The sequence below is a fragment of the Camelus ferus genome, chromosome 16 (genome assembly GCF_009834535.1).
Source record: "Camelus ferus isolate YT-003-E chromosome 16, BCGSAC_Cfer_1.0, whole genome shotgun sequence".
Classification (NCBI taxonomy): Eukaryota; Metazoa; Chordata; class Mammalia; order Artiodactyla; family Camelidae; genus Camelus; species Camelus ferus.
Genome location: NC_045711.1, coordinates 42,540,415 through 42,594,669, shown reverse-complemented (window position 1 = coordinate 42,594,669; position 54,255 = coordinate 42,540,415). Strand labels below are relative to the sequence as shown.

Genomic DNA, 54,255 nt, shown 5'->3' with positions numbered 1-54,255 from the left:
TTGGCCGAATCCCACCCAGCGAGCCCTGGAGAGGACTCGGGGCAGCCAAGGGGGTGCGGCTGCTGCTCTAGGACGCGACCGGGCTCCACCAAAGGGAGCGATTTATAGGGCGCAGGAGTGTCCTGTAAAATGAAGGAAACTATTTTCTGTAGGTGCAGAGACTTCAGGATCGTTGCTAGAGAGACTGTGGCTTCTCAGCGTGTTGGAAGCAAAACCTAGGCATTTATGATCCCCAGACACCATAGGGATGGTCAAAGGAATAGACTGGATGGTTTCTTAGAAGTACTTACACCCTTCTTGAGAACCTACTCATTTTGCTCTCGAAAACTGGAGAGGGAATCCGGTGTTTTGCCCGTCTCGCTTAAAAAGATAGCTGCATAGGCCCGAATCCGTTTTCTGGTGCGGACTGGTTTGGAGTTGAGTTGGTACTCTTCAAGATGTGAATTTCAGGTTGGACAAGATGGTCTCCAAGGATGTTCTTCCAATTCAAATCCTGTGATGTTGTATTACATTAAAATGAAACATTATCTTCAAAAATCCCAAGCTATAAACACAACCATTTCCTACTTTCAATGACATTTTTTAAATGCCTGCTTTGGGTCCTTTATAAGTTGACTTCAAAACACTGTTTACAAAGCAAGCATCTTTGGAATGGTTATTTAAATATCCCAAGTGCTGATTGTATCAAAGCATTTGATAGTGAGCTCTACAAATGATGCATGTAGTATAAAATTCGGCTCTTCAGGAACACATCTGAAATTAGGTATACCTGTTGCTGATTTTTAAATACAGTCTATATCTTTAGTCAGACAAAAAGTTCAGAATGCTCTCTGGTTTGTTATGCTGCTCTGTACGCTGTATTTTTTTTTTTTTTTTAGTTTTCCCTACAAAAAGAGAGGCTTTTCAGATTTCTGAAGTAAGCCTTCTCTGATGAATGCCACCTCTAGAGACTTGTGGGGTTTCAGATCTTGGTAAATGGCTCATCTTTAGCTTTACAGGGTTATAAAATGAAGTTTCATCAATTCAGTCAGGGTCTGGAGAATTAGAGCGCACTAAGCAAATCAGAAAATGGCAAGTTGTAAAACAGAATGCTAATTTATTAATTAACAGTAAATATAACTGTCAAGATTACCAGTCTTCAACATTTACACAGGGTTTTTTCCTTTTAGGGGGAGGAGGGGAACAGGTACAAAGAAAAAGATCAAGTCACAGGTTTTTATAAATCTTTGATGAATAGAGTAATGGAACGAAAAGAATTGGGATGCTATTAAAGCATATCTCCTTTAGGAATGCCATGGTAGCGTTCTAGCCTTCAGCATGCACATGGTTTTAATGTGCAGTAGCTAACCAGTACTGGTCATGAGACTCAAAGCCAACCATGCTATGGGGCAGGCATAGTAACAGATTCTCACTTTTTGTATTCTTCTTTGTAGAGAATATATGTAGAATACTAAAAAAAAAAAAATCCTTATTACCTTGCACAAATTAGAAATAATTGAGAGGTTATGTTGGTTATATTACAGTCTAAGAATCAGATTACTTTCTACAGGTAAAATGTTTATAGATCACCTCAGAGTTGGTCACTTCTGTGGCCAGCTTCTTAATTTAGGGTTGTTATTTTTGATGGCTGTGGCAACTGTTTTTAAGACTTGTGATGCCAATTCACTGTCAATGACATGGATATGTTTAGTCCCCTACCTCACACTGAATTTGAATTGCTTTCTAGGGTTTTGTTTATTTTTGCCTTCATGCATATCTGGAATTGGTAAACTCCTAAAAAGCAAAGGCGACTATCCATTTCTTTTATATTTCCTAGCACAGGACAACATGTGTGCAAAGATAGAAGAATAGCCATTGTTTTAACTTTTATAGTTATCAGTATGCTTTTATGTATATTACCTCACTTTGTCCTAGTGATCCTATGAAACTGGCATAATTTTCTTTTCACAGAAGAGAAAATTGGCTCAGAGAGGTTAAGTGACTTGCTCATTTAGTGGCAGAGTTGTGACGTGGACCCAGTTTTTAATGTTTCAATTTATTTTTTAAAACGATTTTCTTTTAAAAAATGGAGATACTGGGGATTGAACCCAGGACCTCGTGCATACTAAGCACGCACTCTACCATTGAGCTATTGCCCTCTCCCTGACCCAGTTTTTTAAACTTTAATTTCTATGTGCTTTTGCAATCAGAATAAAGTTTTCCTTAGTACCTCAAGTTGACTGTTTTTTAAGTTTGTTTTAAAAACTGAGGACGACTTAGCTTCTCTTCCCTTCTTAAAAATCACCTTGTACCCCTCCCTATTGTGCCCTCTTTTGTCAGTGCCCCCACTTGACCTTACACAGACGTCTGTGCTGGGACTTTTAACCTTTCTTGCGCCATGTACACCTTTGGCAGTCTGATGAAGCCTATGGAGGCTTCTTTTAAAAATGTACAAATGTAAAATTTATTAGATTATAGAGGAAACCAATAATCATTACCCAAATAGGGGGGAAAAAAGTTGTGATGTATTACTATAGGTGCTTTTTGAATAAGATCTAGCAGCAGGTCAGTCTGATAACTATCATAATTTTAAAGCAGTGATAAGGGTAAATATTATATATTTTGAGATACCTGCAAGGTGTGGAATGTGATATGGAAATATCTGTAATTTCTCTTGGAAACAAAGCTGCAAGCACTGCAAACACTACTATGATTGGTCACCTATCTTAGTTGAAGGAGATGCTAAATTTCAGTTAGAGGTTAATGTACAAAAAGATGTAAGTTTCCCCCCCTCATCTAAATTCATAGAGTCCCTGAATTTGATTCAGGTTAACAACCTGTGTATCATAACACCAAGTCTTTTTCTTTCTTCTTGGCTGTAAGCTCTTGGGGGCAGGGATCTGGGTGATTTGTCTTAACAACTGAGGTGTCTACCACTGTGCCTGGCATAGAACAGGAGCTCATACAATGAGTTCTAATGAATAAGGGTGGACACCAGTGCATAAATATAAATATTGGTAATGATAATTACACACTTGCTATGTGCCAGGTAGTATTTTAAGTCTGTAACAATTCCAACTCATCCAGTCCTCCCACCAACCCTCTAATGTAGATAACTATTATTATTCCCATTTCATAGAAGAGGAAACAAAGCAAGCCTTGTTAAGTAACTTGCACAAGGTAAGTAAAGGAGCTGGTATTCTAACCCAGTCTGTTTCCAGAGCCCTTACTCTTGACCATCATGTCGTGAAACTAGAGAGTCTTAGAGATATCAAATATTGCACAGGTCACTTCTAGGTCAAAAAGATCAGTAAATACTGCTCTGATGCACTGGAATGAATAATCATCAGTATCGAATGCATTTGCTGAAAAATCACCTAGGTATCAATTTTCCTTTTCACTTGTACACATGCGTCTATCCTCCACTCCCATCACCTTAAGACTGAGCGCTGAGTCTATGAAAAGAAGCCAACAAAAGCTATATCAGAAAAAAATACGTTCAAGTCATGCTTTGAGGGAACTAGAAAGTTCTATTTGCTGATGAGTTCTGAGCTATATAGACCAAATTAGATTTTTAAAAAGGAATGGCCTCCAAAGTAAAAATAGTAATAATCTTCCCAATAAAAGTTAGTGTGAGGAAAACACTTTTAACAGTTCTACTTGAAATTTAAAATCAAAACTTTGCCCATTTCTGTTTCCTTTGTCTAGAAAAGAAAAATGTGAGAACCACGGAACATTAACTGTGTATTATGGGGTTTTCATAATAAACCACTGATTGTGTGTGTGTGTGTGTGTGTGTGTGTGTTTACCTGAATTTAACTAGATGTAATAAGGGTCATAGTAAGGCATAGTTAGACCTCCTGGGACAAGAAACTTGACACTAATAACTTGAGGGAGGAAAAACCACCTGAGACAAATTGGAAATATCTAAAACTGAATTTTGTAAGGCCTACATCCAGAGACAGCTACTATGCCCATTTTTTAAAACTATGGGGCATGTTGTTTTATGTTTAATTTTAAACAAAAGCGGAAGTGAATTGATGTTTATTGAGCATTCGACCCATACAACAATCATAAGCAGTGATGTTAGTTACTGTTGTTAACCTCATACCCATGTAACTGAATTTCAGCAAGATTAAGTAACTCTCTCACCATCCCATAGCTTGTCAGTGGGGGAGCTGAGATTTGAACCCAGTTACAGGAGACACAAAACCCCATGCGTTTTTCCCGTACAATAAAGGTATCCAGCCTGTCATCTTGGAAGCCCCAGAGTTTCAAAAAGCTACCTCAGGGAAATGGTGGGGGCTCTGCTTCGCCATTCATCTTTAATCAGAACTGTTCTGCTTTTATCTGTTATATCATTTGTCTGAATATAATGGTTCTACTTGCTGAAAAAATACTTTTTGAACCCCACCCCCACCGTGACACTCTTCTCCCTTCCCGAGTCTGATAATGAGAAACAATGAGCTGAAATGGCACTAATAATGGATTCTGGGCTATATTCACCTCAAAATTCAACAGCATTAAAAATAAGAGTAGGATAGGCAGAAGGTATAGCTCAGTGGTAGAGTGCTTGCTTACCATGCACGAAGGCCTGGGTTCAATCCTCAATACCTCCTCTAAAAAGAAATAAACCTAATTACCTCCCCTTCTCCCTGCCAAAATAAAATAATTAAATAATACAATAATAAATAAATCAAATATTAAAAAATAAAAATAATGAAGATTACTTTATTTAATGGTAATGAAATATAGATGAAAAAAATCCTTGTGTATCTCACACATGCCCTGCCCAGAAAAAAAAACCGCCTTGCTATTATTACCTTTTATCTTTGTGTGAACTGTTTTCTTTCTTTTTTTTTTTTTTTGGGTGTGTGAACTGTTTTCAAACTAAAAGTTTCCTTCATCTTCTGAGGAAAAAAGACCATTACTTTGTCGCTGTTCTTCATAAGTCTTGTCAACATAACTAGCTATATACCACTTCCACGATACTGCTATAATCTGGATTTCCATTTCAAGTTTATAAGTTCACCTTTATTTTACAATGGCTGACTGCTGCTGTTAATCAGAACAAATTAAGAGATACAGGCCTTTATTTTTAGCTAGTTGTTGTTTTTACAAATATTGTTCTTATTTCCATGATATGATTTTTTTGTTTGAAGGATATATTTAGCAATTACAGCTTATAAATTATTATATGAAAACAAATGTGATAGCTAGAGGAAACTTATCGAGTTTAAGCCTCTTTTTATACCCCTGAGGAAACTAAGTTCCAGAGTTTAATTTGCTAAGACCACATAAGAGGTTTAAGTGTATGTTGAGAGAATCTGTAGGGCTTAACGTTTGTGGAAGTCTCTTAGCTTATAAATTCAGTGTTCTTTAGGATAGTTCATGTACTTCATTCAAAAAAAGGTCCTCACCCACCTTACTCTACCTAGGATTTTGTTTCTGGCTGCATACCCTTCAGTGGAACTAGTTCCTGGGGAAACGCTGCTGTTCCTCCTGGTTGAACTACTTTTTTTCCTTCATACTCATGGCTTCCTACCTCTTAACCTTAATCTGTAGGAAGATTTTCTCTTGGACCCTGTAGTGATTGGAAACTTGCTGTGAATCCATTGAAAGTCTTTGTCAGTCCCCATTCCCTGCGATTCTTAGCACTCGAACTTGATTTTTGGCATGGAGGATTCTGACAATGACTAGTTCAAGAAAGCTGCCACCCTTCACAGCTGAGCTGAATAAGAGAGGTGCCCTGAAGAGCACAGAATGATTTAACAGCTGTTTTTGATAGAACAACACAGAGCTTATATGTTGCCACTGGGGTAGTTCTCGTTCATATGCTACGTGCCTGGAAGAAATTCCTTGAGATTATAAAAGCATTGACAATAGATTTCAGAGTTCTGTAACCATTTCCTGTCACAGAGTCACTGTAAGTAAAGAGACTGATTGGAGGAGTAGGGCTTCTACTTTACATCAAGATAAAAAGGAACACGTTAACATACAGAACCCAAGGGATTTTAATTTGGTTGGGCTTTCTTCAGAGAGCACTCTTCCAAGAGTTTTCTTCAAAGGAGAGAAATGCTTCTGGCTCTATTTCTAAAATCTTTTTTTTTCCCCTCAAGTTCGACTTTGCAACAAACAGGAAAAAGCATTGTACCATCAATCAAGACTTGACTTGGTCATTATTTTACATCATGAGTTTGAGAAAGTTATTTAAGTTCTCTGGTCTTCATTTTCTCTAATATAAAATTAAGGATTGATTTAGACCAATGATTTTTGTTCATAACAGAATCCCTGGAAGTTGAAGGTAGATCACGAGTAATGTGGGAAAATCATGTTCAACATTCTAATTTTCTTTTTGGAAAGCAAAAACAAAGCTATCTGTCGTTTTTACACTATAATCACTGAAAATAAAGTTCTTTATCAGTGGATTTAAGAAGAGATAGACAGTCTTCTATATGTCAGAGTTCTGAAGGCACATCTCCCTAGAGACAGAGAGACATGGGTTTCAGGGGTAAGGGTATAGGAATTTAAAAAATAAATCAACTTAGATATGGAGAAAAAAATCAAGAAACATTCGTTTAGGTTATTGTTCAAGTTATCCCAGTTCTTTAATTCTAAGAAAATCATAGAGGTCAGCTTCCAGTGCACTATACCAAAGTTAAATTCATGCTAATGTTCCTTTTCTATAAAATTATAAAACTTGGGTTCCACTTTTGATTCCTGAATGTTCAATAAACAAAATGCAAGTAGTATTATCTTTTCTCCAGTGGAGCAGAAAGGGGTTACAAATTCAGCTCTAAAATTGTCAAATGCCTCTTTTCCTCCCTGGCTGCTTGAAGATCAGCCGCCATCATGAATGACACCGTAACTATCCGGACCAGGAAGTTCATGACCAACCAACCGACAGCAGAAACAAATGGTCACTTATGTCCTTCACCCTGGGAAGGCAACAGTACCTAAGGCATAAACTTGGGAAAAACTAGCCAAAATGTACAAGACCACTCCAGATGTCATCTTTGTATTCAGATTCAGAACTCATTTTGGTGGTAGCAAGACAACTGGCTTTGGCGTGATTTACGATTCCTTGGATTTTGCAAAGAAAAATGAACTCAAACACAGGCTTGCAAGACGTGGCCTGTATGAGAAGAAAAAGACCTCAAGGAAACAGTGAAAGGAACGGAAGAACAGGATGAAGACCGTCAGGGGGACCGCAAAGGCCAGTGTTGGTGCTGGCCAAAAGGAGTGAGCTGGAGATTGGACAACAGAAGGAGCGAAGATTCTGCAGTGACTGTATGTGTGGTGACTGTGCAAAATTTTCATGAGAGGATTAATAAACTAAAAACTTAAAAAAGTCAAATGATGTAGAAGAATGTCCAATAAGAAGGTGAACTGCACAATAGTTAGAAAGGGAAATAAAATAAAACAGGAAATTTTATATTGCGCTTCCCATGCAAGAATGTAAAAATCCTCTTTCACAAATTAAGACAAAAATATCCAGAAAATGCCAAGAGTACAAAAAGATCTGAGCAGTCAGAATCACCCATAGAAAGGCCTGTTCAAAAATATGATTATTAGGCCTTTAAAAAAATTCAATAATTTATTCAATCGATCTCCTATTAATCTGTTTTGCAATATAGTAAGAAAGCAAAAAAGGCCTGTATAAATTGCTTTTGGGATTTTGTTGAGATTTTTTTTTCAGAGTCCCAAATAGTCAATTATTTTTAATGTTCTGTGGATGTTTAAATAATATGTATATTTTCTGTTGGGTACAAGGTTAACTATCTATGTCTGTCTGTCTGTCTGTCTATCTATCTATTATCCAAGATACCCATTACTTTGGTCCTTAGTCTCCTCTGGTCTGTGTGACCTGTGATGGTTTCTCAGACTTTCCTTTTTTTTTTTTTTTTTTTTGATAACCTTGATAGTTTTTAAAAGTACTGGTATTTTGTAGAAAGTTCCTCGATTTGGATTTGTCTGATGTTTTTCTAATAGTTAGAGGGGGTTACGGGTTTTGGGAAGGAAGATCCCAGAGGTGAAATGCCATTCTCAACACAGCGTATCCAGAGTACATACTGTCATCATGATTGTCATTGATGATGTCAGCCTTAATCACCAGACCAACTTAGTATTTGACAGGCTTCTCCACTGTTAAGTTACTTTTTTCTCTCCTTTCCATGCTATACTCTTTGGAAGCTAGTCCCCACATGTAGCCTACACTCAGACGTGGTGATGGAGATCGTGATGGTGAATTTAGCTCCACCTCCTTAATGGAGGAGTAGCTTTGTAAGCTATCTACAGTTCTTCTGCACAGGGGATTTTTCTCTTTTCCCTCATATCTGTGTTTACTCAATCATTAATTTGTATCACTATAGATCTATGGATATTTATTTGATGCTTTGGGCTATATCCAATACTGCATTATTTATTTTGTTCAAATTGTTTCTGCTTTGGCCATTGGGAGATCATTTAGTTGGCTCCTCTGTCCCTTTGGCCTCATCATTGTGTTTTGTTTTGTTTTTATTTTAGCAACTTATTACTTTCTCGTACTACGAGAAGTGCCAGACTCATCTTGTATATTCCCTACCCCAGTCCTAGATCAGCCATTTCTCCAAAGAGCTCTGGTTCCTCTTCCTATGATGAAATGATAGAGAAACCAAGATGTGGGTGCTGGGTGTGCTCATAGCTTCTGAGGTGTCATTTCTTCTAGGCCCTCAGTGGTCAGAGCTAGGAAATATGTCTGTATGCTAATATGTGCATACACACAGATCTGTAATTATTTCTGTGTCTGTTATCTCTATTAAGCTAAACATGAGTTCATACTGGTATCTCTGACTCTAATTCTTTTTAAAATTTGTTTGCTTTTTACTGAGAGGTGTCATATTCTTTTCAATCTCTCTCTCTTTCCCGAGCACTTACTCCAAGGGGCCCCAGTTGGTGTTGTTAATACAATTACTTATGTGTTTAACAACTGTCACGACATTTTGGCAAAAAGAACTAATTTGATTTTCCCAGGAATCCTGAAATGTTAGGGAGGAGAGAGGTGACAACCAAATCTTGGAGTAAACGGAAGGGTGGGACAAGACACTATAAACCTCCCAGAAGAAAACATAGGCAAAACATTTTCTGACATAAATCTTAGCAATGTTCTCCTAGGGCAGTCTACCCAGGTAATAGAAATAAAAGCAAAAATTAACAAATGGGACCTAATTAAACTTATAAGCTTTTGCACAGCAGAGGAAACCATAAGCAAAACAAAACGACAACCTATGGAATGGGAGAAAATATTTGCAAATGATGTGACTGACAAAGGCTTAATTTCTGGAATATAAAAAAACAGCTGATAGAATTTAATAACAAAAACAAACAAATAAAGAAACAATCCAATCCAAAAATGGGCAGAAGACCTAAACAAACAATTCTCCAGTGAAGACACACAAATGGCCAATAGGGACATGAAAAAATGCTCAATATCACTAATTATCAGAGAAATACAAATCAAAACTACAATGAGGTATCACCTCACACCAGTCAGAATGGCCATCATTCTAAAGTCCACAAACAATAAATGCTGGAGAGGGTGTGGAGAAAAGGGAACCCTCCTACATTGTTGGTGGGAATGTAGTTTGGTGCAGCCATTACAGAAAACAGTATGGAAATTCCTCAAAAAATTAAAAATAGACTTACCATATGATCCAGCAATCCCACTCCTGGGCATATATATGGAGGGAACTCCAATTCAAAAAGATACATGCATCCTAATGTTCATAGCAACATTTTATACAATAGCCAAGACATGGAAACAACCTAAATGTCCATCAACAGGTGACTGGATAAAGAAGCTGTGGTATATTTATACAACGGAATACTACTCAGCCATAAAAATAATAAAATAATGCCATTTACAACAACATAGATGGACCAGGAGGTCGTCATTCTAAGTGAAGTAAGGCAGAAAGAGAAAGAGAAAGAAAAAATACTATATGATATCACTCATATGTGGAATCTAAAAAAAGAATAAAGAAGACACTAATGAACTTATCTACAAAACAGAAACAGACTCACAGACATAGCAAACAAACTCATAGTTACCGGTGGGGAAAGGAGATGGGAAGGGATAAATTGAGAGTTCGAGATTTGCAAATATTAACTACTATATATAAAACAGATCAACAACAAGTTTCTTCTGTATAGCACAGGGAACTATATTCACTATCTTGCCTCTTTCCTGGCAGAGCTCACTCTTTACTTTAACGTGAGTCCCCATCATAAGGGGCCTGTTTCAGGTTTCTTGCTTTAGGGGCTCCTGGAAAACTGTAACAGCAATTATATTTTTCTGATTCTAATTATGTTGCTATATACTCAATTAAATCAGAGTTCCTTTTATTTTCTCATTAGAAGCTACTTTTCATTTCTTAGAAATCTTAAAATTTTACTCAAGTGTCTGAGCACAAGAAAGGACAACAGAATATATCTTGAACTGAGAGAATGAATTCACCATAAAACCCCCAAATAAAGTTGGGAAATTTGTTTTATTCTGAGTGTTTCCTGACACTGTGAATTCAGAAGTATTTCAGAGAGAAATATGGCAGAGGATGGCATATAGCAAGTAGTTTGGAAAGTCGTGAGTCTTGAAGACTTTTTCAAGTAACTAAGCTACTGACTCTTGTTTCAAACAATACTATGATAGAACCTTTTGCAAAGTTAATAAATATCCCTAATTTCTCAGGAAAAGGTCTTGCAGAAACAAGAGTTCCCCCCTACCTTCATTCCTGGCCATACTGCCTGCTCTCCAGTCATGCTAGTTTCAGCATTATTCCATGAACATTTCCACACTGTCACAATATGTTTGGAATGCCTTCCCCCATTCCCTCATCAAAGTTCTGCACACTTATCATTTTAACTCAGATGTCATCTCTGACATGAAAATGTCCCCTAGACTTCCCATGTAGACTGAATTACCCATAGTATATGTGCTTGTCTATCTTGTTAGCTAAAGTCTAATTCATCCGTGCATCTCTAAAGTCTATCATAGAGTAGGCATTCAATAAGTATTTGTTGTACTGATTAACAAAAAATGAACATATCCACATGAAGTTGCTTCAGTGCTGCTTGGCGGACATCAGAGCTTGCCCCTAGGTAAATATCTATAGTTTTTAGTGGAAAAGAAGTGGGAGCCAAGACACCTAGCTTCTCTAATCCTAGTTCAACCAACATCTATATAGCCTTAGAAAAATCACTTCAACTTTCTGGGCCTATTTCTCTATACAATTAGAAGAGTCTACTGGATTAGTTTTTGTTAGTCTGGAACAAGATCATAGCCTCAAACATTTTGGGTCAGAAAGGGGAGTTGATCCTGTGAAATTCTATGTATGTGATTTCTGGGAAGCTTCTTATGGCTCAGTTACAACTTTCAGGGATGTTTCATCCACGGCCATATTACTTCCATTCATGTGCTACATATTTCTATGACATTTCTTCTATTCATACTTGTAAATATCCTCCAGAAACTTAGCATCACAGACTTTAATATTCCTACTTTTCCTATACATTGATAGCTTAAAGAAATCCTCTATTAGTTCAGTCTAAAAGTTTTACATTTAACTTAACATTAATTAACATTTGAATTAACCAGCAGTTTATTTTGGACATCTAAGAATGGACTAAGAGGACATCTCTTGTAGTTTAAAAAAAAAAAAAGACTTCATAATGAAAACTCCACTTTACCTTTAGGGCTTGTGATGAGAAAAGTATATAATGCTTAATAAAAAAAACCCCAACCTACTAGTAGACCTAGAAAACAAGGAAAAACAAGTTTTTTCTTGGCAGATCCCCCAGGCTGAATTAGTCATTCGCTAGGCATTCCTATAGTAGTTTGTACATACCTTTTAAAAGGTACTTATCACATTCAATAGGATCTATTTAAGTTTCTGCTTCTCTTACTCACTGGGAGAACATCAAAGAAGGGAAATGTATATTATTCATCTTTGTATCCTTAGCTTCTTTTGTTTAAAATCTTGCCCATAGTAGATATCTGTTCAATATTTGTTTGATGAACAAATAAGAAAGGTGTAATGTGAACTGAGCCTTGATTGTTGAGAGTTTCAGAAGGCAGAGAAGCAATAAAGGGTTTCACTCAAGGGAGTGATGTGATCAGAGCTGCTTTGGGAAGATTACTCTGATTTAATTTTATTACGTTAGAGACCACGGTTTTTCATTTTGAAGCAATAATTTGCAGAAGCTGGCTCAGACTAGCTTGCAAGAGCCAACTGGTGAATCTTGAGCAATTTTGCAAGCCATTTGTTAAACACAGTTGTTATTAAAAATTAGGTTATATAAAGTTACAATGAAAGATATATTAAAGATAAAAGTAATACTCAAAACTCATCACTTCCAAATTATTTTATTAACATTTTATTATTACCTATGCTCTTGAGATTGTCTACTGTATCTATATGGTAGAAATACTAACACGATGTACTACTGTGCTTCTCTTTCCAACTCTGCATCAGTGGTATAATGTTGGTACCATGAAATCAGCTATGGTGGAAATATTTACACTATGGAAATGGGCAAGCACTATTAATCAATGCTTTCCCTGTCCCTTTGGAGAGATGGTTGTTAGACATTTACTAGCACACCCTTGTTTAGAAAGCAAAATTGACAAAGGGGTAATGAAAAGTTTGGAAAATGGAGTCAAGGAAATTTGCAGACAGTAGGAAAAAAAAGAGATGGGAAGCGGAAGAGAAAAGATGAGAGAATTAGAATTATTTGGAGTTTTTCTGATGTACAGGTAACAGAAATTTGAGAAAGTAAGAACAGAAAAGATGTATGGAGATGAGTGGGGCGGAGTACATGTGTGTGGAAGGGAGAGAGCTAATGAGAAATGTGAGAAAAAAAAATTAAGCAAGAAATTTTCCAGAACTGAAGGACAAGAGTTTCTAAATTGAAAGGGCCTCTGAGTGTCTAACACATTGAACGAAAAGATGTACATCAAGGCATATTATTGTGCTTTTCAGAACATCAAAGAGAGAAGATAATCAAAGCTTCCAGAAATAATAAAAATAGAGTAATATACAAAGGAATATGGGCCATGTACAAAGGTAAGAATTTCATTAGACTTCTTGGCAATAATATTGGAAGCTAGAAGATAATTCATAGTTATAAGGAAAAATGAATTCCAATCTAGAATTACATACCCAGACAAATAATCACTTCAATTAAACGAGGAGGTCAAATAAAGCTATTTTCACACATGCAAGATCTCAAAAAAAAATTACCTCCTTTACACTGTTTCTCAGGAAGCTACCACAAGATATGCTGCATCAAAATAAGAGACAAAAACAAGACATGGAATCTAGGACACAGGGGACTCATACAAAAAAATAAGGAAAATTCCCAGGATGATGATGAAGGGAAATCCCAGAACGACAACTGTGGAATTGGCCTCATGAGCAAGAGTTAAGATTGGAATGGAAGGAATATTCCCGAGAAAAAACAAAATAGATGACCTGATGAGTCTGAATGAATAGGGACTTACAGTTTGGGCAGAACATTTGGGAAAAATGAATGAAAGGAAGCTTAACAAAGAACTGAGACAATGATTAACCCTAGGGACTAGACAGGCGATATAATCACAGTGTATTACACAGATCCGTTGGGAAAAGTATTTTCAAATTTATAATAATGTAAATTAAAAGTTGATTTAACCTATAGTTGTGAAGACAGTTTGGGGAGGATGAGTGTGTGTGGAGGAAAGGGGACAGAGTTGGTGGGAGGCCAGTAAGAAGATACATCACACTGAATGGGAAACAGACCGCCCCCCTCCATAAACAGGAAATTTCTCTCCGAAACGGCTCAAGTCTTGGACCCCCTCAGTGTGATAAAGAACATACCAAGGGGACCAGAAGAGAACATTGGAGGGCGTGGAGGAGCGGTTATTTGGAGCAAAGCTGCGGGACTGTGGACCTTCCCATCCCGAGGACGGGGCAGGGTTGCTACCCTCGAACCCGAGCTCAGGAGAGGTCTTCGGGCCGAGTGGCGGCGGCCGGGAAAGCTGAGGCTCCGGTGCCCGCCCCGCGCCGGCGGCGACGCGGCCGCCTCCCGACGGCCGGCAGGAGCCCCTCGAGGGCCACGGCGGCCGGGCGGGGAGGCGCACGCTGCGGGCCCCGCTCCGCCTCGCTTGCTCCCTGTGCCCGCCTCCAGTGCCGCGCCCGGCCGCCCCTCCACCCCGACTCTGAACCTGGTCCCCTGGCCCCGGCCCTCGGCCCCGATCCTGACCTTCGCTCCCTCCAACCCCGACCCTCGCCTGCGACCCCGGCCCTCGACCCTGCCCGATCCTCGCTCTTAGACACAGACCACCGCCTGGACCCCGATCCGCAGCCGGCGACGGGTCTGTGGTGAGGCCGAGGCGAGCCGGGGAGGCCGATCGCTCAGCCCCCAGGGTGGTGGTCCCTTGGCCCTGGCCGGGCTAGTTACTGCAACGGGGTGCTGGAGTGAGCGCAGAGAGGAGACTCAACAGAGTTTCCAACCTGGGCGGGGTGGGTGACCCCGGGAACCAAGTATAAAGGAGCCGAGGGAATGGACAGTAGAGTGGCATTTTAGTTACATCGTGGTTAAATCTGTGCAACACACCACCCATGCATTTGCACAGAATCTGGGGGTAAACCAGTAGACATAGCTGAAAAACTTGCACGTGGGCTACACAGGGGCGCGGTAATAGGAGAGAAGGAACGGGTAGGGTAGGGGAAGGCTGTTTCTCTTTACGTGTTTTAAAGTAGTATTTGGCTTTTAAAACTAGTTGGTTTAAAAGGGGGGAGGGGGGGAGAGACAGAGAGACAGAGAGACAGAGAGAGACAGAGAAAGAAAACGATAAGGAATCGTTAGTGGCCTTTAGTAACCCCGAAGCCTAGATTTTCAAGCTAGCCTCCCCACTTACTAGCTGTGTGAACTTGGGCAAGTCACTTCACCCTTTGGAACCTTGGTTCACTCCTACGTGAAAGGAAGCTTCACCCACCCACAGAGTTTCGGTAAGGATTAGTGACAAGGTAGGCAAAGATGCTTTGTAAAAGTCTGTGATGGACACAAACTAGTTGTTCAATGGACCTGATGAATGAAGTTATTTTAGAATGAATAAAGGGGTTTGTAGCCAAAAGCGGCCTCTCCACCACAATACCTGTGTGCTGAAGGGCTGGAGTGGATGTGATCAGATTTGAATGTGGGTTTTTGAGCAGACCAAAGCTGTAAAGGAGACAGCAACAATAGAGCTGCTTGTGTGAACAACCAGAGAGCTTTTTAAATGTTAATTTGTACCTGGACAGCTCCCAGGTTGTGGAGGCTTAGGGTGAGAAGGGGAGAAAAGAGAGCAGGATTTTTGAAAGAGACAGAATATGCCCTATTTATTATGGGTATCTTATTAGCAAACAGATAACATTAGGGTGGGAAATCATTCACCTTACAAAAAGTGGTCCTCATATGAAAAACGTATCATCAGTTTCTCAAGGCAGAATCTTCTCTGATGTTTAAAAACACACTGTGTAAACTAAAAATTGAGGTATTTCAAGCAATTGCTCTCAAGTGTCAATCAGAAGTGAAGATAAAGTAAGTTTTCATTTTCATGTCCCAGCTAACCCGAAAAAGATGGTGGAGCTGGGATTTGAACCAGAGTTTGATTCTAAAGCCTCTTATTTCATTTTTCTTTTCTCGCTATTGAAATGTTTAACTTAAATGAAAATTACAAAAATAATACACCTTTGTTATATCATTCGACAATATAGTAAGACATAAAGTCCCCATTCCACTTCTCAGAGATAACTAATGGGTTGGTGGGCAAGTCTCCTAGCTTTTTATTTTGCTCATATCACAATACACACATTTAAAATGGAGTATACAATATCTACTATTCTGCAACTTGCCTTTTTATTTAATGAATGAGTGAATTAATTAATTAATTTAATGGATGTACTGGGGATTGAACCCAGGACCTTGTGCATGCCAAGCATGCGCTCTACCAGTGAGCTATTCCCCACCCCCCTCATTATCCCTAATAGTTGCACATCATACCATTGTATGGATGTACTATAATTTATTTAGCCACTTCCCGGATAGACAATTTAGGATCTTTTCAATGTTTCTATTACAAGCATTGCTTCAGTGACCACTCTTGTATATGCTAGTGCACTTTTGTAAGTGTTTCTGTAGGATAGATTTGTACATGTTGGAATAGCTGGGCCTTACACATGCATGTTTAAAATGTTGGTAGATACTGCCAAAATGTACTCAAAATAAAGCTGGTGGCCTTAACAGTTATGCCCCCACTGCCCCTTAAGCAAAGGAGTGAGTGCATTTTCAAATAGCTGGCTTCCTCTGGGTAGTGGCAGCTGTTTGGACCCCTAGGGGAGGGCTACTAATGGAGAAGGAAAAAGAGAAAGATTATGACCAAGTTTTTGAAGCCAAAAGCCCTTTTCCCTGGGTGCTTTGTGTTTTCCCAAGCCAACGAGATTCACTAAAACGTAGCAAGGGAACCTGAGGTTTGTGGCTCTTGTGGTTCATAAATCCCACTTTTTAAAAGAATACAGTGTTTGAATTTCTAACAATATATTACTCTTGTGATAAAAATAAATAAATAAAAGATTGTTAAAAGTGACCACATAATCATCTACTGCTGTGAATCCAGAGTTTCAAGTCTGTTTAAAGCAAGGTATATTCACATTGTACAAGTGGATTCTAGCTTCCGTGGCAGTGTGACTTTAACAGAAACCAAATGGCTCCAAAGAGAATATTTGTCCCTGTGCTTCACCATAAATGTTCAAAGCTCAAAGGGCCAATTGCCTAAGGCTTTGAAGAACATCTCAAATGTATCATTTGGTAGAAAAGATGACAATGCGATACCCTCCCTCTTCTACAGGTGACAGCAACTGTAGGAACCAAGAATGGTATTTTAGTTGGGGGTGAGGGTTGTCAACAGAGACTATGTCTTAAGGCACCTCAAGCAATTGGGCACTAGTGAGTTGACACAATGCAAGAAAGGGGCACAGATCTTCCAGAGGACTGGACTCAAAACAGTTCCAAACGGGACTTCAGTTGTAGGAGTTTGTGGGACCTCACCCCAGGGAACTCTCAATAATGTGATTCTGTGACTCTCCATTTTCTCTTTGGTACTGTGTTCTTGCTGCCGTTCCATTTTACCCTGTACACCTTTTCTACATCTCATAGTTTCTACGTACTCAGTTTCTGCTTCCTTATAACTTTGCTTTGCCAGGCTCCTCAAACTCCTACCTCTAATTCATGGATTCTCTTTGGTTTTAACTCATATGTTACCATCAAGGAATTCGCTCTTTACATTTTAATTCAGAGTCCAAAGAAGGATAGTTAAGTTAGTTCAATTCATCTTTTCATGCCCAGGGTATATTACAGGTGGTCCTTGAGCTTCCGTGTGGCCTGATCAGTAGTGTCAGATTGCCCAGAGTCAGGAGGTAAGAAAAATGTAGCTGTGGGTAGATGAGTTTCCTTCAGGAAGGGTTTTGGGCATATTAAGCTCCGTGAGTGACTCTTGTAACAGGCATTATGTGTAATGTAGAGTTGTTTCTTTTCAGTGGATGTTTATTGAGTATCGAATGTTTTCCAATGCTAGGTTTTAGGGACTTCAAAGACAAATAAAATATTAATTCTCTCTGTCATGGAAGTCCTAGTATTATAAAGGGTAGATGTACAACCACACAAATATTCATTCATTTATTCCACAAATATGTAATGAGCATTTACTATGTGCATGATTAACTCTGGAGATTGAGCAGCAAACCATTTCAGCTCCATGGAGCTTATGTTTCAGTGTAAGCTGGAAGAGAGACAAATAATAAACACTACTGCACTATGTCAGATGGTGATCAGTGATATGGAAGGAAAAAGAGCAAGAATGTAGAGTAAGGATTGTTGGAGGGTAGGAGCTGCAATTTTAGATATGAAAGTCCTCCCGGAGAGAGTGATATTTGAGAAAGATCAGAAGGAGGTGAGGGACTGAGCCAAGAGTTCACCTGGGGAAGAGAATTCCAGGCAGAGAGAGGAGCCAGTGCAAAGACCCTGCATGGCCATGTGGAGGGATACCAAGGAAGCTAATGTGTCTGGAGTGGAGGAAACTAGGGAGGAGTTGGAAATAAGGAGGTCAGAGAGGAAAGGGAGGGGCAGGGCACCTGACGGTGTGAAGTTTGTAGGCATGTGAAAGGGTTTTAGGTTTTACTCTGAGTCAAGAAGCCACTGCAGGGCTTTGAGAAGAGGAGTGATGTGGTCTGACTTTAAGATTCTAACAAAAGAACACTGGCTGCTTTTAAGAATAGATTCCTGTTAGGAATAGGCTCAAGAGAGCCAGGTGAAAAGCAGGGAGACCAGTTGGAGGCTTTTGCAATAATCCAGATAGGGGATGATGGCAGTGTGCGCCAGGAACTCTGCAGTAGCAAGAATGGGGACAGGTCATATTCTGGCCGTATTTTGTAGAACAGAGAGGATTGCTGACAAATTAGATGTGGAGTTGTTTTGGCTTGAGAAACCGGAAGAATGGAATTGTCAAGATTGAGAAGATTATAGCCAGAGCAGATTTTGGGGGAGAACACCAGCATGTTGGTTTTGGACATACTAACTTTGACATTTGGGGGTTTTTTTGGGGGGTGGTGGTAGGTATTTAGGTTATTTATTTATTTATTTTAATGGAGGTAATGGGGATCGAACCCAGGACCTCGTGCGTGCTAGGCACACACTCTACCACTGAATTATACCCTCCCTCTGGACATACTAATTTTGAAATTAGTAAGATCTCCAAGTGGAGATATTGAGTAGGTAATTGGGTATACTGGCGTTCAGGGGACAGTTAGGGATTCATGCTATAAATACAGAAGTCACATGTGGCAATTTAAATTTAAATTAATCAAATGGCATTACAAATTCAGTTTTTCAGTTGCTCTAGCCAAATTTCAAGTACTCAACAGCCACATAAGGCTTGTGGTTATGGTTTGGACTAAGCCCTTTATATAAGTGTATATTAGTAAGTGTACAAATTAGTAATGATGGTGGGATGGTGGGGCATTAAGGGCTGGCTTCCTTTTTTTTCCTCCATGAACTAAATTTGCCAAGTGGATAAGGCGACAAAAGACATCCTAGGCACAGGGAATAGTGTGTGTTAATAGAAATATAAAATAGCCCAGTATGGTTGAGGAACACTAAGAAGCCTGGCATTTTTGGAGCAAGACCATATTATTTTCATATAGTTAAAACACACACACACAACATAACTCCAAACCTCTTTTTTGCTTAAACAATTTGGGACTGAGCAAGTAGTGGTGAAGTTAATCAGTCCAGATCTAATTGGAAGGCAGAACAAGAAGGGAAAAAGGAATTTTCCTTGTCATTTGGAAATTGTGAATGGGAATGGATGTAAGAGTTAAATTTAGGGAAATGGATACAACAGATACCACCTGTTTGTTTCAGTGATAAAAATTAAATGTGGTACTAATTTCCCACATTTTGAAGACTTGTTCCATAAAGCTCTGAAAGTTACTTAGCAGGGACTGGGTTTCTATCTGGATTGGGGGCAAACTGGAAAAAAGTTGATGTAGCTAGCTAATCAGCTATGGCTTTGATGAAATGTATTCATACACAAACAATCACCAGGCCCCATCCTGGAAGCCAATCATTTCAGAACATGTTTTTTCAAGATGGCAGTTTGTTTTAATAGTAGGTTGTTATCCCCAAACCACCATATTCTACCTTTTTTTTTTTCCTGAGTTTGCAAAAAGCAATAACTTAAGCCACAGGGGGAAAAAACCCCACAAAAATGCTTTTTACCAATTAAACGAAACTCTTCTCATTCACATGTGTTTTGAACTAGTATAACGTAAATTTTTAAAAAAAGATTTCATTAGAGTAAAAAAAACTTTGAAAAGTAGAATCTATTGGAATCTCACGTTGTCATTCTATTCTCCTGCAGTTAAAGACCATGTCATTATTTCCATTATACTTACCTCCTAATTTTCAGGGCTTATTAGTCTGGCTGTAAAAACTTGCTCCAGTTGAAATTTGGCAAGCTGACAAGGCTGCATGCCAGAAGTAATTTACTATCCAGTGTGGTTTGCAAAGTAAAAAGAAGCTAGATATAATAGAACAAGAAATGAAAAGTTCCCGGTTCCAAATATTTTAATGTGTGTAACGTGTCACCTCAAACTTTTCAGCTTTTGTTGTCAGCAACGTGAGATAACATGAAAGGTTTGAAAAGTACAGATGCTAGGCATTCGCATCATACTGAGGGATCCCGTGTTCTTAGGCATCAAAGACCAGACTGTGTCTATCACTTCTGCTCTGACTTTGAAGTCTACCAGGGCTCTCTGTGTGGGAGACGCAGGCAACGGACTTTGAACAAGGAAGGGGGATAGGATTCCAGGTGTCTCATTATCACTGAAATTAGGTACATCTCTTTGCATCATTGGCATCATCACCATCATCATCATCACAGTAGTAAAAAGAAGCGTTTCTTTTCCTGCTGTTTTTAACCACTGAGCTGTTGGTGAACTTGCAGATGTGACAATGAATATTCTAAGGAAAAGTTCAAGTTTACTTTGAAGTTTACATTTCAGTAATTTGAAGGCCATAATGGAAATTTTAACTTGCTTTGCAAACATCTGACTACTGTTTATCTGTCAGATTCCTTAAAAGATTGTCTTGGGACCCCGATGGAGACCCCTCTGTACTACTTTCCAAACTGGCTCGTGAGTACTGCAACAGAGCCATGGGTTTCTCTAACATGGGGTGAGCAGGGTACATCCTCTTTCTGGGATTAATCTTTCTTGATAAGCTGGAAAAAAATCACAATGATTTGTATTCAAATACTAATATATTGTAGGCTAGAATGTAAAATTCGAACAAACTCTTTTGGAGAGGTAGAAGGCTTTGGTCTTTTGTGTGTGTTTCAATAGTTTGACCCTGACATACATAAAAATAGTTAAAGCTCTAAAAGAGGATGAGATCCTCAAAGAGAAGGCCTGGTTATTATTATTTTTTCTTTTAAAGTATAACTTTCATAAAGTGCATGAATATTAAGTGAATACGTCAATGGATGAATATTTACATATGCATACATCCATATAATGACCCCTTAGATCAAATATAGAAATTTCCAGCACCCAGAAGGCTCCCTTGTGCCCCTCCCAGTCAGTATTTGATATTCATGTGAATTTTAAAGGTCAAATGAAAGACTACAAGACATGTCAAGCTTTCTGAGATACACCTTAGAGCTTCAGACTCGAGTACTTTTTCTCAGACCCTCGGGTTCCTTAATTAGAAGGTGTGCTCAGCTAAGGATTCTGAGACCCAGTGGGCATTACTCAAACATAGCTTTTTCTGTTGTATTGGGTTTTCTCCATTAGGTAGTTTTTACCTTTTCAAGAGCTCTTTCTTGGGTTGATATTTTAAAATATTTGCAATAGGAGGTGAGTTAATATATAAAAAATTTAGAACAGTGCACATAATAAGTCCTAGATAAATGATAGGTGTTATTATGAAATGCAAAAGAAGGCTTTGCCATTACCATTATGACAATTCCTAGAGCGAGAGAAACAAAGAAGCTAAATTTGAAAATAAAGGAGGAAAGTATTTACAGTTGGGTTGATTTGATGTAGTAATCCATCATATTTGCCTTGAAATGAAAGATTATAATCTCTCAGAGCATGCTGACTCTTTTGTACCTAAAGAGATTTAGTAAGTATCTTTCCTTATTGTCATGCTTTTTATTACTGTGTGCTTATTACATTTTAGGCACTGTTCTAAGCTCCCAGGTATCTAAGTAGACAAAACAAACAAAAATCCCCTGCCCACATGGACCTTATCATCCCCACTTTTACTGTTTACACAGCCCCCCAGAGATTGTCCTATTACAAAGAAATTCCACCTTTGTTTTACATCTGTTATTTCCTCCACTTCCCTCATGTCTTACAGCTGAGATAAACAAGAAATGCTGAAGCTTAAGCCAGCCTTTGCCTCAATTCTGAGACTAGTGGGATAAAATGTGAAAGAAAAAAAAAAAAAAAAAGAAAGAAAGGAAAGGCACAGGAGTGGAACCTGGTTAATTGCTAAACCTATATTCCCCTTTCATAAATCACACAGAGGATGAAGGTACTAATGCCAATGTTGAAATAAACAGGTCTAGCAAGAACTCCTCCTTTGGGTTTCTTTTTAAAATCATCTTCCAGAACTTAAAAAGAATTGAGTCATATACTTAATATTTTAGGTTTAGTAATTATACCAACAATGTCATTTTCAAGCTAGGTTTTCTGTCGTTCTCTTAGAAATGCTAAGTTGCTTGGGCAATGATTCAAGGAGGGTCTTTATCTTATTGATTTTTATTTGGGTAACTCCCAAACTTCTCAATACTAAGATCCCCTTCTCAAAAAAAACCCCCATAGTTCCTGATACCCAGGGCCATGTTTTGAAAGATCTTGTCTACAAATCCAGTATTATTCTTTAAATAATAAAAATGTTTCCCCACTTAAAAATTAATCAGCTAATTAGAAATTCTCATTGGCGCGTGAAAAACCAGTATTACCACATTGCTTTACTAAATCTAGTCAAAAGCAAAGACAGCTTAGCCTGATCAGATTTAACTCCTCCTACGATTTTCATGACGACTTTCTGAAATGTTTACCATAATTGTACGATATACTCTATCCTTCCTCCTTGTTTTGTTTTTTTGTTTGTTTGATTTTTGGTTGTTGGAGTTGGAAAGCGAGGAAGTGGGATGGGAGCTGAATAAAAGGAGACAATACCTTGCAGAAAATTCACTTCCTGCCTCCTTCAAGTAACCCCTCTAGACCCAGGGGTGCTTTTCGGATACGCAGGTCTATCCTCACGCGCAGGTAGCCCCGCCCCCATCATAGCCCCGCCCCCTCTACTCCTGTCCTCTTGTGTCCTCTGGCGAGGCGGAGTCCTACCTGCAACCCCACAGTCAGCCACCGGGAGGAGACAGCGGCCGCAGGAGCCAGAGGGCCTTGTTCAGCGGCGGAGGCGGCGGAAGCGGAAAAGGCGGGACCTAGGACACACTTTACGTCAGCACGTGGGAGCGTTGAGGCTGGGTCTCCGGAATAGAAGGTGGGCGCTTCCTGCGCGTGTCTGTGGTGAGAGCATCTACCCTGGGTAGTAGAGTTTGGACCTCATGGCGGAGATAATTCAGGAACGCATAGAAGATCGACTCCCCGAATTGGAACAGCTGGAGCGCATTGGACTGTTCAGTCGCGCTGAAATTAAGTGAGAGAGCAGAGGAAGAGGAAGAGCTGGGGCGGGCAGAGGGGAGGTTGAGGGTTGTGTGTGTGGCGGGGGGCAGAGGTGGGGGGCACTCGGGTTGTTTTTATTTTGGGCAGAAGCCCATTTCCCGATTTTGATGATGGCCAAAATTAATTTCTCATTCATTGCAAGGTTATCTGTCCATTTACATCTCCCCACCCCCAAACATACTGACAGCTTTCCATGGAGCCAGGTCTTGAGACTGTAAAGGTGACGAAACCAGGATCCCTGCCCGTCAGGAGCTAACTGCCCTGTCTATGGTGGGCAAGACAGGCGCATGAAATTTTTTGGTTACAGCGCGGTGATTGAAATAGAGTGTACTGCTCTAGAGATGCGAACAGATGCCGAGGGAGCCCAGGAGGAGTTAGATACATCTTTCTAACAAGGCTTGAAGATGGGGCCGTTTCAGTTTCGTGTTCTTCCCCAGGACTTAGCCAACAACGTCCAGTATATAGTTGTCATTCAGTAGTGTGTTAAAATTAACTTAATAGTTTTTAATGATTTTTTGTGGCTGTTTCTTCATTTTAAAATGACTGCAAATGTAGCGCTGTGATCCCCTGATTATCAAAGGAATATCAAATATAGTAATTGTGCAAATTTTAAACTTTTTAGAAATATAGCTAGACAGTACAAGTCCCTTGTGATAACACTCATATATACTCGTATATACGTATATACAGCCTTTAAAGAATATGTGTAAACTTTATACTGTACGATTGATAAACTCATATTGTTGATGCTCAGGCAGGAACCTCAAAGGAAATGTTTGTTAAGGACACACCATATAGCATTGTGGAGTCCTTAATAATTGTTCAGTAAATATTATTATTGTTACCATTAATTGGAGACAGTTACTGGTCTTGAACATCTTGCTTTAAAGTCTCCTGACATACACATATTGTGTGTTCATTCCTTAGCTAAATACAGTGAGTCTTCTCCCATAAGCCCTTCGTAGTAATAATAAAGGTTGATACACTCTAGGTTTTTTAATTTTTTATCTACATGTTGAAAATTTAGAAGTAAGAGGAATTTAGGAAAGAAATTTGATTATTAAAACCTATGTGACCTGAATTCGGAGGAAGAGAAATCTTTACTAATACCACACATAAATGTTTACTACTTAACACTTGCTTTGTTGGTAGGAATGTCAGTGGTTCTGGTAATTAAGGTGGTTTTCATGAAAGTTTTAAAATACGCCTGGATGACCTTAAGAATGTAGAAGTACCTGAAACTAATCTAATATTATAAATCAACTATAATAATAAAACACACACACACAAAAATAATCATGTAAGAGAATATGTACTTGCTTATGAAGGATAATTATTTGGGAATTATATGTTATGGTGAATATCTGTTTTAAATATATTAAAAATAAACTTAAAAAATCCCAAGGTTATTTGACTTCTGTGCATTTCAAGTGTTAACATTTTAAATGACTTTCTCCTCAGGGCTATCATTAAGAAGGCTTCAGATCTAGAATACAGAATACAGCGTAGAACTCTTTTTAAGGAAGACTTCATCAATTATGTTCAGGTAAGTGAATAATTTTATTGCTTTTTAATCTCTTCACAAATTTAAAGTCCGTAATGAAATGGTGAGCTTGATGTCAGTTTTCTATGAAATTCTAGAACTGATGATTAGATAGATAATTTTTGAACAGGGATAGAGGTGATTTGGGAATAGCATTGCTCCACTAAGGCTTTGGTCCTTGACAAAATGAGCTTTTTTTCCCCTATAGGGTTAGGTTAGTAAATCAGAGACTGCCAAATATGGTGTATCAGGATTTCAGCAAGAGATTTGATAGATTTTGTCTAGCAGGGAAAAGTAAAGGAGAGTGAGTTTGATAATAGTAAATGGTTGGGAAGTTAATACTTATGTGCCTGCAAGTCTGTCAGTTTAGAAAGAGGTATGCTGCAAGATTCTTCAGTTCTGTGAATGAATAGAGGATTTAAGTGAAAATAAAATATACATGCTAGATCAAATTTCAGATGAAGGAGAGTAAGTAATATGTTGGACAAAAAAATCAGGATTCCGAAAGAACCCAATAACAAGATGTTACAAGTCTTATACTTTAACACTAATAAGTATTGTAAGACTAAAGTTTCTGAGCTTAGATGAAAAAAACCCAACTGAACAAATGATGTATGAGACCTGGCTAAGAATTGTGTGTTTGAAAGAGGTCCTACTGCTCATAGTAGATTGCTAGCTCAGAATAGGTCAAGAAGGATATTGTGCCAAAATATATAACCTAAATGATTACATTAACAAAATACAGTGTTGGGTAAGTTAACTGAGCAGAGGACATTGCAAACAGTAGGCACCCAGAAGATGCTGGTTTGAAAAATAGTGTTTTGCACTTATCAGACTGTGTCTGGAGCATTGTGTTAGGCTCAGGATGACATTTTAAGAAGGACTTTGAGAGGTTGGCTAGAAGGCAGCCAGGATGTAAACCTTGTTCTGGGAGGAATCATTGAAGGAAATAGAGATGTGTAACTTTAGGAGACTTCAGAAGTGGCAGATAAGTTCACTCTTCATATGTTTGAAGAGCTGTGTGTGGATTAGGTTGATTGTTTAGTTTTAGAGAGCAAATTGAAGTAAATATGTATAAAAACACACATACACACATTCTCTTACATATACCCCCCTGTGCCTGCATACAATCATATAAATTTGCTATGAGACATAAAAGTGGCATTTTAAATTGAGGTTCTAGTTACCACATTGAAAAAATAAAATTAGATCCCTTCCTCATGCAAATATAAATTCTTGTTGAATTGAATAGCTGAATGTAGGGGGAAAACTTAACCTCTTCTGCAAAAAAAAAATATGAAAGAACGACTTCAGGTAGGGAAAGTTTTCTTAAAATGAATAAGACTGTGAAAGCACAAACCACGAAAAAGAAGATTGATTTGACTGTGTTAAAGGTAAAAATTTCTGTGCAAGAAAGGCACTGTAAATAATGTAAAAAGACAAGCCACAAAATATTTGCAGTACATATAGTTAGAATCTAGAATATGTAAAGAACTACTAGTCAAGAAGAAATGACAAGTGGAAAGAAAGTGAAAACAACTGGAGAAGTAGGAACATGCAGTTGACAAAGGGGAAACGTCATTCATTGATAAACGTATGGAAAGATGCTAGCCTCATTAGTAATCAGATAAATATCAGTTAAAACCAGGGTGCAGTACTACTATGATATCCATCATATTAACAGACTCATATTATCAGTATGTAATTTGTACTACCACTTTGAAGAACAATTTGGTAATGTCCCATAAAGTTGAAAATGTGTGTACTCTGACCCAGCAATTTCATTCATTCAATCATACAGTGTATATTGGGTACCTACTGTGTGCATGGCACTGATCCAATCCAATGGGGTACAACAATAAAAAGGCGGACAAAAACCATGGCCTTGAGCTTACATGTGAGTGGTGAAAGTGGGTGTGCACCCTGGTAGAGTCCCTGGATATATCCCCAAGAAGATACATACAAGAATATTAAATGAAGCTTTTTGTAATAGGAAAATTTAAAACAAATATGCACCAGCAGGAGAAAGGGCAGGTAAAATGTACATTCATATAATGAAATACTATACAGCAGTTAAAATGAATAGACTTGAATTCCTTGTGACAACAGGGATATATCAAAAGTCATAATGTTGAGTAAAAATATGGAGTGATGGGTACAGAATAATTTTTACAAGTTTAAAAGCATTCAAGACAGTATTTTAATAAAGTTCAGAGTCATGCTTGGGAATGATAACAGAGTCAAAATAGTCATTTCCTATTGGGGAAAGGGTTGAGAAGGGATTAATTTGGGAGTTTGAGATTTACAAATGTTACCCACTATATATAAAAATAGATTTTAAAAAAGTTTCTTCTGTCTAGTGCAGGGAACTATGTTCAGTATCTTATGATAACCTTTAATTAAAAATATGAAAATGAATATATATATGTATATGCATGACTGGAATATTGTGCTGTTCACCAGAAATTGACACACTGTGACTGACTATATGTCAATAAAAAAAAAAAAAAAAAAAGAGAAAAGAAAAAAGATAGTCATTTCCTCTGGGGAAGGAGAAGACAGGAATCAGACATGGTGCATGTTCAAACATTTATTTGAAATGTTTTATTTCTAAAAAAGTTTTGAAGTAAGTATAGTAAAATGTAGGCTTTGACGTAGCTGTGTGGTAGCTGCGTGGGTGTTCTGTATGCTTGAAATATTTCATTAGACAGTTTTAAAATGAAGTATAGGGTCTGGTAAGGTTCTGTGCTTTCTGTCTCTAATAGTCTTCAGGCTTAGAGAGGAATTCTGTAGTAATGGTTTCTGGAGAGCCTTAGAGGTTCTCTGGTCCTTTACAGGGGAAGGTAGGAAGAGCACATTAGACACCCTGTTTCAGCTAGTACAACCCCGTTTCTCTGCTTTATTTGCTTGTGCATCAGCTAAAAGTTTGGAGTCATTAATTTACTAAAAGTTTGAACACACTGTTGTAGACTGGGAAGTTAGATTGATATGGTAGATCTTACAGGTCTTACAGTTTTAGTAACGTGCTTTCTTTGTATCTAAGATGTTTGTATGCTAGCTAATGTGTATATTGGTAAGTTTTGCAGATGTAAGGTGAATTTTTAGTGAATGCTAGACATTTACTGTAAATTAGGCTTCTTGATAGCAAATTATCTTTCATTTTTATATTCTTGATTTTTATTTACTTTATGATTTTAACTAAATGCATTTCCTCTGTATAAATGGTTATAATTTTTCTTGTTTTCTCTTTCTTTGTATCTTTTTCTTTCTTAGTATGAAATTAATCTTTTGGAGCTGATCCAGAGAAGAAGAGTTGTAAGTAGATGATTTTCTGGAAGTTGGAAAAAATACAGAATTGAATAGTGTGATTCTGTAAGCTGGAAGTTGGGTTTGGGAAGGATTTGGCATTGATAATTGTGTGGTGGTGTGCTCACGATGATATTTGTAATTCTCTGCTTTCTCTGTCAGTACTGTTTAGAGATCAAGCGGGACTGCTGTTTGGATAAATGTGATTAAATTGAGGCTTTTTTTTTTTAATGTCCCTTTTCAGCGCATTGGGTATTCATTTAAGAAAGATGAGATTGAGGATTCTATTGTACACCGGGTACGAGGTGTTTTCCGACGTGCTTCAGCCAAGTGGAAGGTGAGTGATCAGAGTGTCCTTAGCTGTAAGAGATGTGAAGATGTGTATTACATATTATGAGTTGGATATTCAAATGTGCAGTTGTGGATTCTTGGGTATCTCAGTGCTTATTCTAATGATAGTATCATTACTCGCAAACCACTTATCAAACTGTTAAGAAAATTGATCTCATTACCTTAGAGTTGTTCTGTGAGGATGATGCTGAAAACAGTGGATTTGATATGTATTTAAGGATCAGAAAATTGTCTGGGATTTGTTTGGATATATCTCTAAATAAAGTAGCCCGAGGACTTGGTGGAGGAAGATAAGGCAGCACCCCAGTAACTTGGTTTTCTTCAAATTTGGTTCTGGGACTGGGATATATTATATGGAAAGTACTTAGGATTCTTGGGAATGACAAATTTTAATTTGCTGCCCCTGGTTGAGACCACTTAAGAAGTGCATTGAACAAGTTGGATAGACAACAGATTTTGTCTTAGAGCTTAGTAGGTGGCAGTTGAGGGGCAGAAGGAACTGTCGGGGTTAAGAGATCTGAGGCCCTGGTGAGGAACAGCCTCATAGGCTGAGGGATGTAGTATAACACATTGGAATTTCTGAAATCCACCTCTGATTCTAATTAAATGAATGAGTGTAAAGGTATATTATATATAAGATTCAAATTCAGCCACCTTACTACATTGCTTTTCTTGTAGGATGATGTTCAACTCTGGCTGTCTTATATAGTCTTTTGTAAGAAGTGGGTGAGTATTGGGTAGCTGTTTCTTGCTCCCTCTCTCTGCTTTTATTAGTCTGCCTTTTAAGCCTCATACTCGATTACTAAACTCTGTATTTTCTCCAAAGATTCAGGGTTAACAAATGGGAAAAGGGCCCAAGAAGGCTGAATTTCAATATAGCAATATTTGCATATCTGAATAAATATGTAAATAGCTTCCACATCAGTTGGAAAGAAAATAATCTTTCTGTGTATTTGTTCAGTAAAGTTGAAAGATTTTTTTAGATATTTAAAAAGTTTATGCATAGTGGTTTAGGTAGAAGAAAATTAGGAGTGTGTCTGTATTTGTTTATATGTTCCTAGCGATAGCAGACGTCGCCTCACTGGATTTTATAGTTGGTGAGGGTACAGTCCAGGTCTCTTGGAGATTAATAGCAGTGACTTAGCTGTGCGGGAAGTAGAAGTTTTTCTTCTTCTTTTGCAGGCTACCAAAGTTCAACTTAGCAAGGTATTCTCTGCCATGTTGGCCATTCATTCAAACAAGCCAGGTATGGTGAAATCCTTGTCAGTTCTTTTTGTATCTTTTTTGTAGGCTCCAGCTATTTTGGAATTTATTTTGCTAAATCTAAAAGAATAATTTTGAGAACTTGAGCATAGACACTTGGCCTCAGCAACTTTTATTCCTGAATAGCTGCCTCTGAGTTCATCGCTGCCTACTGTGTACTAGTTACTGTGTGAGGTATTTTATCTGTGGATGAGGAGGACTGTTTCTTTTTAGTTGATGGTACAAGAAACCCTTCAGTCCTTTGAGGGGCATTCTATTTGGAGGCAGTCAGATCTGAGGGTTTCAGAAACTTAAAAGGGAAACTATTAATATAGATTTTACAAGAGTGATTGGCACAGAGTAGAACTCATGTTTTACAAGAGAAAGACTTGTCTTATGAATACTGTGTGAGTGATACGCTGTTTTATAGAGGAGGTGCTTAAGGTTCTGTTCTCAAGTATTAGGTTTACATTACACAGGACTCAAGATCAGCTACATCTGGCACTGGTTAATGCAGAAGGACACAGCTGAATGGCACTAGTTGTGTTTCTTGAGCACAGTACTCTCAGCAGTTCCAAGGCTTGTCTCAGGTGGGAGGGTGTGAGATCACACAAGTGGGCAGAGGTGCCACTCTGGCTTAGAAGACCCATGGATGTATTAGTTTCCAGGTATTGTACCTGTGGACTGTGCTCAATTTCAGGAGTCACATGCTCAAGAAAGCCCAAAGCAGTGGCTCTCTTCCATTCATAGCTCTCCTAGTCCAGATATGGTTACCAATCATAGATCATTTTTACCAGTAACAGTTTTGCCTGATAATAGCTGACCTTTATGAAGTTCCTAGGGAAATAGCTAGAATGTTAACTCAAGGTTAATTTCTCATGTAGAAGGACAAAGTTGTTTTTTTTTTAAAGCCTTTATTCCCAGTAAGTACAATAAAATTTTTACTTTTAAAATTGAGTCATTTGAAAAAAAGTAACTATCAACTACTTCAAGTACAGAGAAAAGAGCAAAATAATTTTATTTCATTGACTCTAAGGTACACAGTCTTTTTCCAGCATTTTAACACTTTCAAATTTTGTGTGTGACTTAACAATGATGTTGACCTTAGATCTGATGAAATAGAGTAACGGGCAGATAAGTACCTACAGGTGTTAACATTTACCTGTTTGCTTTAGAACACTTTCTAATTTTACATAAAGCAACAGTACTTTACAGATAACCATTAAAAACTCCCTCTCTCCATCCCTTCCTTTTTCAGTAAGATTTAAAAAAAAAACAATCTCTGGGTCTCCCAGTTGGAGCATTGGTCTTTTCTTACCTGACTTAATGACTTTATTGAAAAGAAGTCTGATGTTTTTCACTTACAGCTTTGTGGATTATGGCAGCCAAATGGGAAATGGAAGATCGCTTGTCTTCAGAAAGTGCAAGACAACTATTTCTCCGGGCTCTGCGCTTTCATCCAGAGTGCCCAAAACTTTACCAAGAAGTGAGTGTGTGTGCACAGAACATGAGAGACCGATGTTTCAGTTTGGTCCTCTGAGGGCATATATCTTTACCAAGTTAAGAAAGACTTCGACTGATGGAGGCTAGGGATTTGTAGGTGTGCTGCTGGGGAAGAGGGGCCAGGAGGGTACTTCTTGGCCAGTGGTAGATGTTGACTTTAAGGTATTTTGGGATTATTTCCTTATGATAGATTCCTGGAAGCAGAATTACTGGTTTAAAGGGTATAAACATTTTTTTTTTTAACTTGTCATTTTAATGCCTTGTAACATAGAATTCAAAGTATTAAATTAGAATTAGAATTCAAAGAATTGAAAATTTGGGATGAGTTCAGCTCTATAGTACAAGTTAATCATGTGTTAGTTTCTCTTTTGTATAACTTGGTATTACATATTTGTCATTGATTTTTATTTTGAAATAATTATAGATTCCCAAGAAGTTATAAAGATAGTACAGTGAGGTCCTGCATACCCTTTTCTCAGTTTCCTTAGTGATTATATTTTATAAAATTATAATAAAAAAGCCAGGAAATTGACATTGGTCTCATGTGTATATGTAGTTCTTTGTCATTTCTTTTTCTTAGATGTGTAGATTTGTGTAACCGCCCTTCAGTAAAGGTGCAAGATTGTTCTGTCACCACAGAGCTCTCCTTCACGCTGCCTCCTTAATGTTACCCACTATTTCCCACCATCAATGTAGTAGGACTTAAATCTGCCATTTAATTTTTTGTTTTCTGTTTTATCCCTCTGTTTACATTTCACTATTTTGTTTTTCCTGTCTTCCTGTGGGCTACTGGAACTTTGCTTACAGTTCCATTTTGATTCATCTGTGATGTTTCTGAGCGCATCTGTTTGTATAGCTCTCTCAGTGGTTGCTCTAGGTACTGTATGTACTATATATCTGTAATCTATCACAGTCTGCTGGTTTCAGAATTTTACTAGTTTGAATGAAGTATAGAGACTTGATCCCCCTGTATGTCCCTGTACCTTCCTCATTTATAGTGTGATTGTCCTATTTCTTTCTGTTGTTCAGATTGGGTAATTCCTATTGTTCAGCCTTCAAGTTCATGGCTTAAAATTCTTGTCAGATAATTGCAGCATCTGTGTCGTCTTGGTGTTGGTGTCTCTTGATGATCAGGTTGAGATTTTCCTGGTTCTGGGTTGACAGGTGAATTTCCATTGAATTGTAGACATTTTGGCTGTTACTTTATGAGACTCTAGATACTATAATCTTCTGTTTAGTAGATCACCTTGATGCCACTCAGCCTCTTTACTGCTAGGTGGGATGATGATGATGATGATGATCTGTTTGTTTTGTTTTTGTTTATATATATATATATATATATATATTTATTGCTAAATGGGATTAAAAGGTGATTCCCCACTGGCCTTTGTTGATCCTTTTCACATAGAAGGACGAGGTCATAAATAAAATCACTTGCAAAAGCTTCCATTGTTAGATGACAAGCTTAGGTACTTCTCAACTGGATTAAGAATGTTACAACACAGCTGTTACTTCTCTTCACCAGTTTAGGGCTAGACTTTATGGTTTGTTTAGCTGTGAAGGGATGACCAATGGTATTAACATTTTTAAGGTTTTTGATTCATGTCTCCAAATTGCTTGTCATAAGAGCATAAAATAATATCCACACCTTGTCAATGTCAGCTGGTTTCATAACAAGACAAAACATAGTGCTCCCCACAACTCCCCCAGATCTGATACTTAGGAGTAAAAAATGGCATTTTACATATTTCTAATTAAAAAAATTATCTCCAAAGATTTTCCGTTCATTATTTCCCTTCTGTAGTACTTTAGGATGGAGTTGATGCACGCCGAGAAATTGAGGAAGGAAAAGCAAGAATTTGAAAAAGCCAAGATGGATGTGGTAAGATTCTAATGTATGGTCACTTGTTAACCATATCTAGTGTTTCGAACCTGCTTAGGAGTCAAAGAAAATCTTCGGAATTTATTTTTCTTTCTTTCCAATTTAGTATTTTGAAACTTTAAGTCTAAAGTGTATTTAACTAAAATGGGCTTAGTTATAAAAATGGAGTTTTGTGCTTTAAAAATAGACTTTTGGACTAATTGAGGAGTGGTCCTTGAAAATTATTACTGATGGAATGGCCAAATACTATTCTTTAATACTTTGTGATCTCATTAAATGATATGTTAATGAGCTGAAGGAGCTCAAGAAAGGCTGTGAAACGTATGGTTCCTAGCTGCCTCTCTCTTCCTTTTTATGTAACATTTTATGTGACAGAGTACTTTCCAAGAAAGAAGTTTGAGAATGATAGAGCTGAAAAAGGAACTTTGTTATCATCTGTTATGGTGGTTTCCAGCTCTGAACTTTTTTATCCAAATAAAATCTTGCACAGAAGGGTAAACACGGCATGTAAAACCTGACCTGTTCTGGTCCAGATGGAGAGTGAGGCCTTAAGCCGTGTGATCTTGCTACCACTCCAGGAGCCTGAGAGACCGCAGTTGGAGGATCTTGTTCCAGCTGCACATTTTACAAGTGAGGAAACTGGCCCAGAGAGGGAGATGTGATTTGCCCAGAGGTCATGTGGCTCACGTAGTCTAGGATTGTTCATTTTCACCCTAGTGCTATTCCTGCTCACTGGCACTTCCTGTTAAGTTCTGTTTAATACCACACTCTCTAGGGGAATCTTGAGTACGCTGAGGAAATCCTTACGGGCGAGCTGGCACGGATCATCTACAAAAATGCTGTAAGCATAATTAAAAGTAGGTATCTCTTGAAAATTTATTTATGGTGGGAAAGTGAAACATTCTATTTGTAATGAGGGCCACCTTTAGATTATTTTGACAATTTCTGTTGGAATGTGTACAAAACTCTGATTTGTTCGAAAATATTGTCCTGTTTCTTTCAGAAAAGGCTTATTTCCCCTTAGGATTTTATTGAACATTTTGGTAACATTTTTGAGAACTTAATTCATGTGGGGAGTTGGAAAGAAATAGATGATTTAGTAATTAAGTTCCTTTATGTCCTAAATAAGCTTAGAATAAAAGTTAAATCACTTATGAATACTCAAGTATTAATAATGACTTTACTTGTGTAGTAGGACTACGGGTGATTTTTCCCCCCATTTTATCTTATGTTTCAATTTATAAAAAAACAGAACTAACTCCAGTACCTCAAGAAAGTGCTGCTTTAGAGTCTTACTCCCCTTCCCCGCTTTTTAAATTTTAGGTGCAGAATTTCATGTGTCACTGCTTTCAATAGCACAGCTGTTCGACTTTGCCAAAGATCTGCAAAGAGAAATTTATGATGAGTAAGTAAAGTAGTGGCAAGGTGAACGTGTCTGTTTTGAGTTCGTGGTAAGGATTTGAAGCTGGATATTTAGAAAGGGGGAAAGAAGATAACCACATGAAATCCTTGGAAGAAAGCTAAATTTTAGGACTATTGTATCGTAGTACATAAAAAATATATTTTTGGAGAGGTTGACTCACTGGCTTCCCTTGGGAAGTAGTTTGCTTTTGTTCAATAACAGATATATCCTACAGCTTATATAAAAATCTATATTCGTGCGCTCCTGGCATGTCTTTTGGTGAGAGTTGTACTCACGAATGTTCACAGTTGAGTGCTGCAGGTACTTAGACAATGTCTCAGCATGTGGTTTGGCAGTTATTTGCAGGCTGCCTGTGGGTACTTCACCCTTAGTAGCATTCTTCCTTTCATAGGAGATGAGGTGGAACTTGGATCAGTTTGCTCTCTGGATACCTTCAGGGTTTTGGTGGAGGATTAGGCTCCGTCTATTAGAGAAAATCAAGTCTGGGTATAATAAGGTTCTCCAGGGTTCAAGGACTAGATATCTAGTCACATATTCCTGCTGATTTGACTTTGAGAGCTAACTTGCAAGTTAACATTTATGAATGATGTCTGAAACAGTCTGAAACTAACCAGTGTGTGACAGCTCTGATCCATGAACAACATTTAGGGAGACAACATCTGGAGAGCCTGTCGGCAAATAGCTCTTTTGGTGCTGGAATTGTTAAAGGGTGTCCTGGGTACAATTTCAGAGCACAGGGCCAGTCTCATGTCCTTGGGTTGATGCCAGTATGTTTTAGCCTTCAGGCTCTGCACACGGATGACCCCTTCACTTGGGATTATGTGGCCCGGCGAGAATTAGAGATCGAGTCGCAGCCAGGAGAAGAGCCACCTGTGATGAAACAGGCTAAAGCAGCGGAGGTGGGCCGCAGGGAGGAGAGGTGCTGTGCTGTGTACGAAGAGGCGGTGAAGACGCTGCCCACAGGTGAGCTTCCCCAGGCCCAGGTGTGGGGAGGAGTCATCGTGTTCCTGAGCGTGAAGCAGGACCTCTGTTCCCGTGACCGGAATTGATTTCTGGAACCTTTTTGTGGTCGTTTACTGTGTGCCTGGCTTTCCAAGTTGTCCCTGCTCTGATGGTAAAAGATGGAGATTTTTATGACTGTCTTTTACATCTGTGGCATTTCTGTTAATTTATTTGGGGAAGTAAATGATACTTAGGAAGTGATAAGTTGGAAGATTGTTTAATTATCATTAAAAAATGTTTTTTAAATTGAAGTATAGTCAGTTTACAATGTTGTGTCAATTTCTGGTGTACAGCATAATGTTTCAATCATACATGTACATACGTATATAATTATCGTTTCTTAATTATCTTTTCTTACAGATTTACTTTGTAGCTTTCTAATGTTGGAGAATAAAGGTAGAGAGGATATGTAACAGATAAGACTTTTAACTTTCATATTTATGTCATTACTCAGTTGTTTTTTGCTCTATATTTGAGGTGTTTGATTGGCTGTAATCAGAATACCTATTTTTTTCATCAGACGAGTTTAAACTCTTCTCAGAGGAGTTTTCCTTTCCCAGAAAAGATATATCATGATTGTTCAACTACGAGAACTGGTGACCTGATCACTGTAATATTGCTGACTTTTCCAGAGGCCATGTGGAAGTGCTACATCAACTTTTGCATGGAAAGGTTTGCTAAGAAGACAAATAGTCGGCTCCTCAGAGAGAAGGTAATGACTTCTGTTGCATGGTTACAGTGGGTGACTGGAAAGTGACTTGTCTTCTGAAAGACTGCTTCCAAGAACTTCATGTATAACTGCTCTTTGTCCTGTAAGTGACCTGTCCTCCTGAAGACCATGGTCTGCTTTGCCCTAGTTCTGGCCACCAGGTTAGAACTGTGCCCAATGTAGCTGCCCACATCATTTAATCATAAGTGAAACCACCTCCGTCCCTTCTCTCAATTCTCAGAAAGGTGTAAAAGTTCTTTGGTTCCTGTCCGAGTCCAAAGGGCCCTGCTGAGATCTTTGTGATGAACTGAGAGACATGTTCTGATTTCAGAGGCTGGAAAGAACCATGGTTGCCTTCAGGAAGGCACACGAACTCAAACTTCTCCCGGAATTCCAGTACAAGCAGTGGGTAAGGACATGGAGAACACATTCACTGCCAAATTATGTGTACTTAATTCTGATTGGCTCACACTGGTGTCATGTGTTTAAAAATATGTAGTTTTATGACTAAGCCCATTTGAAAGATTGGTACAGATAGAGGGAGTGTTTACTTTGCTGGGAGTGTTTGGTGTATGGCAGAAATGAAATCTGTCCCGGTTAGGGGAGAAATATTGTGTAGTGGAAAACACTCAGAATTCATCTTTTACTGAACATTCTGAATGTAATGCCTGGACCAGATTAACCACTGGTACAATAAAGGCCTCATAAATACTGCTTTTACCTTTACTGATTTTTATATTCTGTTTGGCGGGTATCAGTTTATTCTAGTGAACTATTTTATTAAAAATTTAACTTTCAATCTGAATTATTTAGGCCCTCTGCTTTTCACCTCTACCCTGTTTTCTGACAGCCTTTGGGGATAGGAGCAGGGAATGGAGGGGAAATTCCCCATTGTTCACTTTGTGCCTATTTGGAAAGGCTGTTGAATTTATTGCCTCAAATGAGGTCTCTACTTGTCCCCATTTACATAGGTAATTTAGCTCTCATAGTTACACTTCCAGTGACCTGATCCCTTACCTAGATCGAGTTGTTGCTGCGCCGGGACTTCTTTAAGGAAGCTCTGGAGGTGGCGGAAGCCGGGATGGAATTGTTCAGAGACTCTGTGACGATGTGGCAGATGAAGCTGCGGGTGCTGATCGACTCAAAGAGCCCTGACACAGCCGTGCTCTTTGAAGAAGCCTTTGTGCACCTGAAGCCCCAGGTCTGTGAGTTGGGTCTTTCGCGTTTCATTCTATTCGGGAAACCTCTTCAGACTGCAGCCAAAGCTCATTAGGAGGAGACTTGCCTGAGGAGAGCTGGCCCCAGAGTGCATTTGTGGTGATGGTTCAGGGATCACGGGTAGAAGAATTACTTCCATTTACTAGCCTATTGCTAATTCTTTGTTTGAAAGTTGGCTAAATTATGTAAACTTTCTGTCCCTATTTATATAAGTGAGAAACGTTCATAGAATTATTATTTTCATGTGTTTCCAAAGCTGAACTTATTAAGCCTGCTTTAAACACACATACATTTCTAAACTTCATAGTTTAAAAGACTAAACCTTAGAGCTTTTACAGTGAATCTTTTATAGTAGCAGGAGAAAAGTATTCCAGGAATTCAAGCGGGAAAAAAATTTTAACTTGACTGCTCATTGTGTGTGCTGCTGAGACGTGAGAGAAGATCAGAACAGTTCAGTTAGTACTTGGGTTGTGGTCCTGGACGGCAGAGATGTGACCTGGGTAGCTGTGTGCCTGACTAGTTGAAGGCTGTAAATTGCTTAATTAACTAACAGATAATTGATGATAATAACTTCAGGCAGTATTCCCCCACAGAGGGGAAGTAGAGTTAACCGGAGACTACTGCTTTGGGTGACTTGGTCAGAAGGCTGTGTTCTGGCGTACCATTCCTGCTGGGCGCTGGGAGTTCTGTCCCGGCGAGGCCAGACCAGGAGTGACTCCGTATTTCACATATTGATTATCATAGCAGGAACCTGTTTTTATAGTGTAGTTTTCAGAGCAGAACACTAAGCTGTCATTTTATAACTTTTTTTTTTTATTATTGTGAGCAGATTTGTCTGCCACTATGGATTTCTTGGGCAGAGTGGAGTGAAGGTGCCAAAAGCCAAGAAGACACCGAAGCAATCTTTAAGGTATAGGTTCCAGGTTAGAAGTCTTGTGTGTGGGGACTGAGCGAGTAGTTTTGCCAGCTGGCTAGCTTTCAAAGGGTAATTTCTAAAGATGTTCCTTTTAAAGCACTATTAATTGAGTGGCCAGGGATGGTTTTGGGAAAATTTGTTTTGATCTCTAGACATTGCCTCACATAGCTTGCTTTTTTTTTTTTCTTCTAAATTTTAGAAAGCTATCTTAGCTGTCACGGGTGTCGACTCAGTCACTCTGAAGGAGAAGTACCTGGATTGGGCTTACCGAAGTGGTGGCTGCAAAAAGGCCAGAGCTGTGTTTAAAAGGTACCCACAGACATTCGCAGCTGTTTCCAGTCTCCACCGTGTGCTTAGCCTCTCACACCCAGATTATATGTATCACAGATAGATGGAGGAATAAATCTAAGAGCCTTTTTAAGTTTCCTTTTTTTTTTTGAACAATGGAAGCAGTTCATACCTGTTGTGCAAAGTTTTTTAAAAAAGAGAGAGAGGTAATTAATAATTCATTGTAATTCCATCATCAAGAGGAAAACCATCTTAATATATCATTTTAAAATGTGTTTTTCACATGTCTGAGATTATCTTATAATTGCATATTTCCTACCACTTTTATTGATGAACATTAAACTGACCTTTTTCCTGTCAGTAACAATTCTTCATAAATAATGTGTATTAAAAATAGCCCTATGATATACCACCCTGTGAATGTGCAATGATTTACTTGGCTGCGGTAACTGCTCTGATGGACATTTCTCCACAAATGTTATTTGTCCATGTTGGAAATTATTTTCTTAGAATATATTCTTAGAAATGGAGTTACTGGTCTTCAAAAAGCCTTGAGATGAAGTAGAGGGAACTTAAGACTCTAAAAGTGAGAAAGAAGAGAACAGGAAGAGAACTGGGTGGTGGACAGTGAGGCACTGGAGACAGGGTGGTGAGGGGCTGGTGGTCAGGTCCAGTCCCCGCACTGAACTGCGGCCAGGACTTGATTAATCACTTGTCGTGGAGGCCCTGGCATAGGTGTTTATAGTCACAGGATGTATCACTGTGGACGATAACGGTTCCCCCTCACCTTCTTTAGTTTACAGGAAAGCCGTCCATTTTCAGTTGATTTTTTCAGGAAGATAATCCAGTTTGAAAAGGAGCAAGTGAGTATTCTGTCTCTGTATTTCTTGTCTGGGAAAATTGATTAGTGGTTACTAATCTCTGGCAGCATTTTGTTATTTAAAAAGTTCTCATTATAACACAGTATAATTTCTGGTCCCTTCCTTCAACCCCCTTTTCATAGATGTGGTTTTAGGAATGGTAGTCAGGCAAAGAAGGAAAGGTACATGTTTGGAAACTAGAAAACTCAGATATCACCTCTTACAGGAAGTCCCCCCTGCTAGGTTGAGTGAGGTGCTACTTCTCTGCCTCCACAGGGCCCTGTTTGTGTCTTGTTTGTGGTTATGAGGTAGAGGCAGAGAGTAGGCATGCATAACTGTTTCAGGTGTTTTTGTTTTTGTTTTGGTGAGGGTAATTAGGCTTGTTTGTTTCTTTCTTTAAGTGGAGGTACTGGGGATTGCTAAGCATGTGCTCTAACACTGAGCTCTACCCACCTCCGCTATTTTGGATGTTTTTAACTGAACTTGTGAATGAGGAAAAATATAGGAAACTGTCAGTTAAAAAAAAATACACGAAAATCCAAACATCTATAATCCCATTATAGTAACACAGCCAACCATATTTATTTTTATTGTTTTTTTTAATCCTCCATTTACATATATATGCACAGTTTTGTACCATTTTATTTCTGATTTACATGACACTTGGAGGTTCTCTCTTTTTTTCTTACCATTATTTTGTAAATACATTCCCATGTTCTTACATGGTATCATTTTTAATAGTTGTATTGCTTTTAAACATGTAGTTCTCTTAACTGTTCCATCACATGTAAGTTGTTTCCGTATTTTTTGATATTGAAAACAGTGCTGTGAGCCTTTTGTTTATGTAGCTTTTTTTTCTTTCGAATTACTTTTTGAGATTAATTTCTAGGATTGGAGGTACTGGCTTTTTTTTTTTTTTAACATTTTTTATTGATTTATAATCATTTTACAATGTTGTGTCAGGTACTGGCTTTTTTAAATGGCTCTTAACGTACTGCCAGATAGTCCTCTAAAAGAATTATCCTACTTCTTTATAGTGATAATCAGCATATATATATCTATATCTACATGTATCTTAGTATATCTTGTTTCCTCCACACTTCAGTGTTGCTTTCTCTCGTTCATTTTGGTATTTTGATTGGTGTTTATTATTTTGACTTGAAAAATTAATAGGTTGAACTCTTATTTTCATAGTTTTGGTCATTGTGTAGGTCAGTTATCTGTTCTTATCTTACAGGACAGGAGATAGTCTAGCATAATAATTAGCAGCCAGGCCTGGATTAATAACATGATAGTTAGGTGCCTTGGCCACGTCACTTGGTTCTAAGCCTCGATATCCTCGCCTGTAAAGGACGTCGTAATACCTGTTTCAGGGGTGTCAGGGTTACAAGGCCAAGTGGGAGACTGAATAGAAAGTGCTTTGCACAGGTCCCTGCACGTGATGAGTCCTTAGCAAAGTGTGGTTCTGTTTTTCATGTGTATGTAAGAGAGGTTAGGTTGGCTTTTTATAAAATTGTAGTCTCAGCGAAGAGAAACTGGAATACACAAAAAGATTTTTAAACTGAAGATAATAATCTGCTTTGAAAATGAAACAAAGAGTTGTAGAGGTAAAGAATGAACATTTATCGATTGTAAAGTTAGCACTGGCTACTCTGCTAGGTGCATAATTAGCATTTTAAGTTAATCCTTGTAGTAGCCCAAAGAGATATCCTTGTTTTACGGGTGAGGAAACTTTAAGGTCAGAGGGTTCAGAAAACTTGCTGAAGTTCATATAACTAGTATTTCTATATATTTTGTCTTGATATAAAAAATTTGGGGGTGGGTATGGCTAACGTGTGCCAGAGCCCGAGTTCAAAGGAAGAAGTCCCTGCCGTAGGGAACAGAACCTTCCCCCTTTATTTATTTAAATCTTACTCCTCCCTCAGAGCTTTCACATGTATTACCCTGTGGAGCTGCCCATGTCCCCCAGCTGATAGTTAATTAGGCTTTTTCCATGTGACGGCGGCAAAGTGCTTTTATCATTGTTTGACATTTACTTCACTCTGCTGTGTAGTCTATTTGACTTTTCTCTGGTGAAGTTCAGAGCCAGGCTGTGATCATTTAAACCCAGCCCTCCTCCCCTTCTATTACCCAGAAGATGGTAGCTGCTCAACAATGTGGGTGAAATGAATTTGAGACGTTATAAATTAGGCTTTTGAGGCAAGACTGTCTGATTATTTTTGTTAGGAATCCTGCAAGATGGCGAACTTAAGGGAGTATTATGAGAGGGCTTTGAGGGAATTCGGATCTGTAGATTCTGGTAAGTAAACTTCAGTTATAGACACGTGAGTATGTTTGCACGTATGGTCTGTAACCTGTCGTTAACGGTTAGAATAGAGTTTCGTAGCTGATTTCAGGTCATGGCCCTCTCTGACAACAAAACCTGGCATTTTCCCCTAGCTTCCTCCCTCATTCGGTGCAGAAATACTTGCAGACATAATTTTGTTGATAATTTCAAGTTCACAAGCCCAGGAATCCATGGCCCTACTATTAAGAACTCTGGATTAGGGGAAAATTTGCTTGGTTTGATTCTCTTAAAAAATGTGATGTTTGTGAGAAAAAGGTTAATAATGTAGGTCAGAACACAATGTAGGAGTTATAGCAAAGGGGCAGTGGGATTCTAATTGACAAAGGCTGTCATTGGCTGTTGTCATGCTGTCCTCATTTATAGGACTTGGGAAACATACTTCTGGGTATGGGCTTGTCATGTAAAGTCTGTTTACTTATGACTCAAAAACTGGTACGTATAGTTGTTAAATTCAGATTTTAAAAATTACATTAGCTTTTGCAGTGTTTCAGCAGACCTTCTGGTGAAATGAATGAAAATAGCATTTTTACTAACCCGAGCGCGTTTTATTAAGCATGCCGACAAGGTTCTAGTGAACTCACTTGAAGTCATATTCGCCATGAAAGAGACTCAGCAAAATCCTCCCTCTAAAATATTTAGTATTTTTAGGTTTGTGAAAAACTATAATGTTATGATATAAGTAAAATTTTGTACTTACAAAAAAAACAGCTTTGATATATATCATACTGTAAAGAAGCTCAGAGAGGTATTATATCACATAAGGTTCTAGGAAAACAACAGCAGGAAGCTGTTTCTTAGAAATCTTGCATTGTGTTGATATTAAATAATTCTATTTACCTAATAAAGCCTTGTCATTTATCTAGTTGTATGTTTATAGTTAATTTTTTTGGTTCCCTTTAAAGATCTTTGGATGGATTACATCAAAGAAGAATTGAACCACCCTCATGGTAGACCTGAGAACTGCGGACAGATCTACTGGCGAGCCATGAAAATGTTGCAGGGAGAGTCAGCAGAGCAGTTTGTAGCTAAACATGCTATGCATCAGGCTGGCCATTTGTGAAGAGAGGAAGAACCCAGCCAACTTTGTGAGATGGAATTGTGAGCCCTCTGGGCAGATTGTATTGTGCATTCATTTGCACTTCACTGAGATGGCAGACAAGATGGCTGACCTTGACATGCTTTAATTTTGTAATGTGTTCATCTTTAATTCCAGAAAAGAGAACTGCTTGTTCAGTGGCGAAAGGCCAATTGTTGAGGCCAGGCTTACCGTGGGTTCTAAGTGTTTTCCAAAATATATGGAAATCTGATAACCAAGCTGCTTTTTTAAATCCCTGGTCAAGCATTGAATATCTCTAATCTAGGCCTAGGGGCCTGTTAAAATGGAGGAAAAAGTACAATTGTTTGTTAATTTTCTCCTTGTTATGAAAGTATACGTGGTATACATTTGTTTTAGAAAATACACAAGGAATAGAATAATGTGGAGAAGAAAATAAAAGCAATCTGTGATTTCATCATTGGGACTTAAACTGAGTAATTTGATTTTCTTTTATTAGAATTGGATTTATACTGTTAGATCATTTCATTCATTCATTGAGTGCCCATGATGGGTAGAAAAGAAGGGAAGCTTTTTGGGATGGAGGTAGGGGTTGGAGGAACAGAGTTGGATGTCCTGAATTGGTTGAAGCAGCAGAGAAGGATGCTGGGTATTGGGGCAAAAGTTGTCCTTTAAGAAGATTAAGAGCTTATAAAAGTGCCTTCTATCTCTGGGACTAATCTGCAGAGAAGTGTTTACATTGCAGAGGCCCAGCAACAAAGAAGGGCGGGGTACAGGGTAGGTTAGAAAGAGAAGGGCTCCAGAGGCAGGGTGAAGGATGTCTTGGCGCAGAGAAGGGCATTCTGGGAGCAGGGGAAGCAGTTATTTGACTTGCATATCTTAACTTAACATGATGATATCACTGGGAGAAGCATTCAGTGCAGTGTTCCTTACTGTTAAACATTTCACTTAATATTATGTTATTTTTCCATGTCATTAAATAGCCTTAAAAACATTTAATGTTCATAACGTTCCATTGTATAGCTGAGCCGTGACTTATTTTACTAATACCCTGTGGTTGGACGTTGTCATGTCTCATTTTTTCTTATTAACGCTGTTGGTGAAGATTCTTGCAAATCTTTGCCCATATCCCTGGTTATTTCTTTAGGAGACAGACATCTGACAATAGAATTACTGCATTAAAGAGTATAACTATTTTAAAGAATACTGATAAGTATTGCCAGTTTGCAATGTATGAAAATATTTTCAAACACTGTATGAAAATGTCAACACCCTTACCTGCCGTAGGTATTACATTTATTTTTATCATTTTAATAGGTGAAAAGTGGTATGTCATTATTTTAAAGTGCATTTCTTTGGTATTAGTGTAGTTAATGTATTTTTTCCTGGTTATCTTGTCTTTTCATGTTTGACTATTTTTTGAACTTTTTTTTACTAACTTATTAGAGTTTTTTGTATATTAAGAATACTAATCTTTAATTTGTTTCTTCTTTATTGCAAATAGTTTTCCCTCAGCTCTTTTTTCTGATGGTTTTTGAGGTTCAGTGGTTTTGTATGTGTGTGTGTGATTTGTTGTTGAGAACCCTGCCTCTTGCTGAGGATAACTCAGTTTTTTCCCCCAAGCAGTTAACTCAGTTCTCCACACCACCATTTAAATGTGGCCATTTTTCTCTCTGCTGATTTGTAGTACTACCTTTATTATATATTAAACTCCTATGAAGATTAATCTGTTTTAGGGCATTTTTATTATAAGCCTTTGTACCCTAAATGGTGTTTGTATGTTATTTGTTTTAAAACAAGAAAAATTTTCTCTTTCTCCTCTTCATTAAATTCCAGTAAGTTCAACATTCTCAATCCTTACCGGGCTCTTTTCATTTTAGTAAAGAGATACATGTTGCACATAAGAGGTTAGTAATGAGGTCAGTGGTTGGCTCCTTAAAGTAAGGCTATGAAGGTGGGTCACCCTGGGGTCATTACAACCCTGTGTCTGGTTCTCACCATTGCAGGTTGTGAAAATGCATCTAGCTAGGTCACCTAGCTGCGGTGTTAGATATGGTAGCTTCTAGCCACATGTGGGAATTTAAACTTATTGAAATTAGATATTTCAGTTTCTCATTTGCACTGGCCACATTTCAAGTACTCAGTAGCCACATGGTTACCATACTGGACAGCACAGATAACTTACAGAACTTTTATTTCCACCGTTGCATATGGTTTTGCTGGACAGTGTTGACCTAGATCCGGTTAGATTTGGGGAAACTAACTCATGGGGTCAACTGTTAGGCTACAGTTTTTCAAATGCCTTATGTAGTGCCTAAACAACACATTCTTTGAGGAAGATGAAGGAATGGGCCCTCTAATGTCTCAGATTGTCATATGGTGGCCTGATCCCAGCTTCCAGCTTTTCTGCTACTTAAAGATGAACACGGTTATCACACCTTGAGCAGATTTGTTATTGGAGTTTAGGCAGTGAAGGCTGTCTAGTTTGTCCCCAGCTCAGGCCCTGCCTATCTTCTGCTGCCCTCAGGTTGTAGAGGGCCAGGCTTGAGTGTGAAAAGGTACGGGCCCAGGCGAGACTGTACAGGCACAACACAGGATGCTCAGGGTCACTGTGACCAAGTATCATCCTATAGGTTGTCTGCAGGTTGTAGGAGTCTGTTTTGATCACCCTGGTTTCTAATGGGTTAACTTGAAGAACTGCCATTAACTCAAGGTGGAGAATCACGGGGCTGCCAAGTTGTCTCATCCATTTGGGGTTGAGTAATAGTCCAATTCCAGCCGGACTTTTAGAGAAACCTATTTAGAGATACAAGTGAGATGGGGTTGGAGCATGAAAAGTTTAGAGAGCTGAGTTTTGTACACAATCAGGTGGACCTGGGTAATTGACTATTCTAACAGGAATTTGAGGTTTTAAAGCGGAAGCATATCCAGTGTGGTTGGGGAAGGATAACACTTGGCATTCTAGACTCAGCTAGCTATTCATCCAGCCCCGGGATCCCGGCAGGAGCTGCAAAAATCAGATTCGCGGACCGTTAAGGGAGGGAGGGGGCTTTCGCTGTCGGGCGCGCTCCGCCCCCTGCCCCGCCCCGCCCCGCCCCTGGCTTCCTCGTGACCCCGTGCCCCGCCCTCCGGCCGGGAACACCCCGGACTGATTGGCCCCTCCTCGGCGTATCCTCGGGCTGGCAGCCAGGCCGGCGCGTCACGTGTCCGAGCAGCGTCCTGGGCGCTGAGCAGCGGGCCGCCCGGCATGGACCCTCAGATCGCCGGGGCCCAGGCGCTGGGGGCCGCGGAGCCGCCGCGGGGTCCGCCGCTGCCGAGCGCACGCGAGGCGCCCCCCAGCCCGGGGGTGAGCGCGGCGCGGGGGCCGGGGGCGGCCACCACCTGCGGCCCGGGGCGGGAAGTTGCGGGGCTCGCGGGGCTGGCCGGGCGAGGGGCCGCGGCACTGGGGGAAACACCTCGGGCCCGCCTCGGGCCTCCGCGAGAACGAGGAGCGCCGTTTGGGCGCGCGCCCGAGCTGGAAACGGCCGGGCCGCGGGGCTGCGGGGCGGGGCACCCAGAGGACGTGGGTGGGCGCGCCGGGCGGGGAGGGCTGGCTGCCGGCCCCGGAGCGCCTCTGCGTTCTTGCTAGATGGGAGGTGATGGTGGGGCCGCTGCTGGGTGGCCTGGACTGAGGCCAGGTGACGGTGGCGAGGAGAGGGACTTTCCCTGAAGGATCTATGTCCGTTGGTGGGGATGCTCGGCTAACCCTGAGCACCACCAGATGATGTCTCATGCGTTCTCTCCTTTTCTCTTTACTGCAAGCAAAAGGCCGCGTTTGACGCAGGGTTTCCAGAAACTTGTTTTCATTTGCTTGCCAGACATCTCCTGGTTTTTCAAAGACCGTTCGTTATTACAGTCATCACCTACCCTTGTTGATAGTCAGTAATCCGTGTTAGACAGTGAGCTCCTTGAGGGTAGGAACCCTCTGTTTAGTGGTAACCCGGCATTTAGCATAGTGCCTGGGACCATCGCCTATTAATTGGATGGAGGAATGGAATGCTTGTTTAAGCATCAAAGAAAGTACTTAACCAAAGTAAGATTTGAAAAATGTAGTGATAGGCTTATAAAGAAAATTACTTTGGGATGCAGATAGGTCGAGACTGATTTTGTCAGGGCGGAGCAGGAAGGTTTGTGCACTTCCTCTCCACGATGAGAGGCTGGTGGTCCTGGCAAAGGCGTGGAGACGAGGAAGCGCAGGGCAAATGGCTGGGAGCTTGGGTCCCAGAGCTGGGAGAGAGGACTGTACTCCATAGGTTGCTGGTATATGAGGGGTCTGTGTGGATGCCATGGCGAATTTTGTGCTCCAGCAGTGCAGGCCTTTGAGGGTTTTGAGCAGAGTAGTGGTTAACAGTGTAGGGCCGGGCAGTGTGGGTGAGTGAGAAGGCAGTTAGGGGCTCCTGCAGTGGTGGAAGTGAGAGCTCCCACTACTGGTCAGCAGTAGTGACCAGGGTTGTCACTGACTATAGGAGGTTAAATTGACTCATTAAATCCAGGTATGACTAGGTCGTAAGCTAACTGGGGCAGATGCCAAGTGCAGTTTAGATGTAGGGGCAAAAAAGTTGGATTTAAATTCAACAAATGTTCTGTTCCTGCTCAGTGCTAGATGTTTTCATAAGTGTTATCTCATTATCAACCTCCTATAAGGTCAGAACAGTCATCCCCAATTTCCAGAGAAGGAAACCCAGGCATGGTGGCTGAAGTGACGTGCCCAAGGTACACTTAATGAATGGGATTGAAATCAGGTCTTGAACATTTCTTATTCCACTTAGAAAGAGGTCTTACTGGTGATAGGATTTCAAGAACTTTTGAGTGATGGGAGCTTAGAAGCATATGCCTGGCCCTGGGGGAAGATTTCCCTTCAACAACCAAAGGTCTGTTATCCCCATGTATCAGTCAGGAGACAGAGAGTGTGATAGAGTTGTAAACTAGGTAAAAAGTTAAGTAACTGAGAAGGTAAAAATGAACATGGAAGTAGCAACTGCAGGAAACCGCTCCCAGCTGGAGGGCTGAGGGAGCAAAGCGGTAAGGTTGGAATGAGTGAAATGTACAGGCTCAGAGGAGAGGCTTTGCAGCCTGCTGAAATCCCGCCCTCTGAGGAGGGGCCACAGCATCCCCGGGTGTGGGAGTCTCTGAGCTTGGAGGAGGGGTCCCGAGGGCCTGTGACACATACCTTTCAAGAGAGGGCCCAGCCATGAGGCTGTCTCTGCAGCTGCTGGCAAACTGTAAACTAGATTCATTGGCCTCTAGGAAGGCAGCAGGCGATCCTGGTGGCAGGGGTGATGCCTCCAGGAATAGGAAGAAGCGAGCCCCTTCTCCCTCCAGCCTTGTGGAGGTTAACAGGACAGAGCAGAAATGTGGGTTGCCGAGTCCCTGCCTCAGCCTCACCTTTGCAGGGGGGTGGGGGGTATGGGAGAGTGGGTGTGGGCCTGAAACACTGGGTGTACCCCAGATACCCACGTCCTGGGTAATGGTTTCTTCTTCCCGCAGGCTGCCTCTGCCCCAGCTGACCCTTCCTTTCAAGAGAGAGAGACTGAGAAGGCCACTGACCGACTAGGCAAGTAGATGGCAGGGGCTGGGGTGGGTGTTGGGAGAGATGAAGTGACGAGGGGGACAGTCCCAACAAGAGGACATCTTGGTCCCTTACTTCCTCTTTCTAGCCAGTCCTCTTCGCTGCCCAGTTGCCCTTTCTGCCTAGGTTTTCAGCCAAACCCTTATTTGGAAACCGTATTGGAGCTTCCTTAAGGGAGTCCTGGACTTACCCATCCCTTCTACCGAGGAAGACAGCTTAGGGCCGCGGGCAAAGCACAGGCTTTGCAGCCAGGCAAACTTATTTTCACTTTCAGCTCTGGGTCAGACCCCTGGGCTTGAGTTTTGAGGACTTGTATTACTTATCCTTTCTTTATCTGTAAAATGGGGATAATAATACTTACATCAGAGGATGGTTCTGAAGATGGAATGATAGGATCTGGAACTGTAATTGCCACTATAAACTGCTGTTTAAAGCTAAGTTAATGATAATGAAATAAAATGAAAAATTCAGTTCCTTGGTCATGCAGGCCACATTTCAAGTGTACAGTAGTCACACGTAGCTCGTGGTAGCCGTTGGGTGGCACAGATTATAGCAAGTACGTGACCGTCACTGCAGAAAGTTCTCTTGCATAGAGCTGGTCTGGATAAAGCAGTCATAGCACCTGCCACTTACCGAGTACTCCCTGTGGGCCGGGCACAGTTCTAAGTGTTTCTTTCCCTTTTTTTCTTTTAAAATGCTCACAGCAATCCTATCTGCATTTGAGATGAGGAAACTGAGCTCCAGAGCAAAACGTTTTTTTAAAATTGTGGTAAAAGATACATAACACAATATTTACCATTTAACAGTTTAAAAGTGTACAACTCAGTGGCATTTAGCACCATCCCAGTACAGTGCAGCCACCACCACTGTTTAGTTCCAGAACATCCTCATGACCCCGAAAGGAAACCCTGTACCTAACGAGGAGTCACACCCCATCACCTGCTCCCATGAGCCCCTGGCTGCAACAGACCTGCGTTGTGCCTCTGGATTTAGCGATTCTGGACAGGCACATGTGGCTTGCTTAGACATGGGATCATATGATATGTGGCCTTTTACGTCTGACTTCCTTCACTCAGCGTAATATTTTCAGGGTTCCTGTTGTAGCGGATGTCAGTACTTCATTTCTTTTTATGGCCGAATTATTCCATCAGACGGAGACAGCACATTTTGTTTACTCGTTCATCAGCTGAGAGGCATTTGGGTGGTTTCTGCCCCTTGGCGATTGTGAGCAGTGCCACCCTGAACATTCCTGTTGATGTGTTGTTTGAAGCCCTGTTTCGCTTCTTTTGGGCGCACATTTAGGAATGGAATTGCGGGGTTGTCTGGTCATCCTGTGTTGAAGTTATTGAGTCTGCTGAGAAAATTCCAGCTCAGTCACACATTTGGTAATTGGCAGAGCTAGGATTTGAACCCAGGTAGTTGGGCTCCGGAACCCGGGTCCTGAACTTTATAGCTTATAGGTGTCGTCATTACACAGGGTTAGTAGCATGGCTGTTTTAAGGCTGATTCTTTCCCCAGCTCTGACGTGGCATCACCATAGCACTATATGCTCGGAGGTCCATTATCCCTCCCCAGACTTTTCTTCCAGTTTTTGAGACCTTTAGTAACTGTCCCTTCCAGCCCCTCCCTGATATCAGGGAAAGAGGAATTGTGACCAGTGGGTTCTGCTTCTCCAGCTGCTTTCCTCCCTCCTCTCCCATCCCTGTCCTGGGCTCACCTCTGACCTGCTCCATGAGGATGAAGGGAGGGACAGAAGAGCAAAAATTCAATTCAAGCCTATAATGTGAAAGCTTATCCTTTGCCAGAGGCTCTTTGCCTCATTGACATTTAAACTGCCTGAAAGTATGAGCTGCCTGACTCCTCATGTGAATTAGAAGACCTGGTAATTAATGGCCTTGTTTCAGGCAAAGCATCTGACTGAAAATAATTGATCAACTCTACTTCTAAAACTGTAAACAGAACAATTTTTTTTTAAGTGCTCTGGTGACTACAGAACTCTGTCCACTTTTTTACTGCTGTCTTCTTAGTAAGTCTCCCCCAAAGTTCCCAAGCACACAACGAGGCCCCCTCTGGTTTGCCAGTTGTTCAAAGACTTTTTAAAAATTTTGTCGGTTTCTTAGCCAATGGAGCACAGAGCATCCCTCAGGATAGTCCTGCCCATGGTGAGGGCGCCCATTCTGAAGAGGAAGGCTTTGCTGTGGATGATGAAGATTCTGATGGGGAACTGAATCCCTGGGAGCTGTCAGAAGGGTTGTCTGGCCACCCACCCAAGGAACAGGCTGCTGATCTTTTTAACGAGGACTGGGACTTGGAGCTGAAAGCAGATCAGGGGAATCCATATGGTAGGTGTGGGGTTTCTGGGGCCCTTGGCCAGGGTTCTGAGACCCTCCTACCAGATTAACCTCTTAATAGGCAGACGGACCCACATCTGTGAGCTTAGCCTGATAGCTGTCACAGGTCTGAAATTTCTGTGACAGCTTCTCTTTAAATATGGGAGGGGGTGCGCGCCAAATGCCAGTTTTGCATTTGATTACATGATGTATCGGTTAGTTTTAGCATCAACCCAGTGTTACTCTCTCCATACATCTTCACGTGGATTGAGCAGCTGCAGACAGAAGCGTTCTGCCCACTAGCTGCTTCCTCTGCGCTGCTAAGAACTGATGTCTGAGACGCAGAACTGTGGGTTGAATGAATGAAAGTGCTTGCATTTCTTCAGGGAAGGACTCTGTGTGTGAGTGTGTTTAAGCCAAGAAAGTGCAAGGATCTGTCCACTAGATTTTTCAGCTATCCCTTTTCACCCTCCCTCCTTCCTTTAATCTGTCTTTTAAAACTGCAGATGCTGACGACATCCAGGGTTGCCTTTCTCAAGAGGTCAGACCTTGGGTGTGCTGCGCCCCGCAAGGAGACATGATCTATGACCCCAGCTGGCACCATCCACCGCCGCTGATGCCCCATTATTCCAAGATGGTCTTTGAAACGGGACAGTTTGACGATGCAGAAGACTGAGGGTGCAGCTTTTGCCTGATGGGTGGGTGGGGCGCCCTCCAGATCAAGGTCTCCTTTCTTTGAGGTGAGATGTCACATCTAAGGAAACATTCCCTGATCCCCGAGTTGGGCACACAGCCTGGTCTTCAGTAAGGTCCGCCGTCCCCTGCCTCCCTTGCTGTTGTTTTTAGTGAGCTCCTCCTGGAGTGTGTGAATGTCTGTGTCTGTGTCAGGAGGAGGAGCCGTGTTCTTTATAAATAAAAGTAGAAAAAAAAATCAGCATGCCTTTGTTGGCTTTTTTCCCCCTGCCCCTTTTAACTAGATACCTCTAAGCAAGGCCTTTCTTCTTCCCTTAAAGCCCCTCACTTAGATTTTTAGGATTGAAGTCCTTGGAGACGAAACTACTCTGTGAAACAAAATGATTTTTTAGTTTTGCTTCTGTAGATCTGGCCTATTGACCCGAGATCGGAACCCAAGGGACGTTGCTGACTTGATGACTGATTTCTATTCCTGTCAGATGGAAAATTGACCATTTACTTGGTTAACAAGGATTTTCTGCAGAGCGGAAAACGAAATGGCAGATGAATTAAATCAGCAATTGTATAACCCTCGATTGGCATGAAAGGATTTTAAACTCTATTTTCCATTTAATCTTCTCATCTTTACTACTACTTATATAAATCCTTTAACAACAAAAAATTTCCTCATTTTAGAGATGAGGAAAGTAAAACTCAAAATTTTTGGACCTCTCCAAGATCACACAGCCAGGAAACGGCAGAACTGTGGCCTGAACCCACACACGACTCTGAAGCCTATTCCCCAGGGGGGTTTGCCCTCATGCATGGGTGAGCCTGGAGCCAGGGCTGGGGGCTGCACCTTGGCGGCTCTGTGACGCTCCAGCCCAAGTCACCCTGGCCTCTTTGGCAGGTGAACAGATTGCTTCTTATCTCCCTGCCTCCTGATTGAAGCTGAATCAAGAAAAAGTTTACGATCTGAAATCTGAGCCAACCCCACAGCATTTCAATAAAAAATCACTTAAGCTGTTTTTGAAAGACCCCACAAGAAGTGTGAGAATAAGGCAGGACCTCATGATGGAGGACAGTGGCTTTGGCCGCGAGGAGCCCTCATGGCCAAGGTTGTCCGAGGGTTAAAGAAATGGTCCCTTCCACTGTTCCTCCGCAGTTATAGACCACATTACCCCACCACTCTTGCTTTACTGCCCCCAGCGCCACGGCTATTAGGCAGGGAGTGTCTGGCATGAAAAGGTGCACTTGAGAAACTGAGCCAAGAACCGCTGGGGACTTGGGGAGGATGGCAGAATGGCCAAGTAGAGGTGTTACTGACAGGTTCCGTGGGCCCACATGCGGTTACGAGGCAGCTGAATCTGAGTAAAAGCAGAATTCATGAGGTGGGGAGGTTACCTATATGTCAGAGGGAAGGAAGGAGGAAATAGTAAGAAAAGCACTTGTGTGTGAGTAACTGAACAGAGGAAAATTACAAGCCTCTGCTGCTATGATCCACGGGATTGTTGTGAATTTGGACTCTTGCTTTTTAAAAGCTATTCTTTGCAGTTCCTCCTAATTATTTCCAGCAAAGTGGGTGGGAGAGGAATAGGGTCTGCTGGAGCAAGGATGGAGAAAACAATACTCTCTTAAAGACATTAGAATGTCTTTTACAGCCGAAATTTGGTTTTGACAGAACAAGAAAAGGGGGTGGGGCGCTAGTCAATTGTTTTGATTTAGGTACCGATATGGTGCCTCTAGGATGAATCAAACTGAAAGTAGAAGGGGCCCTCCCCAGGCTGTGAGCACTGGTTATCTCAAGGGGGAGCAAGGTTGGGAGTAAGGGACAAAAGTAGGGACATGGAAAAACACTAATGATACAGTAAGTGAAAATAACAGACTATAAAACTATTCTGCTAATATTGCAAATGTGAAAAAATTGCATATGTAAGTGATACGGGTTAACATGGACAGATGGAGACAATTTGATTATATGGTGGTGGTGGTGGTGGCAATTTGCTTTTTTTTTTTTAAAGATTTAAAAAATTTTTTTAAATTTATTTTTTGGGGGGAGGTAATTAGGCTTATTTATTTATTTATGTTTAGAGGAGGTACTGGGAAATGAACCCAGGACCTTGTGCATGCTAAGCATGCGCTTTACCACCTGAGCTATACCCTCCCCCATGGCAATTTGCTTTTATATTTCTGGTATTTTAATACAGATTTTGCAATACGGTTTTTAAAATCAAGACAAGGTGTTATTCTGAAACAGTCTGCCCAGTCTTCCCTGTTCTATCTGACAAACATCACCACACTTGCCTTCCTTCGCTGCAGTCACTGGCTTACGGATCCAACCCTCTCCTTAGGGTGTGAGCTCTTTGAAGGCAGGACAGTTTTATTCCTCAGCCTCCCTGTTTCGTAGCATGGTGCCCGGTTTGAAAATGTTCAGTAAATATGGGCACAAATTCATTCTTCTTTGGTTATGGAGCAGCATTTGCCCAGGCCGTGTTTAGGGGTGACTGACAACATCCCAGGCTAGGGTGAAGAAAGAATAAAGTATTCAAAGAAAATGAAATAATGCCATTTGCAGCAACATGGATGAACCCAGAGGTTATCATATTAAGTGAAATAAGTCAGAGAAAGACAAATATCACATGATATCACTTATAGGTGGAACCTAAAAAATGATATAAATAAACTTATTTACAAAACAGAAGTTGACTCACAGACGTAG

At 40.1% G+C, this 54,255-nt stretch overlaps 2 protein-coding genes and 1 pseudogene across 3 annotated transcripts; all 3 read left to right on the top strand.

Moving 5' to 3' along the window:
- Positions 1-6,831: 6,831 nt before the first annotated feature.
- Positions 6,832-7,330, top strand: LOC102515173 (annotated as a pseudogene).
- Positions 7,331-23,046: 15,716 nt separating this feature from the next.
- Positions 23,047-44,652, top strand: UTP6 (UTP6 small subunit processome component). 2 transcript variants are annotated; one of them, XM_014559565.2, is made up of 19 exons: positions 23,047-23,100; positions 24,744-24,828; positions 28,099-28,140; positions 28,376-28,468; positions 29,161-29,208; positions 29,665-29,728; positions 31,092-31,210; positions 33,032-33,109; positions 33,885-33,966; positions 34,433-34,514; positions 35,311-35,495; positions 36,167-36,246; positions 36,575-36,652; positions 37,265-37,444; positions 38,291-38,371; positions 38,577-38,686; positions 39,462-39,528; positions 41,752-41,824; positions 42,775-44,652. In XM_014559565.2, the coding sequence occupies exons 6-19, from the start codon at positions 29,701-29,703 to the stop codon at positions 42,930-42,932; spliced, it is 1,401 nt and encodes a 466-aa protein (XP_014415051.1). In that variant the 5' UTR covers positions 23,047-23,100; positions 24,744-24,828; positions 28,099-28,140; positions 28,376-28,468; positions 29,161-29,208; positions 29,665-29,700; the 3' UTR covers positions 42,933-44,652. The 2 variants fall into 2 exon arrangements, with proteins under 2 accessions (XP_014415051.1, XP_006184963.1); XM_006184901.3 differs by having other exon boundaries at positions 23,051-23,256.
- A 1,421-nt stretch (positions 44,653-46,073) lies between these two features.
- Positions 46,074-51,798, top strand: COPRS (coordinator of PRMT5 and differentiation stimulator). The gene is made up of 4 exons (XM_032457675.1): positions 46,074-46,272; positions 48,453-48,519; positions 50,655-50,876; positions 51,371-51,798. The coding sequence occupies exons 1-4, from the start codon at positions 46,174-46,176 to the stop codon at positions 51,538-51,540; spliced, it is 558 nt and encodes a 185-aa protein (XP_032313566.1). The 5' UTR covers positions 46,074-46,173; the 3' UTR covers positions 51,541-51,798.
- Positions 51,799-54,255: the final 2,457 nt, after the last annotated feature.

What these genes read in the sequence shown, in the direction of transcription:
- UTP6 (XM_006184901.3), top strand. Translation starts at nt 23,165, where the DNA reads ATGGCGGAGATAATTCAGGAACGCATAGAAGATCGACTCCCCGAATTG. An exon ending in GTCGGCTCCTCAGAGAGAAG is followed by an intron (nt 36,247 to 36,574) that starts GTAATGACTTCT and finishes TTCTGATTTCAG; the next exon opens with AGGCTGGAAAGAACCATGGT. An exon ending in ACACCGAAGCAATCTTTAAG is followed by an intron (nt 38,372 to 38,576) that starts GTATAGGTTCCA and finishes TCTAAATTTTAG; the next exon opens with AAAGCTATCTTAGCTGTCAC.
- COPRS (XM_032457675.1), top strand. Translation starts at nt 46,174, where the DNA reads ATGGACCCTCAGATCGCCGGGGCCCAGGCGCTGGGGGCCGCGGAGCCG. An exon ending in AGGCGCCCCCCAGCCCGGGG is followed by an intron (nt 46,273 to 48,452) that starts GTGAGCGCGGCG and finishes TTCTTCCCGCAG; the next exon opens with GCTGCCTCTGCCCCAGCTGA. An exon ending in GAAGGCCACTGACCGACTAG is followed by an intron (nt 48,520 to 50,654) that starts GCAAGTAGATGG and finishes TCGGTTTCTTAG; the next exon opens with CCAATGGAGCACAGAGCATC.